The sequence below is a fragment of the Macaca thibetana genome, chromosome 11, assembly GCF_024542745.1.
Source record: "Macaca thibetana thibetana isolate TM-01 chromosome 11, ASM2454274v1, whole genome shotgun sequence".
NCBI lineage: Eukaryota > Metazoa > Chordata > Mammalia > Primates > Cercopithecidae > Macaca > Macaca thibetana.
In genome coordinates, this window is record NC_065588.1 from 123,504,955 (window position 1) to 123,577,043 (window position 72,089).

At 41.6% G+C, this 72,089-nt stretch overlaps 1 long non-coding RNA gene across 1 annotated transcript; it reads right to left on the reverse strand.

The window, feature by feature from the left end:
• Nucleotides 1–12,374: 12,374 nt before the first annotated feature.
• On the reverse strand, nucleotides 12,375–59,888 carry LOC126930966 (uncharacterized). Its single transcript, XR_007717734.1, has 5 exons — nucleotides 59,516–59,888; nucleotides 41,115–41,215; nucleotides 20,721–20,813; nucleotides 20,190–20,261; nucleotides 12,375–14,683 (listed from the first exon to the last, which is right to left on the reverse strand). It is a non-coding gene; the product is annotated as an uncharacterized LOC126930966 (long non-coding RNA).
• Between the last annotated feature and the right edge of the window lie 12,201 nt (nucleotides 59,889–72,089).

Genomic DNA, 72,089 nt, shown 5'->3' on the forward strand with positions numbered 1-72,089 from the left:
CGTGGTGGCTCACTCCTATAATCCTAGCACTTTGGGAGGCCGAGGTGAGTGGATCACTTAAGGTCAGGAGTTTGAGACCAGCTTGGCCAACATGGCAAAACCCCGTCTCTACTAAGAAAACAGAAATTAGCCCGGTGTGGTGGCACATGCCAATAATCCCAGCTACTCTAGAGACTGAGGCATAAGAATCCTTTGAACCTAGGAGGCAGAGGTTGCAGTGAGCACTACAGCCTGGGTGACAGAGTGAGACCCTGTCTCAAGAAAAAAAAAAAAAGTAGATTTCCCTTTGCATGTACTTAGGGTCTCCAGTTGCTGAAAATTTCAAAAGAATTTTAAAATATACTTGAAAAAATTCTATACAGGCATTGATATAACTTTTATAGTATTCAACAAATATTTTCTGGATTTACTATTCGTTTTCGAACCTGCCTATAAGACAGTGGAGTACAGACATCACATTTTGGCTTATTTTGAAGACCCCACATCTAACCATCACAGTGAATGCGTGTAGGAAGTCTTGATGGGAGCATGTTCAACAAAAAGGCAGAGTTGTTCAGCAGGTGAGACTCAGGCTTTGGGGTTATATGAATCCACGTGTTATTTACTTCTCGACCACTTACTGGTTTTATGCCTGCGTTGGTTCCCTAGACCTGCCATAACCAAGAGTCACAAACTGGGTGGCTTAAACTACAGAAATTCTAGAGTCTGGAAGTGCAAAATTGAAGTGTAGGCAGTTGTCATGCTTCCATCGAAGCCTCTAAGGAGGGCTCCCCTAGGGAGGGTTCCTCTTCGCCTCTCCCACCTTAGGGTAGCTCCAGTTCCTTCCCTTGTGGCTGCAGCACTGTCATCCTGCCTTCGTCATCGCCATATGGTGATCTTCTCTCAGTGTCTTTCCATTGTCTACCCTCTGTGTATCTCTGTCTCTGTATCCAATTTTCCTTTTCTTATAAGGACACCTGTCATATTGGATGAAGGCTCATCCTCATGACCTCATCCTAACTTGACATCTGTAAACATCCTATTTCCAAATAAGGTGATAGTCATAGATACTAGGCGTTAGGATCTCAACACGTCTTTTGGGGGGGACAATTCAACCCATAAAAATGACCTCGAGCCAGGTCGTGATTCCCCTAGGCTTTGGGTCATCAATGAAATTGAAAAAAAAAAAAAAATCAGCAGCAATGACTGAATTATTTTGACAAGAAAATGAGATTGGGGTGTATCACTCTGAAGTGCTGGTTCTCTGCAGAGAAAGGAGTTTAATATTAGAAAGACTTTTTCCTTATTTAAAGTGGAAAAAATTGTAGTGGACGGGAGGGAAAGTGGAGGAGGATGATGGAATGGGAGTGAGGAAAGTCATTTCACTCTTTTTTTTTTTTTTGAGATGGAGTTTCGCTCTTTTTGTCCAGGCTGGAGTGCAATGACATGATCTTGGCTCACTGCAACCTCCGCCTCCCAGGTTCAAGTGATTCTCCTGCCTCAGCCTCCTGAGTAGCTGGAATTACAGGCATGCACAACCACATCCGGCTAATTTTGTACTTTTAGTAGAGATGGGGTTTCTCTATGTTGGTCAGGCTGGTCACAAACTCCCAACCTCAGGTGATCCGCCTGCCTCGGCCTCCCAAAGTGCTGGGATTACAAGCGTAAGCCACCACGCCTGGCCCATTTCACTCTTAAGGTTCTACTGAAATTCCACAATGAAATGGAGATTTTTAATTAATTAATTTATTTTTTTGAGACAGGGTCTCCCAGGCTGGAGTGCAGTACCTATGATCATGGCTCACTGCAGCCTTGATTTTCTAGGCTCAAGCAATCCTCCCACCTCAGCTTCCCGGGTGGCGGAGACTACAGGCACATACCATCATGCCCAGCTAATTTTTGTATTATTTGTAGAGACAAGGTATTGCCATGTTACCCAGGCTAGTCTTGAACTCCTGAGCTCAAGCGATCCACCCACCTAAATCTCACAGAGTACTGGGATTGCAAGCATGAGCCACCACACCAGGCTGAAACAAGATATTCTTAATCTGAGTTGGGGGATGTTAGCATTTTAGGTCTTTGAAGAAATTGAAATGCTACTAAATTAGAGCAGAATATGAGATAATATTGTATGAAAACTATAAATTTTATAAAATCAGATAATTCTTTATGACTGAGTGGTCTTAGCAAACCTATAAAAAGAATCTTACCTATCTACATAGTAAGCAAATACAACTAATATCTATGTTAACATGTCTAAATGAATTTTTAAAAATATCTATGTTAACATGTCTAAATGAATTTTTAAAAATATCTATGTTAACATGTCTAAATGAATTTTTAAAAATATCTATGTTAACATGTCTAAATGAATTTTTAAAAATATTTATGTTAACATGTCTAAATGAATTTTGTAATGTTTTGATATACCCCTCGATCCCAATAACACGATTTTTGCACAGGGAGAAAACTCTTTTTTGAGTCTCCTGATCATCACTGTAGGAGCACTTTTACCTTTGGGATCGTCTCAGAATTCACCTAATTCAAAGCTTCTGTGCAATTACACTGCCACATTTTCCCAATTTAGAAATTCTAATGGCCCCCAGTGGAGATTTTCACAGGTTGAATTTCAGAGACAGCTTAACTATCACATGTTTTGTTCTAAATACTCTTATCCAACTTCCAATGTGCCAGCCAGCCACCGATGTACATTGCCTGAGAAAGCGCAAATGTGCTTCATGAACAGTGTGAGATTCTGACTCTAATACATTTAACCCCCAGGCTCACCGCTTGTGCACCTGTTAGAATTGCATATTCTTTCTGCTAATAGCTTTCAAACTATTTAGCAGGTGACAGCCACACCTAGAAGAACACATCCAGAAAAACATTAACAAGACACTGTAATGTGAAATGCCAGACACATTAAAATAGCCTGCTGTGAATAGGAGGTGCAGGCTTTGCTCTCTGAAAGGCACAGTCCAAGGGGCTTAAGTTCAAAGGGGAAAAATTCTCTCTACGCTGCTGCATGAATAAATAAAACAAGAACACACCCGAAGGAAAAGTTCTAAGAGTAGGAAACTGACCCAGATTGCAGACCTGCTATATCCTAAAAGACCGGTTTGTAGCAGGAATTTCCAGGAAGTTTGGAGAAATGTCTGAATTTTTGAGACTCATTTGCACCACTTGCTTAAGAATAAACATTGCCTTCTTTTCTGTGCCTTTTCCCATGCTGAGGCATCTCTGGGGATTGGGGTTTGTTACTGAGACTTTGGCATTGCTGAGTTTTGTGTATGCTGTTTCCAGAATCCTTTTATGCTCATGTTGCATTTTGTGTGTGTGATAGTGTAGTAGATGGGCAGCCAGGGCCAAACCAACATATTTATTTCAGTTTCTTCACTCATTTCAGAGACAGTCTTTTATTTGGACAATGAAAAGTAAATAGAAACCAGGCAACTTTTTGGAGCCACATTAATATGTTTTTTCTCATGAGGTTTCATTGTGAGTTTAATAACTGTGTAGAGATTCACAACTCCAGCAACTGGCTTCTGGAGATTTCTTTCAGTCTGATAGTGTAATTTGCCTGGCAGTCAGAACGATAGCTTGGGGGTTGAATGCTGCCTTCAATTACTTCTACCTGAAGATCTGATCTTCAATTCTACAGTGCTGATTAGTGTACGTATCTTATTAGAACATTAGTGCTTAAAATTTACATTCATCACAGCAGTGCCCAGCTGTCCATGGGTTTAGAAGGGGAACGGAAGGCAAAGCTTAGAAAGAAACACTTGTCTTGACTTTACTTGAGTCCACATCTCTCAACTGTCAACTGTCTTCCATGAATTTTTTTTTTTTTTGAGACGGAGTCTCGCTCTGTCGCCCAGGTTGGAGTGCAGTGGCACGATCTTGGCTCACTGCAAGCTCCGCCTCCCAGGTTCACGCCATTCTCCTGCCTCAGCCTCCCAAGTAGCTGGGACTACAGGTGCCCGCCACCACGCTCGGCTAATTTTTTGTGTTTTTAGTAGAGACAGGGTTTCACAGTGTTAGCCAGGATGGTCTCGATCTCCTGACCCCCTGATCCACCCACCTCGGCCTCCCATAGTGCTGGCATTACAGGGGTGAACCACCGCGCCCGGCCCTTCATGGTTTTCAATACATCCATCTGATCACTGATATTTAAGTCCCACAATACATTATCTGTGGAGCTGCTGGAGGGATCACTTAGAAAAATAAATCAAGCATCATCTCTCCTCCTCTTAAAACCCTCTAGAGCCTTCTCCTTTTGATTAGAACAAAATTCAAACACCGGCCACAACCTCCCAGGCCTCGGGGCATGACCTGACTTATTCTTTCATCTGGTATCACTGTCTTCCCCTTCGCTCCTTACCTCTCAGCACACTGACATCTTCATGTGAGCCAAGAACAATGAGTCATTTTAGACAGTGGGATTAGAACAAAACTGCAATGACAGCCCAGCTCCCCTCTCAGCACAGAAGTCCTCTGGGCACAGGTACAACATTTTACTTTCTTTTTTCTCTTTTCTGGCATGTTTCCTACTCTTGTACCTTACACAAATTTTCGAAATTCAGAATACAAGTGGAAGACAGCATATAGCAAAATTGCCCTTGAAAACCTCTTAGAATAACTCTAAAGTATATGGTCCACAGGGTTTTGTTGCATACATAAGATGTTCTCTGTAACAACTATGCCTCATCAGGGATGAAAGTTACCAAGATACAACAAAGAAAACAGAAAAGCTACCAGCAGACATTTGAAAAATCAAACCGTTCTTCCTTTCACATCACTATCAAACCTTTAGCTGTCAATGAGTGATGGTAAAAATTCCCAGGGGTCTCAGCCTGCTTTCAGGATTTACTTCTTTTCCTTTAACACCTTTAGAACCTAAGTACATGTTCATAGATTTCCTTGTTGTGAGTATTAAATGGGATCCCAGGTTAACATCTCACCCACGGATTAAGTATTCATTCCAGCTAATAAATGCACTTGTGATGTCACAATACTCTCTATGGAAGATGCTCAGCACACGTGGAGCAGGACGTTGTGGCCAAACATCAGGATTTTCAAAATAAAGTAACAGACCAAAATGCACATTTTCAAAGGAATATCTGAAAACTTGTTCAATAATTCCTAATGCCCTTTAACCTTTTTAAAAACATAAAAAGAGGCAGGAGGAGGGAGCAGATGGGGAAATCATGGGTTTCAAAAGAGAGGAGATATTACCAGCAGGTGGCAGGAGCGCGCCCGTGGTTATCCGCTGAACACTCTAGCACAGTGACAGACAGAGGAAGTCCCTCACAGCACCAGCTGCTCCAGAGGTTGTGGCATGTGGCCCATCACCCAGATAAAAAGGAGGAGAAGGGAACTCCTGGGTTAGGGGAGACTCATCTGTCCAGGTGATGTCGTCCTGCAGCACAGTAGGGAGTCTCTGGGTCAGAGCCCTCCAAAAGGCAAGACCCATTTGGGGGGCTTTAGAGCTCCTGAGTTTGTCTTATCTATGGCTAGCAGATGTTGGATGCAGTTTTGCAGAGTATACAAAGCTGGACAAGATGTTGTGCACATGTACCCTAGAACTTAAAGTATTAAAAAAAACACAAAAAACTGGACGGCTCTAAATGGTTAAATACCAGCTTATGTGGGCTATGTTTGAAACAGCTGGATGTGTAAAAATTTGAATCTGCTCTGGTATGCTTTTAAATGCTAATGCGTCCCAGCCTGCTGTGAAGATGGGCGCAACCTAGGGGCCAAAATCCAGAAGCTATTGTAAAAAAATGGAGGAGATTGTAAAACAACAACAACAACAACAACAACAACAAACAACTCTTCGATGAGATCTGTAGTTCCTAAGGTGAGGAGAAAGGGGAGATGCTACGTGCTTTATTTACTGCCTGGTGGACCACTTGAAGAGCTCAAAACAGGAAGACACCGTGGATTGTGATATGAGCCCTGTCCCAGAAATATGCAGGTCTTAAGGAGGCCTAGTTACCTGTCTGGTGGCAGAGCTGTCTAGGGGCCCTGTGAGGAGAGACCTGGGTGCTCAGAGTGCCCCAAAACTAAGAAGGCCATGTCTGCCTGTGCTCCTGGTGTGGCCACGTCTAGGGAAGCCAGGCCTCTTATTGCCCAAATAGGGAGACTTTTGAAAGTGAACAGGAGAATATTAATAATTATGCCAAGACACCAGAAATTGCCTGAGGCGGTTTTGGGAAAACTGGAATGGATGTCCCCCTACTCATGCAGCATGTAAAAGCAACCTGGAGACTTTGTGAGGGAGCATCTATGTGGGGTGGCTGGCAGGATGAATAGAAGCAAGCGAGGAATTAGGGGGCAGTAAAAGCAAATCATTCCTGAACCAGAGGTATTGTCACTGGGGTCCAGCAGGGAACCACTGAGAAATATGGGAAAGTGCCCATAAGAGAAAGAGGCAACCTCTACTAAGGCCAGAGAGGAAAGCCAGCTTGGGAAGTTAGTGATACTTCTAGGATCTTTACTGTCCCCTCCCTCTTTTCTCTCTTATTCAACCCCTGGAAGGTGTGAAACTGACAGACAGGCTGATGGAAGGGTGGGTGTGGGAGGAGTAGAAGAGAGAGAGAATGGTTCTCTTAATAAATGCTGAAAAACACACATCATTGACCAAAAAAAGTTGAGAAAATAAAAACAGTGGGTATAGACTTTAATTTTTTTCTTTTCTTTTTTTTTTTTTTTCTTTGAGAGGGAGTCTCACTCTGTCACTCAGGCTGGAGGGCAGTGCAACCTCCACCTCCTGGGCTCAAACGATTCTCCTGCCTCAGCCTCCCGAGTAGCTGGGACTATAGGTGCCTGCCCACCACACTCGGCTAATTTTTGTATTTTTAGTAGAGACGGGGTTTCTACTAAAAAAAATGTTGGCCTGGCTGGTCTTGAACTCCTGACCTCGTGATCCACCCGCCTTGGCCTACTGAAGTGCTGGGATTACAGGCGTGAGCCACCGCGCCCCGCCATACACTTCAATATTAAAAGCCAAAAGTTTACATTATGAGGGGACCCTAGAAGGACCTCCACTAGGATCATTAACAAAGCAAGAATGTGAACAATTTTCACTATTATTTCACAATGTTCTTTAGGAACTAGTTAGGGCAATTAGACAAAAGGAAACAATTTGTACATAAAGACTGAGATGAAGATATAAAACTCCATAGGCAGAGAACCTGATCATACATCTAGAGGATCAATGATAAAACTAACATAAACGCTAAAGGATTTCAGCAAGAGAGCAATGTACAACATTAACATACAAAAATCAATAACATTTATAGACACAAATATTCACCAGTTAGAAGATAAAATGAATCCATGGATCTCATTTATTACAGCAACAAGAAATAAATACATTTAAGAATAAATGCGGCCGGGCGCGGTGGCTCAAGCCTGTAATCCCAGCACTTTGGGAGGCGGAGACAGGCGGATCACGAGGTCAGGAGATCGAGACCATCCTGGCTAACCCGGTGAAACCCCGTCTCTACTAAAAAATACAAAAAAACTAGCCGGGCGAGGTGGCGGGCGCCTGTAGTCTCAGCTACCCGGAGGCTGAGGCAGGAGAATGGCATAAACCCGGGAGGCGGAGCTTGCAGTGAGCCGAGATCTGGCCACTGCACTCCAGCCTGGGCAACCGAGCAAGACTCCGTCTCAAAAAAAAATAAAAATAAAAATAAATGCACCAGAAATGTTTGAAGCCAACAAGCAGAAAAGTATAAAACTCTCCTGAAGAATAGCTATGTTCTTCCTTGTTCTAGGTAGGGCATCTTTACATCATTGATATTTCAATTCTTTCTGACTTAATGTATAACTTTAATGTGACCCCAATAAAAATTGTAATGAACTTTTTCTTGGAGCTATACAAGCTGATATTAAAATTTATATAGCAAAAGAAATAAAGCAGAAGAACCAGGAAAGAACTGAAATGCAAGTCTGGAAGGGAACCAGTCACACCAGGTACTAAATCAAAGAGGGCAGTGAGGAGCTGGCGCAGGGGCAGCCTGATCAATGGGACAGGACAGGGAGTCTCAAAATAGCCACAACTGCATGTAAATATCTAGTGTGTGGTTACCATTGTATTCAATTCATGGGGGCAAAATAGAGACTTTTAAATAAATGGTGTTAGAATAAATTATAGTTATTTGTTCAAAGAGTTATAATTATATCAATTCCTTACACCATGCACCAGATAATCCTCCAAATGGATTAGACTGAAATGGAAAGGAAAAAAGGGTGAATTCCTATATCATCTGGGTCTAGGTAAAATCTTTTCAACTATGACCAAGTTCCATATGTAACTGAAAAATTAAAAACTTGACTACATATATGTATGTGTGTGTGTGTGTGTGTGTGTGTGTGTGTGTATTTACTTTCATGGCAAAAATAATCCATTATAAGGAACACAAAAAGACAAATAATAAACAGGAAAAATGTTGATGACATATACTGCAAACTCCAAAATCATAAAGACATTTTAAATAATGAGAAAAAATGTAAAATGCTGTAGAAAATTTTGCAAAAATGATGACTGGACAGCTCAGAAAGTGAAAAAATACCTCTTAACTGTATGTAAAGTGTTTAACTTCACACATACTAGGAAAAATTAAAATAAAAATTATTCTGAGATATATTCTACCCATCAGATTGACAAAAAGCCAAAAGCTTTGACCGTAGACTCTTTTGACAAGGTTGTCAGGGGGAAAAAACAACTCTCCAACACTGGTATCAAGAATGCAAATTACTTAACTCCAGAGAAAGAGTAATTGGCAATTTCTAATAGAACTATGTATGCATTTATGTTTTGGCCTAGAAATGCCACTTCTAGGAATTCATCCTAAAGACATGCATCTAATCATACAAAAAATACATCTGCACAGATTATGCATTGCAGCATGATTTGTAATTGCAAGATATTAGAAACTGCCTAAATATTCAAGTATGGGAGAGCAGTTGAATAAACTGGGCTATCTACTGCGGTTGGGTATTCTGCAGCTGTTAAAAAACATGCAGACTTTTTATTTTTTTAATGAACTGATATAGAATGCTCTCCAGGAGATGTTAACTTTCAAACAATTTAAAAGGTAAGTGCAAAAGACGTTATAAATTATTCAGCTTTAAAAGGAAACAGTATTATGACAAACGCTACAACATGGCGGTAGCTTAAGGACATTATGCTAATTGACATAAGCCAGACACAAAAGGACACATATTGTATGATTATGCGCATATGAGGTACCTAGAATAAGCAAATTCCTGGAGACAGAAGACAGAATGGTGTTTGTCGAGGGCTGGGGAGAAGGGAGGAATGGGGTGCTATTGTTTAATGAGTACAGTGTTTCAATCTGGAATGATGAAAAGGTTCTGAAAATGGATGGGGGCGATGGTTGCAAACAATGTGAATGTAGTTATTGCCACAGAACTGTACACTTAAAAATAATTAAAATGACACATTTTGTTATGCATTTTACCACATTTAAAAATATATTTAAAAGAACTTATATAGCATGCTACATTTTATGTAAGATAAAAGAAAAAATAGGAGAATGTGCATATATCTGCATATATTTACAGAAATAATTACAGAAATGTATTAGGGCTCTCCAGAGAAGCACAATCAACAGGATACATCTGGATATATATATATTTATTTTATTTTATTTTTGAGACAGAGTTACACTCTTGTTGCCCAAGCTGGAGTGCAATGGCACGATCTCGGCTCACCTCCACCTCCACCTCCCGGGTTCAAGTGATTCTCCTGCCTCAGCCTATCGAGTAGCTGGGATTACAGGTATGCACCACCACACCTGGCTGATTTTGTATTTTAGTAGAGATGGGGTTTCTCCATGTTGGTCAGGCTGGTCCCGAACACCAGACCTCAGGTGATCTGACCGCCTCGGCCTCCCAAAGTGCTGGGATTACAGGCGTGAGCCACCACGCCCAGCCTATATCTGGATATTTAAGAGGAGATTTATTATGGGAATTGGCTCATGCAGTTTTGGAGGTTAAGTCCCATAATATGCATCTGAAAGCTGGAGAACCTGGGAAGCCAGAGGTGTAGTTAAGCCTGAGTGGGGCTGAAGGCCTGGGAACTAGGGGAGATGATAGTGTAACTTTCAATCTGAGGCCAAAGGGCTGGGAGGCAGAAGGAGGTCAGGGTGCAGGTACAACACGTATCTGCTGGTGAGAGACTCTGTCTGAGTCCGAAGGACTAATACTAGGAGTTCCAATGTCCAAGAATAGAACAAAGATCTTCCAACTCAGAAAGACTGAATTCATGCTTCCTCCATCGTTTTGTTCTATCTAGGCCCTCAGTGGATTATATAATATCACCCCCATTGATGAGGGCAACTTTTCTTAGTCTGCTGATTCAAATGCAAATTTTTTCTGGAAATATCTTCACACATGTACCCAGCATAATGTTTACCAGCTATCTGGGGATCCCTTAGCGCAGTCAAGTTGACACATAAAATTAACCATCTCAAGAAAGAATAAACCAGAAAACGAGCTGATTACCTAGGAGAAGTGGAGAGAATGAGGTAGAAAGAACATCATACGTACTCAAAAATTAATGTTATATGTACTCCAAAGTAAAATTAAATCTATAGGAATGATGAAGGGAAAAACAACATTTCAAGCAGGCTAAAACAAATGAACCTATATCATTACAGGGAAACTGGGGGAAAGGGAGGGAAGGAAGAGGAGAGGAAGGACACGTAGGAATCAAATTGAGCAAAATATTAACAATAAGTGAATCTGGGCAAAAGTGTACAATTAGGATTTTTGTACATCATTTCTTTTTGAATATTTTTATTAATCCAAACTATTTTCCCAATTAGACAGGTAAAAAAGAAAAAAATTTAAAAGACCAACAACCAAAACAAAACAATACTGCGGAGACCTGGCTTCTGCTCTTGCTCTCAGCCTGGGGTTTTGCCTGGCAGCAGGGTGGCTTTGTGTGTGAAATCCTAGCAAGGCTTCTCTGATGACACCCGCCCACACTGCTACTGCAGGAGACCTCCACTTTTAGCAATGACTGTTATTACAGAACAATGCCTGGAGACATTTAGACTTCTAGAAATTTTGTTGTCTTTCTTTTGACAACTCAGCTCTCACTCTAAGAACAGGTGAGGCAAAGATTAGGAAACAAAGAAAATAAAAAGAAACCAAGAAAAAACAATCCAGATGCTTTCTTGAGCTTTTGCTCCATTTCTCTGCATAGATTACATCATTCACATGTCCAAATCAAAGTTACTTTAACCCAAAATAAATCAGTGAGTGATTTATGGTATTTTTGCATATGGAAAGAAACAAAGCAATGTTTTTCCAAAATATGTCTTGTTTTCACTTTGTTCCACAATGCATTATAGTAATATTGTAATATGTCTTAATACCTACATTTTGAGCACCTACTTTAAACACTTTATGTCACTTAATCTTCAGAATCACCCTATACATTATGTATTAGTATTATTATCCCATTTTATAGATAAAGAAATGGAAGCTAAAATATACCAACTCCTTGTTCAAGGTCAAAAGCAAAACCAGGAGTGTCTCATTTGGAAGACTACACCTTCATCTATTGCACCATTTTCCCTTCCAACCATTTTAGTTAAAAGAAAAAAGCAACGTCTCACTAACTCAAACCAGTTTCCACTTCTACAGAACATTCTAGTTCTTTTGATTTGGGACATTCTGCATTTTTATCTAGATTTTGGTTCACAGAATTGCTCCCAAATAAAATTTTAAAATATTAACATTGTTTAGTTAAACAGAGTGAGATTAAAAGTGGATATAGTTTCACCAATGGAGAAAACAATGTTTATTATTGTAGACTTCTATTTTCTACTTCTTTCTTTCTGCCAATGCATGAATGCCTGGACACACACACACACACACACACACACACACACACACAATTGACCCATAGCTTGGCTCGACATCATTAGACTCCTTTCTTCTACAAAGATCATACTGTTAAAATCAGAACTGAAGGTTTACATGAGCACAATTTCAAACTGAAAATAATGGGCTCCTTTGCACACCCATTAAATAAGAGCAAATATATGAAAACAGAGTGTCTTGAATTTTATAGGTGCTGGATAATTGTGAGCTGATCCCTCTGATCTTCTCCTGGTAGTTTCTCTACTTGGATGATGGTCAAGTTCTGTAATATTCTGATGACAGAAGAATGGGTTTTGAGCCTACAAATTCACCCACCCACATTGCCCCTCTCATCTACAGGAACCTTCCATGCTTTTTCCAAAATTGTGTCCCAAATAAAGAACAGCAAAAAAAAAAAAAAAAAAAAAAAAAAAGTTTGTTTTTTATTTTGTTTTTTGCTTGTAAGGACATCCAAATATTTTATCCAGGAATCATAATCACCATCAGTGCAATTAGGTATCTATTTAAACTTCTGGCTGTGATAAATGACAACTGAGGTCATTTCAAGATGAGTCATCCCAAGTTGCCTGCAAATACAAATCTCAAGGTGCCACCTGGAAGAGCTGTGCTGTCCAAACTGAGAGATGTGGTTTTAAAAGGCCAGCCAAGCTCCCATTCATTCATGAATCCACGCATTCATGGATCTCCACAGGGGAATAAGTCACTCAAAGCATTCCACAGGCTAGGCTGCTCTAGCCACAAGAACGTTTTGCTTAGAATTCTGGATGCTAGACTTTCACTGAACCGTTAAAAATGGTACCAACAGTGTCGTGTGTCTCGAATAGAGCACAGAAGCAGCTGCTCCTCTTGGAAGGGACCCTGGCTTTCCAGTTGACCAGTAGTCACCACTCAGTATTGTCTCCCACAAGCTCACAAGTTCACTTCATTCATTGTTCTGTGTCACCTTCCTGGCTCATGGGGGCATCTGACCTATATTTCAGTGCCTTACGAAACTCTGATGAACAAGCAGATTCCAGAAACACATACTTAACACATAGTATTTGCTAGGCATTCTGAGAAATAATACAAAAGACCCGGCTCCTATGTAACAGGAAAGAAAGCTGACATATATAAATTACAGCAACAGAAGATAAAAGTCAAAAAGAATGGCAAGAGAGACACAAAATTATTGAAAAATTTTTTTTCACTAGAGAGGAATATTGGGAAAAGATTCATGCACGCAGTGCCATGAAAGTCAGGCCCTGAAAGACAACACAGATTTAGAGATGCAAGGACAGAGAAGAGATGCACAGACTGGAGGAAACAATCATGGAAACAATGACGAGGGTCGCTCAGGAAATACTGAGATGCTGCAGCTTTCAGAGACACAGTATACAGGAGAGACTGAAGGAAGGCAAGGGGGGAAGCTGAGTTGGAACTGATGGTAAAGATCGTGAAACGCCAGGCCAGTAGGCCAATCTTATTCCATATGCATTGGGGGAACATTGAGCTGGGTGTGACATGACCTGAGCTCTGTCTTAGAAAGGATTTTGTGGCAGAGAGGAGAGTAATTTAAAGGGAGACACAGATGGCCCAGAAAGAATGATTAGGAGATGATATTAGTTTATCACTGCTGTACAAATGACCACCACCACAGTGGCTTAAAACACATTTATTGCTCTATCATGCTGGAGGTCATAATTCTCAAAATGAAGGTGTCAGCAGGGCAGCATCCCTGCCAGGGCTCCAGGAGAGAAATCCTTTTCTTGCCTCTTCCGGCTTCTAGAGGCTATCTTCACTCCTTGGCTCAGAGTAACTTCCTCCATCTTCAAGGCCAACAGAGTCAAATGTCTCCCTCTCTTCTTCTTTCTCCCTCTCCCTTCCTTTCACCTCTGCATCCACTGTCATATATGTGTCTTGTTTCTCATCCTCCTGTCTCCCTATTTTGATTATATTTAGCACTTGCTTGGATAATCCATAATAATTTCCCCATCTCGAAATCCTTACCTTCAGCACACCTGCAAAGTCTCCTGTGCCAGGAGACAGGTCCCAAGGATTAGGATATAGATACTGTTGGGGGCCAAGGATTCCGTCTCCAGAGACAAAAGCCACAGACCAGAACGAGGCAGTGCTATCTGCAGTAAGGCAAAAACAGTACACACAGGGATGGGGCTCAGCCCCATTGCCTCCTTTCCCTCTGTTCTGTACCTAGAGGTAGACAGAGGAGATGAGGGCTCACAGTTGTGTATACTGTATCCAACAGGACTCTGGTTAAAAATAGCAGGAACACCACTCGAATGCCTTCAGCAAAATGTGGTAATTAATCAACTATTAATCAGCTCACAGTTGATTAATGAATTAATCAGAATGAATCTGTTGTCACTGGGAAGACTAGGGTTAGCGCATCCCTTGGTTCTTTGATTAGACTATCAGCAAGCTTGTCTCCTCTCTCAATGTGTCTTTCCTTGTATGGGCTTCATTCTCAAGCAAACCCTCTCCATCGGTGATGTTTAGGAGCTGCGTATCTTCACTGACACAGCTCCACCACCCCAATAGAGAGGTGCCACATTCTTCCCAACAATCCCAACAGAAGGCTCCTGCTGAGCCTCACTGGGTAAACTTAGGGCACGTGCCCATCTCTGACCTAATCGGTCTTATCAGCAGGAGAGAATTTGCTGACTGGCCAGGTCTGTCACAAGCTCACTCCCGAAGCAGGGAGGTGGCGAAGAATCACCCACTATTTACAGGCACTGCTTAGAGGAGGAAAGACATTCTTAGTAGAACATTATGGTGGTGTGATCTGAAAAGGAAAGGAAAAGAAGCCATAAACAGCAGATACCTACTTATTGGACAACAGAAGAAACAAAACAAGATAAAACCCTTCCCAAGGGTTCTTTCCTGGGCGCTCAATTCTAATTCTCTTCCACCTGTCTGTGCCTAAATAGAGAGGGGAGCCTTAGGCACATCAGGTGGTCTTGTGCCTGCATCCCACTGCCTTGTTTGGGATTACAGTTTCCTGTTAGCCTATTTAATTATCTCAGTTCATATGCTTTTGGCAGGAGTTTAAAATAAATTTACAACTGAGTACTTTCATTCCAGCCAAGCCACAAGACCTGCTGACAACTCTTTAATTGAAAAAGTGTTTTCAATTTTCAAAGAGACCTGGGATTATATTAAAAAATGATCTGGCTCTTCTGTCATTGCCATTACGCTGTATCACCTGACAGGTCCATCAACATTGATTTGATGTTAAAAATGTTTGATACTGCTGGCCAGGAGCTACATTATTCATACACAAATACATACTTATATCAATAATGTATACAAATAGATTTCTTCCTCTAAATTATATTTAGTGACTTAGGAGTTGGTCCATAAGACACATTCGGTAATAAAAAAATTTTAATGTTGCTGTTAAGGATGTGAGGATACAGTTTGGTCAATGACGGTGTACCCATTAAATGACATATTATTCAGCAGTTAAAAAGCCACTTCCCAAAGCTTACCAGAAAATGTTTCTGAGCTATATTTTATACTTAAAATGCTGATAAATATGAAAATATATGTATTAATATATGACAAGGCTCAAAGTTAACATGTTGAAAAGGATGTACAATGAACGTTGTTCTACCACTCCTGTCATTTGGCCCCTTAGTTCCTTGCCCAAACAATTGTTTCCTTTTTGTGTGTGTCCTAACAATGTGTTTACATAAGCAAATATATTTATACATGTGTGTATTTATGGGTACATACGTTTATATATGTATGTGTATTTGTATGTTATAAAATTATATTTACATAGACAAAGGTGACCTTAAGACAACACACGGCTATGCCCTGTGCAGGTCCACTTACAAGTGAGTTTTTTTAAATAAATATATTACAAAATGATTTGGAGATTTTCAGCAATCTGGAAACCTCACAAACCATGTCACCAATAAATAGCAAAACAAAATAAGAAAAAGTTAGGTATGTCATGAATGCATAAAATATACATATATACCAGTCTATTTATGTGTTAATCAACTGTTGATGTTATCAGTAAGGCTGTCAGTCAACAGAAGGCTGTTGGTAGCTAGGTTTTGAAAGAGTTGAAAATTACGTGCAGATTTACTGCCATGTGGGGAGTTGGTGCTTCTGATCCCTGCATTGGTCAAGGATCACCTGTATCAGTATGAGTAGTTACATGTGTGTGCATTCTGAAATACTATGGTAATAGAAGAAAAGGAAAGTGTGGAAGAACAGATACGATTGGTTCCAATTTGTGTGAAAGAGGAAAAATCTAAATATATGTGGGCGTGTAGGTATAGTTGCTATTTAGAAGGACAAACAGGAATGGCATAAGAGAGAAAAAAATAGTTTCAGCTGTTTACATTTTGCAATTTTTCAAATGTCTGTTACTTGCACATATGAAAGTTTTAATGAAAAATCTATTTTTCAGGGCTTTGATATTCATGACATTTCTTCCACTTATAAACACACAGTGTCTTTCTCTTTCCTAGAGTCTGGCTGGCCTGGAACGTGCCATGACTGTAGAATACAATAGGAGGGAGACTGTACAAGCTCCAAGCCAGCTTTTCTGATACCTACAGCTTCTGGTTCTTCTGGAGGAGAAGTCAGCCACTAGGTAAGAAGTCAACTCACACTGAGGCTGCCATGCAGGGAGGAAGCCTAAGCTAGCCTGGTGGGGAGGCCACATGGTGGCCAACCGAGGAACCCAGTGGACAGGGCAAATTGAGACCCCAGACATGAAACCAGCTGAGTCATCCCAGTCCTTTGTATGATTACAAGCTCCCATTATTATGGCTCAAAGATGGTCCATATCCCCTCTCCCCTGAGCAAATTCTCACCCAAAGAATCATGAGGTACTAAAATGGTTGTTCTTTCACATTACTATGGTTAGAGGTGGTTTGTTACATTACGACAGACAACTGAAGCAAGCATGCAGAGCCTTACTTTCCGGAAATTGAGAAGGATAGTGCAGGTTTGTGTGGATGAGAAGCAAACACAAGTATTTATGTCACCTTTGTGGCTGAGAAGTGTTGCAGGTACGATTTTAAAAGCCCCATGGATAAACAGCTCATGTAGGTCCAAGTCCAGGCTTTGAATGCCCTACGGTTCCCTTGTTGGAAGCACCAGCCTCAACGTGAATAAACCAAATGTGCTGATCACCCTGTATGCCATTGGGTGACACAGAAGGTTTTAACAAGAGAGCATCTCCTCTACCTCACTGTGAACTAAAGAAAGACAAATCATGACTCCTTGGAACTTCATTTTCCCCTAGTATGGAGACGTTCTTATCCTGGGACAACTCCAATGTCTTACTGAAAGCATCAAATAAGATAACTCTGGGTGAAAGTGTTTTATACACTGTAAAGTGTGGTACAGACCTGGTGACTTTCCAGATCCTATTTTGAAGATAAAACAATTATTCAGACCTTGAATTACAGCAGAACTAACAAATAGGAGGCAGGCTGGCATAAGACCTAAGATTGTGTGTGGCACAGAGCAACTGTCTGGACTGACACCTTGGCTTTTCTATTTATTTCCCGCGTGGCCTGATGAATGTGACTTTATTTCTCTGTAACTTACTTTGCTTATCTATAAAATAAGGATGTTAATACCCACCTCTCACGGTGCCGTAAAACTTACATAAGCAAATACCTTTGAAGTGCTTCAAACAACATCTGGCACATAGCAAGTGTGTTGCTGCTATTTTGATTATAATAATAATGTAAAGCTTTCCATATCTTTATGTTCTTCCAAACACTTTTGTTTTGATGAGAGAGTGGTTGAGTCATAACATTTGAAACTTGGAATGACCTTACTATTGATTCATCTAACCCAACCCTCTTCCGGTATCAATAGCCTCATCAATCATCCCTCACGCTTGCACATTTTCTGAAATGGGAACTCACTATCTCCCTGGTAGCCTCTATCCTTGTTGTGGAGCTCTGATAATTTGCTTCAAGTAAGTGTCCAACACTGAAGTTGCTGAGTCAGATGGCATATTCACTCACAAGCCTTTCAATTCTAGTTCCCAATGTGTCCTTAAGAAAAGTGATATTCATACACAGTACTACTCATAAAGTGACCAATTCAACACGACTTGAAGAAAGGAGAGTTGTATTAAAAGCCACTTTCCAGTTTGAGCAACAAAACAGTAACTATTCCTCATTCCTATTTTATATTCATTACAGAACTAATGAAGCTGAGTATTTTTTCTCAAATGTTGACTGCCTTACTTTTTCCATTTTGACTTGCCTATTAATGTCCTTTATCTATTTATTGATGCATTTGCTTTTACCTTGATTAATTTATAAATTTCCTTAAACATACTCATTCTTTGTTAGAAAGTTTGAAAATAGTTTCCCCAACATGTCATTTACATTTTAGTTTTGATTTTGGTCTAATGTGATAAACAGATATTTTAAACTGTTTTGTAGCTAAGTTATTTTTTATGGTTTATTCTTTAGCTTGTATGATACAAAAATCTCCCTTGCCTATACATCACACCAATATTTACTTCCTTGTTTTTCTCTGCTCATTATAAGGGATTTCATTTTGACATGACGACTAATGCATTTTGTGGCACTAAAACCCATGAGGTTATCCTTCTCTCATTCCAATAAGACCAGGGGGTATTTATTGCTTCACAAGGGAAGGGCAGTTAAAAGGGAAATAAGACACAGAAATATGGAGTGTGTGTCGGTGAGAAGGGCCCCGCTTTCAGCCATCTATCTTCCCTCAACAATCCTCAGCCTTCACCTGGCATGTCCCAGGACAGGAACAGAGTCCTGCTGTCTTTCTAAGGGAATGTCATGGAGGGGTGCCAAGGCTTCAATAATTTGTTCTAAAAATGGCTTTGGAGAAAGATGTCATGATGTGTTTTTAGTTAGTTGCACCTGAGACAGCTACAGACTTTAATCTCATCAAGTGCAGTGACTGGAGCAGCCAAATATTTTTCATAAGAAAAATGGGCAAGAAATGACTGCAAGAAAGCCCAGGAGGTAGATGCTTTCTCATCAAGGCAAAGACAATCCTCGGCACTGTCTAAGCTGTCACATAATATATAGACGTAAGTCCTGTACCATTACCAGAGACACAGGGATGACGGAAAAAACTTAAAATTAAAAAAAAAAAGATTAAAAGAGCCTCATCACGTCAACACCTATCAAGATGTCAGCCTTGTGAGACTCAACAGAGAACCTGGTCATGTGTGCCTGGACTTCTGGCCCCCAGAACCATAAGCTTATAAATTGTAAGCCTCTAAATTTATGGTAAGATTTTAGGCAGCATAGAAAACTAATATGTAAGAGTTATTTGATAATGGCTTGACAAGTTGAGGAAGCATTTGCTGTACATCTCACATGAGCTGCTTTAGTAGAGCAATACCCAGCACTGTCTGATCTCTCTCTCTCTTTCTCTTTCTCAAACACACACACACATAACTGATGCAATGCGTGTGTGATGTAACTCCAGTACAGAAAAAGAAGGTCTACCTATTTAGAAGCAAGCCCACCTGGAATCCAGATGTTGATTTCTAATACCATTCTACCATGAAAAGAACCCCAGTTTCCTGGGAAAATGGCTGATTCTAGAACTGAGACAGAGAATACACAAAATGAGGCTGGAGCATGTTGTGTGAGAAAGTAAGAAAGTCCTCAAAAGAAAAAAAATCATTGTTGGGGGTATGCAAAGGTACAGACTGAAAGAGCTCTCAGCGGCCAATGCTAGACAAATTCATGCAACAAAATAAATAAAATATTTTTGGGTAACCCAAAGTACAAAGAAAATATTCATGAGACATCTTGACATAAATGCTTAAATCAATCAATAGAAGAGAAGAAACAAGTCTCTTGTGCAGAATAATTCCAAGTAATTTATGTAGATTTTCTGCCCTCAAGGAGGTTCAGCATAACTCATCAGTCCTTCAGTGAGGACTGGACCTAAATAACCATAGCCATGATGACACGTCAGGACAGTTAGTTCTTTTTCAACCTAATTTGGCAAGAGCCCAAATCATTCTCATCTGTTTCCCATGGCTTTACGGAGTAAAAAAATAAAATTCTAAATACGAGTTTCTTCTCTGCCATCACTATTAGCATAACTAATACATACCCCATATACCCTACATGCAATGCTTCAAAGAGGGTTTTTCCCTGGGAGCTTCTATGGTAGGGAATTTCATTCTCACCATTTTACAATCCAGGAAAGTAAGGTGTGGGTTAGTGACACTCGTTGCAAGGTAACTCAGATATTAAGTAGTTGATTTGTGGTGGTTTTCTGGTGGAGGGCAGACCTACCTGTCCCCAGTTGCTCCCCACATGGGTTAGGATACTGAGACCAGTGTTGAGATTGTTGATCCAAAAATGCACCTAAAATGTATGTAACGGTTTATTAGTCACAAAATGGGACTTTTGGGGGACAGCAGGATTGTTCCTGGTACCAATGGAGCCCATGGCTTGAGTGGGGCAGAGGGTGGGGGATAGAGGGAGGGCAGCCTTGCCTCTGATTGCTAATGGGAGGCGGGCCGGGTGGGCTCCAGTGCACAGGTCCTGGTGTGCATGGCTCAACTCCCTACAGTGCTGAGGGAGGTGATGCTGGATTTTCTTACCGGAGCAGGTGAGGGGTGGGGCTTGAAAGGGAGGGGCCAACCATTAAAAATGCAATCAGATTCTGTATCACAGCAGTGATGTAGAACATTAAACTCAGCTCTTGGGACTCCGAAACCACTAGGGGGTTTCTACCCCGCAGCAGCTGCCATATACAACACGGTCATGGAGATGCACACAGACCACATGCAGGCAACGTCTTGCACTTTGAATATTACTCACCACTGTGATTCCTGGGCTGCATCACTCCTCACTAGTGAGCCTGTCTCCTAGGCACACTGGAGATGATCAAAGTCCCTATATTGTAGGACTGTCCTGAGAAGTAAGTGAGACAAAATAACAGAGATGCTTAACTTAGAGCCTACTGTGTTGTAAATGAATAAACATGGAACTCAGTTAATTATTATTCACTCAACAGCATCAGTCTATTTTCCTACCCACAGGGTTCTGCATCCAACCTCAGGCAAAGGTGCAAGTCATGGGGTTTTCCCAGTGAGTAGAATGGCTTGATGGAGGTGTCAACTCTACACCATGGCTGGGGAATATGGATGAGTAATCTGCTTAGCAGGACTTTACTGAACATTTTGTGTTTGTTTTGTTTTGTTTTTGTAATTGTGTGTGCCAGGCACCATTCTAGGTGCCACAGACACAGCGTGAATCAAGATAGGCAAGATTCCTGCCTTGTGCAGTGTACATCCAAATGGGACGAGTCAGTGATGCCCATGTTCACAAATAAATAAGCAAGGTGGCTTAAAACATTATCAGTTTGCTGTCTTATACTTTTAGAGGTCAGAGTCTAGAAATTGGTCTGTGTGGCTGAAATGAAGCTATCAGCAGGGCCGTGTTCCTGTTGCAGGCTCCAGAGGAACATCTACTCCTGGCTCTGTGTTCCTGTCGGAGGCTCCAGGGGACAGCCTACTCCTAGCTGTCTTTTCCAGTTTCCAGAGGCCACCTGCAGTCCTTTCCTTAGGTCCCTCTGCCAGCAATCCTGACACTCCAACCTCTGCTGTTGTGGTCACCTCTCCTCTGACTCTGACCCTCAATCCTTCTCCTTATTAGAAAACATGATTACACGGGACTCACACAGATAATTTTGGGTAATCTCCCAATTCAAGGCACTGAATCACATCTGCAAAGTCCCTTTGTACAAAGTAACATGTTCACCAGCTCCAGGGATTAGCATATGGACCTTTTTTAGGAGGCCCTACTACGCTTGCGTATTGCACAACTTTGTATATTAAACCAATGAAAACTGAGTTCAAATCAAAGAGCACACATTCAAATGGCCTACAATCACCAGGAAGATCAGATACATGGGTCAAAAGGAAGAGGCATAGCAATGGAAATTCACATTAATTTGCTCAAAGTGCCGTAACAAAGCCCCACAGACTGGGTGGCTTAAACAGCATAAATGCATTTCCTCACAGTTCTGGAGGCTGGAAGATCTGAGGTCAAGGTGTCTGCAGGGTGGCTTTCTTCTGAGGCCTCTCTCCTTGGCTTGTAGGTGGCCGTCTTCTCCCTGTGTCCTCACATAGCCTACTCGGTGTCTGTGCCCTAATCTCCTTTTCTTTCTTTTTTTCTTTTTCTTTTCTTTCTTTCTTTTTCTTTTCTTTTTTTTTTTTTTTGAGATGGAGTCTCACTCTGTTGTCTGGGCTGGAGTGCAGTGGTGTGATCTCGGCTCACTACAACCTCCGCCTCCGAGGTTCAAGTGATTCTCCTGCCTCAGCCTCCGGAGTTTACAGGCACCTGCCACCACACCCAGCTTTTTTTTTTTTTTTTTTTTTTTTTTCTTTTTTTTTTTTTGGATTTTTAGTAGAGATGGGGTTTCACCATGTTGGCCAGGCTGGTCTCAAACTCCTGACCTCAGGTGATCGATCCACTGGCCTCAGCCTCCCAAACTGCTGGGGTTACAGGTGTGAGCCACCGTGTCTGGTCCTAATCTCTGCTTCTTATAAAGACATCAGTCAGATTGGATTAGGACCTGCCATAACCTCATTTTTACTAAATTATGACTGCTCTAAAGACCCTATCTCCACACACAGTTACATTCTGATGTCCCGAAGGTGAGAAGTTGAACATACGTATTATGAGCACACACAATCCAGCTCAAGACAGAACCCAGAGCAGCAGAGTGGGCTGCAGTGACAGGAGGAGCAACTGCTCTGTCTAAGGGGGTGACAGCTCCAGCCAGGGGTGACCCCATAGAAATGTGGGCTCCTGAGACATAATAGTCTCCTGGATTTTCAACAGAAGTCCAATGAAGTTTTCATTTTGTTTGTTTTGTGTATGTTCTTGTTTACTGTTTAAATAAGCCATCCTGGATTAACAACCTGCATACCCAGAATCTCTCTTACCCCTCTGGACACGCTGTGGGAGAAGGGAGGGGCCTTCTCTTCTCCTGCTTTGTCTCACCTCCCTTGCATCCAGAGTGGTGATGAGTTATGGAGGGAGAAGACAGAAGATGTAACAAAGAGGCTACCTGTCTAGGACTGACATGAGATGGTGCAGGTACTCTCTGGGCAGGGCACGTGTTGAAAGGAGCTGTTTTTGCAAAACATCTCCATCCAAAAAAAGGAGTATGAGGGTACCACCCTTGACTCTTCCAGCTCCTACATTGGACTTTGACTTCCATGAGGGCAGCACAGGCTTGACTTTTGACTCTAACTCCTGTACAAGGCCAAGCCACAGACACAAGTCAGTTGATACCTGTTAAATTTATGAATAAGTCAAAGAAATGCCTTGGAAAGAGAAATATGTTCTACCAGGAAATAACCCTGAGAAACCTTGCAGGTCTGCAAGTGTGCTGAGGCTGCAGGGCCTCTGGGACTTCAGTCAAAGCACCCAGATGAGTGGGCGGCACCCTCTGCCTGCTGTATCTTGATGACAATGAGAAGGATGATCTCAGTTTCCTCTCTGAGCAAGAGAACCACAGATTTTAAAGGATCCGGCAATCTGTGTTGAGAAACCACCTACGAATGACTTGTTTTCATTGGTCTATATAGGAGTATCAAGAGCTCTTCAATTTCTTCCATAATTTCATCAGGATCCACTAATGAGAAAGACAGCTGAACCAAGAGATGGGAATTGCAGTCAACAAAATCAGAGAAAAGGAAAAGCTCTTTGATTTACTCACATTTTTTCCTTCCTTTTTCTGCAGTCTTATTTGGATGGGGAAAGCTAGCTCATGACTATTTCAATTCTGCCAAAACCTGAGAATGATGCCAAAATCCAACCGACAATATATTAACAAGATACAACTCTAAGGAAAGGTTGGCAGCACAATTACATGCACAAAGAGTAAGCAAATGCTAGCCTTTCTGTCTAATTGTCGCATGAGACGACATTCCACAGTTTCAGGCACATGCAAGTTACTTCAGGAATCAAAGTCCACTAAGGAAGACTGGGGATTTGTGATGTAATAGGAAACATTTCCAAGCCTTCATTACAGAGCCAGGGAAAACTGAGATTCCTCAAGCATCATGAAATGAGATCTTCCCCGAGTCTAAGAAGAGCCCACTAGAGAGGCATTACAGGTGTTTATGACTCTCTAGGACGCCAGGCAGGATTCAGGCTATAACCCCGGAGGCTGGTGAGGAACCTACAAACACGGGAGCCCTCAGAGCTGGGGCCAGCTCCTTCCCCATGACTTTCTCCAGGTAAATCCTCTGTGCACCTAAGGCCTGAAAGGCTCACAATAGGGTTAAAATAAAATCTCTCTTTCAGTGACAGGGTTGAATCTTCAAATGCCTGGTGATGCCTAAAACATACACAAACTTATTTGCAAGTAAGCACAAGTTAGAATGAACAGCCACTGCAGCACCCCAACACAGTACAATAAAGAATATTTCTGCTTCTGAAACAAAGGTGGGAAGTGGATTTCCTGCAATAATAAATTCGTTACTACGTGTTCATCCAGAGAACCAGACCCACCAAGAGCCACTGTCTGCAGGCCTAAGCATTCTCTGGATCTGTTTTAATGCAAATGAAATCTATCTTTTTTATTTTAAAAACAACATTGGAGTCATAGAAGAAAAATAAGAAAAGTTTCTCCTACAAGTGAAGTTTACTATTCATTTCTACCTCTTTTTCTGTCTAAAGTGGTCCATGCTGCCCTCACGGAAGTCAAAGTTGAGTGAAGGAACTGGATGAGTCAACATTGGTGTCCTCATCTAATCTCAGCCATTTAGGAATACAGGTGATTAAAGGCAGCTTCCTGGCCAGGCGCAGTGGCTCACGCCTGTAATCCCAGCACATTGGGAGGCCGAGGCGGGAGGATTGCAAGGTCAGGAGATCAAGACCATCCTGGCCAACATGGTGAAACCCTGTCTCTACTAAAAGTACAAAAATCAGCAGGGCGTAGTGGTGCATGCCTGTAGTTCCAGCTACTCGGGAGGCTGAGGCAAGAGAATCACTTGAACCTGGGAGGCAGAGGTTGCAGTGAGCCGAGATTGCACCACTGCACTCCAGTCTGGGGACAGAGTGAGACACAGTTTCAAAGAAAAATAAAAAAGCAGCTTCCCTTTCCTCAGCTCAGAGGTGGATCAATGATCAATGTACAGGAACAAATAAAATATGTAAAGACAAATACAGTTTTTATTATTTTCTGGGGAAAAGTTCAGTCTCTAGGCTAATGGAGTCAGTGTTTCCATAGCCAACCAAGGATGGCCAGTCTTGGGGCTGTACCTAATTAGCATAGGATGTCGGGCTGCTGTTGACCACCAAAGTCTCAGAACAGAGCTGCCCTGCTGCAGAGGCAGAGGATAGAGAGAGGATGAAGTTATGGGCAGGTAAGTAGCATATTCTTTTCTATCTGAAGGGGACCAGATAAAATTGCTTGGACTTTACTAACTAAATGTTTTATGATAGAGAAAACAAGCAGATTTTTTTTTCTCAGTAAGAGCCCGGTGTTACTTAAGATGGTTGTCTCTATTGAATGGAAGGGAAAGAGAGAGAGAGTGAGAGAGAGAGGGAGGAAGAGAAAGACAGTGAGAGAGAGAGGGAGGGGGAGAGAGAGAGAGAGAGAGAGAGAGAAGAGAAACAATGCAAATCCCCAATAGATCATCGTATGCACTCATTTTATCTCCAGTTGTCTGTGTTTTGTGGCAATTATTAAAGTTTCTCTGTATTCCCAATGCCCTTTTGTGAACTGTTATTACAATGTTACTAAATCACTTATTATTATTATTATTATTATTATTTGAAATGGAGTCTCACTCTGTCACCCAGGCCAGAGTGCAGTGGTGCAATCTCATCTCACTGCAACCTCTGCCTCTTGTGTTTAAGCGATTCCTGGCCTCAGCCTCCAGAGTAGCTGGGATTACAGGTGCCTGGACCACATCCAGATAATTTTTGTATTTTTAGTACAGATGGGGTTTTGCCATGTCAGCCAGGCTGGTCCAGAACTCCTAACCTCAAGTGATCTGCCCACTTCAGCCTCCCAAATTGTTGGGCTTACAGGCGTGAGTCACCGCGCCCAGCTAAATCACCCTTCTATTTAATAAAGACATGGCACTAGAATCTGTTTCTCTCTGCTCATTTCCAGTTAACTCTGCGCTGAAGACTCGGCCCTTCCCTGCTGGGTGGGCCAAGGTTTGCTGCGGTTTGTATTTATGCATTTCAGAAATCTCTGCAGGCTGCTGGAATCATTATCTCTCAGGGTTCAGAAATTGCAAATGCACTGATCTTTTTCCGCCATACTACAGCAATGACTTCCCCTTAGAGTCTTCTCCATCTTCGTATTATCAGGTAAGTCAATAGATTTAAAAAGAAATTGAAAATACAGTCATTGGTGCCAATTGCCAGGGAGAGCAGGCTTCAGTGTGGCTTTGTAAAGAAGTAATGAAGGTGAGAGAAAGGGGGATTTTGTTCCCTGGTGGACGTTTCTGTTTCATTTTGTTTGTTTTTTTTCTTTCTCTCTCACTTCGAACATTCTACAGATACAAGTAACATAAATTCCAATTCCACATGTTTTAACTGAAAAAGGAAAAACAGATACTAGAGGTTGTTGCTTGTTGACTCACATCACTGAAAAGACCAGGGTCTGAACTGGCTGACCGCAGGCTTGCCTAGAACCTGTGGCTTTGTGACTCAGTTTTCCTCCCTCTCTTCATTCCATCTTCTGCTAGGCTGGGTGAGTCCATGTGATGTGGCCTTATAGATTCAGGACATACCATCCACTTACAACATTTTACAGAAAAGATATCATCTCTTTCTTGTGGCTCCAGAAAAAAAAATACTTAAGATTTACTCTGCTTAGACCAATCTGAGCCCATCCAGTGATAATATCCATAACTGTGGGAACCATCTGACTAGTCGTATCTGGGTTCCATGATCCATCCCTGAGTCTGGACACGGAGACCATCTGAATCACATGGACTGAGAATAGGGGAGAAGTCTTCACTAAATAAAATTGGGTGCCTCTTACCACACACACAAAATGTAGAGGGATGGGCATTTGCAAATATAAGTATTTGCAACCAGTCAAAATTAATTTAAATCACTGAATTGTATAAACAAACAGTGTCTGCAGGCTATAATTATCTTTTGGGCTTCTAATTTGCAGCATGTGACTAAAATACCATTTATTGTTAGATCTTTAGGTTATCCCCAATTTTACACTATTATAAACAATGCAGATGTGAAGATATTTGAACTGAAGTTCTTAAAAACAATATGTGATTAATTCCTTGGAGGCAATGTCAATAACTGAGACTTCTGTTAAAGGTCATCTATTTTCCAAAGTTTTTGATATGTGTTGTAAAAATGTCTTAGAAAACATTTGAACTAACTTAGGGCCTCACTAGCAGCATCTGTGTATGTTGGTCTCTTGATATATTTCACACTTTTGACTATGATTGTATTTCTACATATGTATTAATGTAACTAACATATAGTGATTTTGTCATTAAAATTCACACATATTTGATATTTGGTAAGCTTGAACATCTTTCATTTCTGTAGTGCTTGTTTATGTTTCTTCTTGGGTCCATTATCCATTCTTGTTACTTGTTCATTTGTTTAGATGCTTTATATGTCAAAGGTATTATCAAAGGTTCCAATTCTACAGCTTATTTTTTTTAAATCTAAAAAGTAATTTTAATACAAGTTTAGCTTTTAACCACATGAGCCATAGTATTTTTTTTTTTTTTTTTTTTTTTTAAATTTATTTATTATTATTATACTTTAAGTTGTAGGGTACATGTGCATAACGTGCAGGTTTGTTACATATGTATACTTGTGCCATGTTGCTGTGCTGCACCCATCAACTCGTCATTTACATCAGGTATAACTCCCAATGCAATCCCTCCCCCCCTCCCCCCTCCCCATGATAGGCCCCGGTGTGTGATGTTCCCCTTCCTGAGTCCGAGTGATCTCATTGTTCAGTTCCCACCTATGAGTGAGAACATGCGGTGTTTGGTTTTCTGTTCTTGTGATAGTTTGCTAAGAATGATGGATTCCAGCTGCATCCAAGTCCCTACAAAGGACTCAAACTCATCCTTTTTTATGGCTGCATAGTATTCCATGGTGTATATGTGCCACATTTTCTTAATCCATAGTATTTCTTAAAATGTTTCTGAGCTTTAAAATATATGACATCCCAGTCTAATAGTGGAAGTACACTCTTTGATAAGAGGTATGTGATTAGAATTCCAGGTATAATACATCCTACTTAAATAACAGCCTGTTTCCCAATATACATTTCACAAGAGTGTGTTCTTAGAAGCCCTTCAATCAAATGCATATTGTTTTCTAAGTTTAACTTCACATATATTTCCTCATCACTGAAGTGTAATTTTACCTGTGATCAGTACCACTAAATATGATCTCATGCTGTTCCTACCCTTGTACTTTGTAGTCTCATGATACCAAACGAAATGTAATTAAACACTTAACACATAGAAGAAAAGTTAGTCTATCACATATAGTAATACTTACATAAGTGACTTATGTGATAATCATGTCCCTACATAGTAAAATTTTTCAAATGTTTGTTCTTGCTCACACATCTTCAACCTGGAATTCCTCTTCCATTCTTTTTGCCAGTGTCATTATCTCTTCTGAAAACTTTTTCTGAACCTCTTTGCTGTGCTAAGTCTGCCTCTTCTGTTTCCTAGCACCCTATGCAGACCTCTATTGTAGCACTGGACATCGTACATCTAAATTACTTATGTATTACTCAGTCTCTTAAAATATGAACTCCTTGAGGAATAAGAATGTCTCTTATTAAACCTGAATTGTCAGTGTTTTATGCAGTCCCTGTCACATAGCAGCAACTAAATATATGCCTTACCTGAAAGAATAAGAAAACAACTGTTTTGAAATCCCTGATATTTTATTATATTTTTTTGAGACGGAGTTTCGCTCTTGTTGCCCAGGCTGCCGTGCATTGGCATGATCTCGGCTCACTGCAGCCTCCACCTCCCGGGTTCAAGCTATTCTCCTGCCTCAGCTTCCTGAGCAGCTGGGATTATAGGCATGCACCACCACGCCCAGTTAATTTTGTATTTTTACTAGAGACAGGGTTTCACCATGTGGGTCAGGCTGGTCTCAAACTCCTGACCTCAGGTGAGCGACCGGCCTCGGCCTCCCAAAGTGCTGGAATTACATGATATTTTATTTTACTTAGAAGTAAAAGGCTAAAGAAGGAGTCATTATTTTTAATTTAATATGTGTGAAATGTCAGACTCTGGCTCCAGCTATATTTACAGTTCAGCCACCATTCATAAACGTAGAAGGACTTATGAAATATGCATCTCCACATGGTCATAATTCATCACTCCTCACAGAGGGAGCTGTGTTCCTCCTTGGGGCTGGGAGTAATGTCATTCTGAAATGTGTAGGCTATTTTAAGACTGGGACCTTTACTTTTCTCACCTCAGTCACAGGCTCTGGCTCAGAAATCCTATTTTTGGCTCCCGCTCCCTGCACACTTTTCATACCTGTATTGGATAGAATGTGCTCAATGACTTGGGAAAAGTCAGTATGAGACATTCTTCATTAAAGTAATTAGTGCCAGTTGCTGCAACAGGGAACTCCTGAGACCTTATTGCCTTAAGGCAGTGAAATTGACTTCTCCTGTAAGTCCAGCTTCATTGCAGCGAGTGAAACAGTGATCCACAGGAGGCGCGCCCGTCCTTACTTGCCTCAGCCAAGATTGCTGCAAATCAATCATGCTGAGTCCACCGGTGAGGAATAGCCAGATGGCCCCAACTTACCATCAGAGGACCCTGGGAAGTGTAGGGGAGTACCTGGGTATATGTAGGGCACATCCGGTCTTTGTTACACAGCATCAAGCTTTCCACTATTATCAAAACTCATTTTAACACCTAGACAGAAACAAATTTCTGCCTGAAAAGGTCTGATACCTTGCAATTTTCTTGCTTCTACAGCACATTCAGGCTGCAGCACAGAAACTCCTGACCTTCACGTTATATCACTGTAATTACTTTAAACATGGTAAGTTAAGAAAAACAAAATGAACAAAAAGCTTTGTGAGAAAATAGAGTCAGACACAGCAAGTGGCTTTCATTTCCTGAACCTATTTTCTAATTATGATTCTAATTTTTCTTTTCTTTTTTTGATAGTTTAAAGTTTATTGTTCTTTATATAAACCTTTTAATTTCAAACTGTTTCAGATTTACAGAAAGTTGTTTGGATGGTACAGTTTTCCCATACACTCTTACTCTACTACATCTTCCATTATCCTGATATACTTACCACAATGAATGACAAAATACAAGTACATTGTCATTAAATAAAGTCCATTCTCTTTTCAGATTTCCTCAGATTTTCCCTAATATCCTTTTCATGTTCCATTATTCTATCCAGAATATCACATTAGTTATGTCTCCTTCTCTTGCCTATAACAATTTCTCAGACTTCTCTTTTCTTTTTTAATTAATAAGCTCTACACTTTTAAGAAATTCTGATACCAGTATCATGCTGTTTTGGTTACTGTAGCCCTGTAGTATAGTTTGAAGTTGGTTAGCATGATGCCTCCAACTTTGTTCTTTTTGCTTAGGATTGCACTGGCTATTTGGGCTCTTTTACAGTTCATCATGAATTTTAAAATACTTTTCTCTAGTTCAAAATCATTATATTGTAAAGACACCTGCATTTTTATGTCATATTCAGCACTATTCACAATAGCAAAGACATGGAATCAACCTAAATGCCCATCAATGATAGGCTGGATAAAGAAAATGTGGTACATATACACCGTGGAATACTATGCATCCATAAACAAGAACAAGATCATGTCCTTTGCAGGGACATGGATGGAGCTGGAGACCATTACCCTTAGCAGAATAACACAGGAACAGAACACCAAATCCTGCATGCTCCCACTTATAAGTAGGAGCTAAATGATAAGAACACATGGACATATAGAGTGAAACAACACACACTGGGGCCTATCAGAGGGTGGAAAGTGGGAGGACGGGGAGGATAAGGAAAAATAACTAATGGGTACTAGGCTTAATACCTGGGTGATAAAATAATCTGTAGAACAAACTCCTAGGACACATGTTTACCTATGTAACAAACCTGCACAATGTACCCCTGAACTTAAAAGTTAACCAACAAAAAATAAATTCTGGTATTCCTTAAATGGTCGGGTAGTCTGTGGAATGTCCCTCCATTGAAATACTTCTGATGTTTTTCTTGTGATTAGACAGCAATTACGTGTTTGGAGGAGAAAGACCACACAGTAAAGTCCCATTCTTGTCATATCATATCAAGGATATATATCATCAATGTGACTTATTACTACTGATGTTATTAAACTTGATCCTTTGGTTAAAGTAGTGCTCATTGTGATTCTCCACTGTACAATTACTTTCCTTCTGATTTCCATACTTTTCCTCTTTGGAAGGAGGTTAGTACACACAGCCCAAAGCTTAAGGAGCAGTAAGTTATGCTCACTTCTTGAAGACTGGCTGTCTATATAAATGACATGGAATGCCTCTGCACAGATTTGTCCATTCTTTCCCAGTTATGTATTGTCATTTCTACCAGTGTTCGCTCCTGGATGTTAATTTCATATTTGGGTTATAATACTATTTTATTTATTTCTTTGCTCATATTGTCCCAGGCTTGGCCCTTTGGAGCCCTCAGCTGGCTCTGCATCATGTTGACATCACAATTATTTTTTTAAAGCTCTTCATTACTTACTTGTACTACGAGATGCTCCAGGATCATCATACGTATTTCCTACCCTGGTCATAAAGTCAGACATTTCTCCAAAGATAGTAGTTTCCATTATTTATGTGATGTTAGAAACCAACACTGGGGCTGTAGTGTGCTCATTCATATTGGGGTGTTGTTTCTATTTCCTCTGAGCTGACAGAGCAAGGAAATATATATGCATATACTAACCCGCATGCATCTATAAATATATCCATATGCTACCTTACACAGATATATCTATGTTAAAGTAAATATTATTTCATACTGATGCTCTCAGCTCTAAACTATTATCATATAGATCATTACAGCCTCCTTCCCTGTTCAGCTGTAAGTTCTCAATGTGAAAAACCTGAACCCCACTGTATGCAGTCCATTTACATATTTCTTTCCAGAATACCTATTAGAGTGGTTTTACAATTGTTAACACAAACCCATGTGAAAAACAGTTCTATCAAATAAAGTACAATGTTTCTGTGCAGTACCTTTTGTTGAGTTTTACAGACTCCACTAACTTCCAAAGTAATTTAGGTCAGTAACCCCCATCCCTGAAGCTTCAGAGAGGCTGTTTCATATATTTGTAATATGGTTCAATTTTTTGGCACGTTCTGCATTTCATCCTGTGATTGCCTGCACTCCTAATATTTTCTGATTTGCATACATTCACTCCTCATGCTTTTACCAGTATGTAATGTTGCTCTTTAGTAATGATAATATTTCTTGCTCTGAAGTCTGCTTCTCCTGGAAGTCTGCTTTTCCTGAAATTAATATAGATACTGCAGCTTTCTTTTGATTATTGTTATCACAGTATGCCTTTCTCCATCTCTTTACTTTTCTGATTCTCTATATTTAAAGTAGATTTCTTATAGATAATATATAGCCAAATATTGTTTGTTTATAGACTGTTTATAACAGTCTCTGTTTTTAATTAGTATATTTTGACCATTCACACTCATATATATATTCATATATATATATGTATTTCATGTTTGTAACTGTTTACTATTCCTTTGTTCCTTTTTTCTTTTCCATTTTCTTCTGCCTTTTCTGGTATTATTTTTATTTTTTAATTCTATACGCTTATTAATGCTCTTTTTCTTTGTTTCTTCCTAAAAAAATGGGACACATGTGCAGATCGTGCAGGTTTGTTACATAGGTATACGTGAGCCATGGTGGTTTGCTGCACCTATTGACCTGTCCTCTAGGTTCCCTCCCCTCACAGGCCCTGGTGTGTGTTATTCCCCTCTCTGTGTCCATGTGTTCTCAATGTTCAACTTTCACTTATGAATAAGAACATGCGGTGTTTGGTTTTCTGTTCCTGTGTTAGTTTGCTGAGGATAATGGCTTCCAGCTTCATCCATGTCCCTGCAAAGGACATGATCTCATTCCTTTTTATGACTGTATATTATTTCAATGGTGTATATTTACCACATTTTCTTTATCCAGTCTATCATTGATGGGCATTTGGGTTGGCTCCATGTCTTTGCTGTTGTAAATAGTGCTGCAGTAAATGTGCATGTGTCTTTATAGCAGAATGATTTATATTCCATTGGGTATATACCCCGCAATGGGATTGCTTCTAGATCCTTGAGGAATCACCGTACTGTCTTCCACAATGGTTGAACTAATTTACATTCCCACCAACAGTGTAAAAGCGTTCCTATTTCTTCACATCCTCTCCAGCATCTATTGTTTCCTGACTTTTTAATAATCGCCATTCTGATTGGCGTGAGATGGTATCTCATTGTGGTTTTGATTTGAATTTCTCTGAAAATCAGTGATGTTGAGCTTTTTTTTATATGTTTTTTTGGCTGCATAATGTCTATAATGTCTTCTTTTGAGAAGTGTCTGTTCATATCCTTTGCCCACTTTTTGATGCGGCTGTTTTTTGTTTTTTTTTTTGTTTTTTTTTCCCTGTAAATATGTTTAAGTTCCTTGTAAATTCTGGCTACTAGATTTTGGTCAGATGGTTAGATTGCAAAAATTTTCTCCCAATCTTTAAGTTGCTTGCTCACTCTGATGATAATTTCTTTTGCTGTGAAGAAGCTCTTTGGTTTAATTAGATTCCATTTGTCAATTTTGACTTTTGTTGCAAATGCTTTTGGCATTTTTGTCATGATGCCTTTGCCCATGCCTATGTCCTGAATGGTATTGCCTAGGTTTTCTTCTAAGGTTTTTATGGTTTGGGGTTTAACATCTAAGTCTCTAATCCATCTTGAGTAAATTTTTGTATAAGGTGTAAGGAAGGGTTCCCGTTTCTGTTTTCTGCATATGGCTATCCCGTTTTCCCAGCACCATTTACTGAATAGGAGATCCTTTCCCTCATTGCTTGTTTTTGTCAGGTTTGTTGAATATAAGATGGTTGTAGATGTGTGGTGTTATTTCTGAGGTCTCTGTTGTGCTCCATTGGTCTATGTGTCTGTTTTGGTACCAGTACCATGTTGTTTTGGTTACTGTAGCCTTGTAGTATAGTTTGAAGTCAAGTAGCATGATGCCTCCAACTTTGTTCTTTTTGCTTCATATTATCTTGGCTGTACGAGGTCTTCTTTGATTCCATGTTAAATTTAAAATAGTTTTTTTCTAATTCTCTGAAGAATGTCAATGGTAGTTTGATGAGAATAATTTTGAATCTATAAAGTATTTTAGCCAATATGGCCATTTTCACAATATTGATTCTTCCCATCCTTGAGGATGGAATGTTTTTCCATTTGTTTGTGTCTTCTCTTATTTCTTTGAGCAGTGGTTTGTAGTTCTCTTTGAAGAGGTCTTTCACATCCCCTGTTAGTTGTATTGCTATGTGTTTTCCACTCTTTTTGGCAATTGTGAATGACAGTTCATTCATGATTTGGCTCTCTGCTTGCCTATTATTGGTGTAAAGGAATGCTTGTGATTTTTGCACATTGATTTTATATCCTGAGACTTTGCTGAAGTTGCTTATCAGTTCAAGAAGTTTTTGGGCTGGGATGATGATTTTTTTAAAATATAAAATCATGTCATCTGCAAAAAAGACAACTAGACTTCCTCTCTCTCTGTTTGAATACCCTTTATTTCTGTCTCTTACCTGATTGCCCTGGCCATAACTTCCAATACTATGTTGAATAGGAGTGGTAAGAGAGGGCATCCTCGTCTTATGCTGGTTTTCAAAAAGAATGCTTCCAGCTTTTGCCCATTCAATTTGATATTTGCTGTGGGTTTGTCATAAATAGATCTTATTATTTGGAGATATGTTCCATCAATACCCAGTTTATTGAAAGTATTAAGCATGAAGGGATGTTGAATTTTATCAAAGGCCTTTTCTGCATCTACTGGGATAATCTTGTGATTTTTGTCATTGGTTCTGTTTATATGATGGATTACATTTATTGATTTATGTGACATTTATTGATTTATGTTGAACCAACCTTGTATCCCAGGGATGAAGCTGACTTGATCATGGTGGATAAGTTTTTTGATGTGCTGCTGGATTTGGTTTGCCAGTATTTTATTGAGGACTTTCACATGGATGTTCATCAGGGATATTGGCCTGAAGTTTTTTTGTTGTTGTTGTCGTGTCTCTGCCAGGTTTTGGTATCAGGACGATCCTTGCTTCATAAAATGAGTTGGGAGAAGTCCCTCCTTTTCAACTGTTTAGAATAGTTTCAGAAGAAATGGTACCAGCTCCTTTTTGTATTTCTGGAAGAATTCAGCTGTGAATCCGTCTGGTCCTGAAATTTTTCTGGTTGGTAGGCTATTAATTACTGCCTCAATCTCAGACCTTGTTATTGGCCTATTCAGGGATTCAGTTTCTTCCTGGTTTAGTCTCGGTAGGATGTTTGTGTCCAGGAATTTATCCATTGCTTCTAGATTTTCTAGTTTATTTGTATAGAGGTGTTTATATTATTCTCTGATAGTAGTTTGTATTTCTGTGAGGTCAGTGGTGATATCCCCTTTATCATTTTTTATTGTGTCTATTTGATTCTTCTCTCTCTTCTTATTTATTAATCTAGCTAGTGGTCTATCTATTATGTAACTTTTCCAAAAACCCAGATCCTGGATTCGTTAATTTTTGGAGGGTTTTTCATGTCTCTATTTTCTTCAATTCTTCTCTGATCTTAGTTATTTCTTGTCTTCTGCTAGCTTTTGGATTAGTTTGTTCTTGCCTATCTAGCTCTTTTAATTGTGGTGTTAGGGTGTCAATTTGAGAAGTTTCTAGCTTTCTTAAGTGGGCATTTAGTGCTATACATTTCCTTCTTAACATTGCTTTAGCTGTGTCCCAGAGATTCTGGTACATTGTTTCTTTGTGCTCATTGGTTGCAAACAACTTGTTGATTTTTGCCTTCATTTCATTGTTTACCCAGGAGTCATTCAGGAGCAGGCTGTTCAATTTCCATGAAATTGTGGATTTTGAGTGTTTCTTAATCTTGAATTCTAATTTGATTGTACTGTGATCTGAGAGACTGTTTGTTATGATTTCAGATCTTTTGCATTTGCTGAGGAGTGTTTTACTTCGAATTCTGTGATCAATTTCAGAGTAAGTGCCATGTGGCACTGAGAAGAATGTATATTCTATTGATTTAGGGTAGAGAGTTCTGTAGACATCTACTAGGTCCACTTGATCCAGAGCTGAGTTCAAGTCCTGAATATCCTTGTTACTTTTCTGCCTCATTGATCTGTCTAATACTGACAGTGGGGTGTTACAGTCTCCCACTGTTATTGTGTGGGAGTCTAAGTCTCTTTGTAGGTCTCTAAGAATTTGTTTTATGAATCTCAGTGCTCTGGAATTGGGTGCATATATATTCAGAATAGTTAGCTCTTCTTATTGAATTGTTCCCTTTACTATTATATAATGCCCTTCTTTGTCTTTTTTGATCTTTATTGGTTTAAAGTCTGTTTTGTCAGAGACTAGGATCACAACCCCTGCTTTTCTTGGTTTCCATTTGCTTGTCAAATTTTCCTTCCATCCCTTTATTTTGAACCTTTGTGTGTCTTTGCATGTAAGATGGGTCTCCTGAATGTAAGACACCAATGGGTCTTGACTCCTTATCCAATTTGCCAGTCTGTCTTTTAATTGGGGCATTTAGCCTATTTACATTTAAGATTAGTATTGTTATGTGTGAATTTGATCCTGTCATCATGATGCTAGCTGGTTATTTTGCACACTAGTTGATGTAGTTTCTTCAGTGTCATTGGTCTTTATATTTTTGTGTGTTTTTGCAGTGGTTGGTATCGATTTTTCCTTTCCATGTTTAGTGTTTCTTTCAGGAGTTCTGATGGTAACAAAATGCTTCAGGATTTTCTTGTCTGGAAATGACTTTATTTCTCTTTCATTTAGGAAGCTGAGTTTGTCTGGATATGAAATTCTGGGTTGAAAACTCTTTTCTTTAAGAATGTAGAATATTGGCCCCCAATCTCTTCTGACTTGTAGAGTTTCTGCAGAGAGGTCCATTGATAGTCTGATAGGCTTCCTTTTGTGGGTGACCTGGCCTTTCTCTCTGGCTGCCTTTAACAATTTTTCCTTCATTTTGACCTTGAAAAATCTGGTGATTATGTGTCCTGGAGTTTTCTCATGGAGTGTCTTAATGGTGCTCTCTTATTTCCTGAATTTGCATGTTGGCCTGTCTTGCTAGGTTGGGGAAATTCTCCTGGATAATATCCTGAAGTGTGTTTTCCAGATTGTTTCCATTCTCCCTGTCTCCTTCAGGTACTCCAATCAACTGAACTGTAGGTTCAGTCTTGTTATGAAGTCCCATATTTCCTGGACACTTTGTTCATTCCTTTTCATTCTTTTTTTCTCTATTCTTGTCTGCATGTCTTATGTCAGTAAGGTGGTCTTCAAACTCTGATATTCTTTTTTCCACTTGGCCATTTCAGCTGTTGATACTTGTGTATGCTTCCCAAAGTTCTCGTGCTGTGTTTTTCAGCTTCATCAGGTCATTTACATTCCTTTCTAAACTTGTTATTTTCATTAGCAATTCTTCTAACATTTTATCAAGGTCCTTAGCTTCTTTGCTTTGGGTTAGAACATGCTCCTTTAGCTCATAAAAGGAAAGCTCATCATAGTTTTTTATTACCCATCTTCTGAATCCTACTTCTGTCAATTCATCCATCTGATCATCCGTCCAGTTCTGTGTCCTTGATGGAGAGATGCTGGGTTCATTTGGAGAAGAGGAGACACTCTGGCCTTTTGGGTTTTCAGCATTTTTTCATTGATTCTTTCTCATCTTCATGAGTTTGTCTAGTTTTGGTTTTTGAGGCTGCTGACCGTTGGATGGGGTTTTGTGGGGGCCTTTTTGTTGTTTTTGTTGTTGTTGATGCTGTTGTTGTCACTTTCTACTTGTTTGTTTTTCTTTCAATAGTCAGGTCCCTCTCCTGTAGGGCGGCTGCAATTTGCTGGGGGTTCACTTCAGGTCTTATTCATCTGATTCAGTCCTGTGCCTGGAGATGCCACTCAAGGAGGCTGGAGAGCAGCCAAAATGTGTTCCTGTTCCTTCTTCTGGGACCTCTGACCTTAAGGGGCACCAACCTGATGCCTGTAGGATTGCTCCTGTATAGGGTGTCTAACAACCCCTGTTGGAGGGTCTCACCCAGTTGGGTGGCACAGGGAGCAGGACCCATTTAACGAAGCCCTTTGTCCCTTGGTGGAGAGGGTGTGTTTCGCTGGAAGAGCCCACTTGTCTGGGCTGACCAGATTCCTCAGAACTACCAGGAAGAGAGGCTAAGTCTGTGATCTGCAGAGACTGTGACCACCCCTCCCCCTATGGGCTCAGGCCCAGGGAGATCCTCTGGCTGGAGTTATTGGAGGTCCTGCAGGGAAGCCCCACCCACTGAAGAAGGATGGGTCAGGGTTAGACCTGAAGAGCCAATCTGGCCACAGACTGGCACAGCTGGTGCATTGAGCTGTGGGGATAAGTCTTGGGACCAAGCTGTCCAGCCTCCTTGGCTCCAGCAGGAGAAAAACGCAGCCTGGAGCTATGGAAATGGGTCTGCCCTTCCCCTGCCCATGGAGCTTAGCTTGTTAGGCAGTTGCAAGTCCCAGTGCTGGCTGCTGCCCCTCCCCCAAGGAGCTAAAAGGCTTAGGGAGCAGGCAGCTGAAGCAGGTGTTTGTCACCCCTCCCCTTAGGAGTTGAGTTCCTCAGGCTTAAGCAGATTCCAGCTGAGAGGCTGTAAGAATCTGCATGTTCCAGGGTTGGCAGGCTAGGCCCTGGTGGGGTGGGTTCGCGAGTGGGATCTTCCAATCTGTGGGTTGCACACTTACGTGGGAAAAGCACAGTTTCCTAGGCTGGGTGGCATGCTCACTCACTGCCTCCCTTGGCTGGGGGTAGGGGGTCGCAGTGGCTCTCAGGTGGGCTGCCATGCCACACTGGTCTTCCTTCTCTCCGTTGAGTCACGCCACCCTTCTAGTCAATTTTGATAAGAGAATCTGGATACCTTGGTTGCCAGTGAAGGATTCACACACTCATTATGGTTTTTTGTGGTTTTTTTGGAGCCTCCGAATGCATCTCCTTCCAGTCGGCCATCTTGGCCCCTCCCCTCCCCTTTTCTGGTGTTAATTGGGCATTTTATTTGATTCCATATTTTATTTGGTCTTAGTATGTGAATTATAGTTCTTTTTAATTTTTGTGTGTGCTTGCCCTAGAGTTTGCAATATACATTCATAAATAATCGAAGTCCACCTTCAAATATCATTATGCTATTTCACATGTAGTACAGAAATCTTCCAATATAATATGACTGATTCTTCCTTCCCATCCCTTATGACATTGCCGTTACTGACTTTACTTATCTAAAAACTATAATCACCCAATGTATTGTTAATATCATTACTTTAACAGTTACCTTTTAGTCCAATTACAAGAAACAACAATAGTTTTATCTTTTTCTGATGATCTTTTTTTCCTTATGTAGATCTGAGTTTTTGACAATATTGCATTACTGTCACAAGACAAAATTACACTTCCACTTCATGAGCAATGCTTTTGTTCCAGATGTAACTGTTTTATTTCCACCTTCATTACGCAGAAGAGATATCTGCTTGCAAAACTTTACAGTTCAGAGAGGTTTTTGATGGTTAATATTTCAAAGCTACCCAGTGACAGACATAAAATTATGTACCTCATTTATCACTGTGGGAGCTTTGATTATATTTCCCAACCCCAGCTTCATGCCAAACTTTGCATCTGGAATTCACAGTTGCTTGCTCTGTAAACCACTGCTTAGGATGCTATCTTGTTGCCCTCCATAGCATACAGGATCATGAATAACTATACATGCAAATTATAGTAGCATGGCATAGAAAGGTCGTGGCAGTCTGAAAATAAATACTCAATGTGCAGAACCACCACCACTACCACTACCCCAACCCCTCTCCTTCGAGTTACATTTTTCACTGTGGCTGTACCATCCTGAAATATTCTGTATTTATAACCAGTTTGCCTTTCAATTTAAGGGAAATGAGAAGAGTATACTGTCCTCTCCAGGCAGTGATTTTGGGGAGATGTTTTCATGTGTTATAATCATTAGGACTGCTCATACATATTCTAGCTTTCTCTTATTTGGGGCACATGGTGGGATTCTACATGCTCTCCTTCGTTTGAAGGTCAGTTTAGCTTTGCAACTTGTTTTGACCAGTGAAATATGTGCAACGGTGGTGAATATCATTTCTGGACTGAAGCTTTAAGAGACAGTGCAAGTATTGCCAATTCTCTCCTTTGTTCTGTAATGTCTGACAGTCCTGGGATGAGAACAATGCAAAGTACAGCACTCCACCTCCATTCGAAAGGCAGGTTGCATGAGTAAGACGTAAGCCTCACGTCTCTATCTCAAGTAGCACCTCCTCTAAAAATACGCTATCTGCTCACCTTGATTTACTTTTGACTTTGTAGCAAAAAGTCACTATCTGAAATTATATTGTGTATTGATCTATTTTCGGGCTTACTGCCAGTCTGTCTAGAGATGAGAACTCTGTCTCTCTTATTCAAGACCATAACCCTGTTGCCTTGAACGGTGCCGGAAGCATGGCAAGTGCTCGGTCAAGTTTCTCTGAAACACGGAATTAATAAATGGCTTAAATTGGAAATCAGTTTTCCACAAATAAACTAAAACTTGATGAAGCCTTACTGTTGGCACCTTCATATAAGTTACATGCAATAAAAACATTTCGTATGCACTTGCTATTTAGGGAATGCTTCCTCACAGCTTTCCCTCTTTAGAAGTCTCCATTAATTAGAAATGAAAGGCAATCTGTGATGGGAATTCTGATTTATCAGTAGGGTTTACTATATTTTATGTATGTGTGTGTGTGCGCGAGTAGGTAAACAAGCAGGTGACTCTAAACTTGGCCGTGGGCACGAATTACTGGGAAAAAAAGATACAAATGTTAGAAATGACACAGCCGGCTGCTTATGTTATCATTTCCGTCTCCCCTGCCTTTCCAGCAGAGTCAACTTTGATTACCGTTGCAGTGGTTCTTCTAAGAAAATGACGACACCCGGCTTTGTAAAGGAATTCTTTGTTCCCTGGAATGTGATGTACTAGAACAAGATGCATTTCCACATCTGTAGCAAAACAAAGAAAAACACAAAAACACTTTTAGAGACTGTAGGAATAATGAGATTATCAACTGTAACCCCTCAGGGACGGCTGTAACCCCTCAGGGACGGTCCAGATGCTCCTATGGCCACGCACCTGCACCACGGACCTGCGTCCAGGTCGCCCCTACCGCTCGCCCAACCCTACCCCCGCCGTCTGCGCCTGTGCGCAGGCGTCTCTCACGCACCGGGGGCCACCACCACCCTCTCGCGAGAACGTGAGCCTCGCCGTCTGCGCCTGCGCAAGGGAACCCACCAGCCTGGCCCGAACTACCGCGGCATGAGGCCCCGCCCCCGCCCTCTTGGCCACCGTGTGCGCCTGCGCGCGGGATAGTCGCCGGCCTTGCCCTCTGCAGCTGTCGGCGGCGCTGCAGGCGAGCGCAGGACGATGATGAAGAGGACTGGGCTGCTGGGCGGTCCCCAGCACCCCAGGACCCGGAGCCCCAGGTCGCAGCCTCAGGACCCGGAGGATGTGCCCAGTACCTCCAGGAGACATGCGGACGAAGTAGTCGCCCCACGGGTTGCCAATCAGGCGTGGTGTGGAGACATGGCGGGGAGGACGCTGGCGGCCGTGTAGACCCGCAGCACGACACCGTGGATTCAGCCCGGGAGGGAGTCTAGCTGCGGGCCATGTCCAGCGTGGATTCCAGAAACCCGCCGCCTAGAGTCGCAGGGCATCCCGAGGGAGACCTGGCCCCTGGTGGGAGTTGGGTGCGCCCCTGGAAGCCTCCCCTTCTTGAGACCTGGGAGTTGGCGGGAAGAAGACGAGGCCGCGGGCACCTTGATTCAGACCCGGAAACCACGCCTCCAGGCGTGGCTAGGAGAAACGGGCTCCGGATACCACAGCCACCCCTCTCCCTGCCTAGGAGCACGCCTGTCCCAGCACCTGGGCCTGAAGCAGAGGGAGCTCCAGAGCCCGCGAGTCCCAGAGGGCAGGATCTGTTCCTTCTGAGGTGTCCCTAGGAGCTCCCTGAACCTCAGGCCAAAGGCCAAACCATGGTGGTCAAGTCCCCCAAGTAGGGTGTCTTTTAAGATGACTTGGGTAGCTGGGACGGTGGCTCATGCCTGTAATCCCAGCACTTTGGGAGGCTGAGGCAGGTGAATTGCTTGAGCTCAAGAATTCAAGACCAAGGTGGGCAGCATAGCAAGACTCCCTACCAAAAAAAAAAGTATATATGTGTGTGTGTGTGTATATATACACACACGTACACAAAAAATAGCTGGGCATGGTGGTACAGGCCAGTAGTACCAATTACTGGGGAGGCTGAGGTGGGAGGATTGATTGAGACTAAGAAGTGGAGGCTACAGTGAGCCAAGATTGCACCACTGCATGCCAGCCTGGGCAACAGAGGAAGACCCTGTCCAAGGGGGAAAAATGAAAAAAAAAACAACAAGAAGACTTGAAGTTACCCAGATCAGGACTCACGCAGAGAAAAGCCAACAGGAGCAACACCCCACATTAGGGGAGGAAGATACCTGGGGATGCACTGACTTCAGTTGTGTGAATTTTACCCTACGGCCTTGCTTACTTTATGAGACAGCAGAGGTGGCCAAGGTCAATCCTGCTGCTTTGTGTGGTGAACTCTGCTTTCCTCCCGTTACCATAGGTAAAGGGTCATGTTCCTATGTAAGCCCTCCTGTTCACCAGTCATTTGTGCATGGGGCAGGCTATCATCTCCTGCCTATTCAAGGGAATTGCTAGTCCTGTCTTCTGTATCCTCAGTCACCAACTTCTCAGTTAGTGTTGGACAAACCCTGTGTTCAAAACATGACTGAGGCAGACCTCAATCCATAGAGGCTTATTTAGCCAAGGTCAAGGTCACATCTAGGAAAAAATACAGGATCACAGGAGCATCTGTGACCTGTGCTTTTTCCGAAGAGGGTTTTGGGAACCTCAGTATTTAAGGGGGAAACAGCAAGTAAGAGAGGAAAAAAAGTGAGGGAGGGTAGGCAGTGGCAGATGCTTACATTCTTGTGAAGCTCCGTTTACCCTAGTAAATCTGCATTTTACATGTGAAAAGAGGGAGTAGAGGAAATAGTCAATAATGAGTTCCTCTTAGGATAGGCCCATGGTGGATTTTTAATATTCTCCTTGTCCTATGAAGATAAGCTGGTAACTGACATTGTCAGGGTGAGATTCAGCAGAACTGTTTTAGGGCTAACTTCTGGAGGAGCTGTGTATCCTGGAAGATTCAGCAACTGGCAAGGAATTTCCTTGGGAGCAATGTGTGAGGGAGGCCATCTGGGGAGATATGTGACCTTCTTTTTTTGTGGGAACCTGGCTTCTGGATGAATCTAGGACACAGGATTGTGAAATTACAGCTGTTTGGAAACAAAAGGAAGACAGTATTGTGTGACTTAGTTTCCCAGCTTCACTTTCCTTTGGCGTGGTGAGTTCGGGGTCTTGAGATTCTATTTTCTTTCATACCTGTCAGCACTGTTAAGTAAGCAGGAAGACAACCTGAGGTGGTTTCTGTGTTTTGAGTTCCTGCATAATAAATCACAGCCTCATTTAGTACATAAACCCAAACCTAAATTAGGAGTAAATTTTTTGTAGCAGATAGCCAGATTTCAGCAAATCACAGGCTTCCAGCTAGCGAGACTATGCCCAAATAAGGCAAATGCCTCATTGCGTGATGCTCAAATAAGGCAGCTGCTTAGATAAGGCCAATCAAGTAACTTTTCTCCTTTGCTTACTTGTTCAGCCTGTACAAATTTGCTGCTTACGACTGCTGAGCAGAGCTGTCTAAACCTCTTCTGGTTTGGAGTGCTGCCTTATTTATGAATTGTTCTTTGCTCATATAAAGTTGGTTGAATTTCGCTTGTCTAAAGTTTTGTATTAAACTGTATGTAAAACATCAGTAGCACAATTTGAATTCAGATACCCAAATATTGACTATGATATGTAAGTAATCCTTAAGCAGACTGATTTACAAAGGCCTGAACAACTTTGATATTCTGAAAATTCACCTCTTCTGATGAAAAAATTGTCAAGACCCTACATTTAGCAGGAAAAAAACATGCTTAACAATGCGTGTAGGTTAAATAAGTTATGTTAACAACAACAATATCACAATTAGAAAACTCTTGCTATGCCAGGCACTATGATAAACACACCTTTGTAACTTTTTTAATCCTGAAAAATGTCTAATAAGTATGTATTTAATAATATTTGTATTTAATATTACGTGTATTTAATATTGCCCCTGTTTTGTGAATTAATGCAGCAATAAACTGGCTTGCAATGGTGATGCATTCTATAAGGCAGCCATTGTTGTAATAATGCTAGATAACACTACCAGAATCTCCATTGCTTATAATTCAGGTACCTATTTTTCTTGTCCATAATATGTGAATCCTGCTGAAATCAGCTAGACTTTGCTCCAGGATGAGGGATTGGTCCAATTATGTTCCATCTTTTCACATGTCTTTCATCAGGTTATTAGGAAAGAGTACACTTCACTGGCTGCTGTACTGGGAGGCTTTATCTCCATTAAATGAACCACAGAGAAAAAAGAAGAGAAGAGTTTTACTTCTGTCGTCTGGTGATACATTGCTTTGGTGAATACAAGAAACCACAGGATAAGCAACAACGCTCTTTGATAAATTCCACAGGCTCTCCTGATATGGCAGCCAAGTCTTTTCCCAGTAGCCAACCCTTTGCACTAAACAATGTGGATTTTATTTCTATGGATGTTGTGAATGTGGACCTAAACTTCTCTAAGAGAACTTTTATTTCTCAAGCCTGAAGATGTATTGCATTTTTTTGGTATATGTATTTGATCCACATAAAGAAGGGGGAAAAAAGTTTGTATGTGTGGATAGCATTCCAAGAAGGAACTGTAGCCCCAGGAAAGCTGTTATTTCTGCTCTTCTCCAGCTACCTGCCAACAATTTGTCCTCAAAAGAGGCTCTTTCTGACTATTTAGATCTGTCACTTACAGATTGGCAATTTTCATGCATTTCATTCTGCTTTGCTTTACTTTGCTTTACTGGCATCATTCTGCTTTGCTTTACTGGCATCATCTTTATCAGAAGGATATATAAATATAGATATATGGATATCATTTGTCTTCCCTTTCTCCACATTAACATATTCCATGAGTGCAGGAAGTGAAATATCATCTTTATTTCATTACTCTTTGGTCCATAATACATTCCCTGGCACAAAAGGAACACTTAAATACTTAACTATCAAAATTAAAAAATAAGTAAAATCACTGGATATGGAACATGCTCATTATTAAATGTTTTCATAGCATTCTACCAGAAAACTATCAGCCACTGTTCCACCACGGTGCTTTCCCTCTCTTGCTTCTTGCACCTCCTCTGTTGTTCTTCCTTTTTGTTAGTTCCAGTTCCACATCATAGTCACAGCAAATGTAAGAGAATGGAGAATGCAGTTTTTCAGCTGGGCACAAAGGAACGCTGAGTGAAACAGAAGTTGTTAATGAGGAAGAGGCAGGCACCTAAACTGGGTGTCTCCTGATCACCTCTCTCCCCGTTGCTCTGTGCCCCATATTCAGAGTAGATTCACCAAAGGTCTCCCTTGCTCTCTAGCTTCTAGTCGATTTTGAAAAATTCAGAGCATGGACAAGAAATAGCAGAAAAAGAAATTGTGATTGATTTGAGTATTTATTTTCCTGGCTTCCTCCATGTGGAGTTGCTAAAGACTGGCTGCATCTTTCAGCTGCAATCACAGCTCCTGCCTGGCAGCCTTCTCGGTCTCCAGGTTGTAGGAAGCACTTTGTCTTGTTTATCTTTCAGGCCTGTGGGTGGCAATAATGTTCTTTATTAATACTAGCCTTAAGATTTCACAAATTATTCCAACTGTTTACTGGAAACCACGAAAAGGACACTGACTGACATCGCCACTATGTGTCTTTCTTTTAGGGGTCATAATGTAGGAAACACATTTGTTGTCCTCCAGAGAGGGCCTCCAAGTCAACTCCGCACTCCAGAGAGGGCCTCCAAGTCAGCGCCACACATCTGACTTGCTCCAACCATTTTATGGAGTGCACTGAGGTGTTTTAGGGTCCTGCTTCTCTTCTAGAACAGCATCTTCCCTAGAGTGACTTCTCAGTGCTCCTCAGGCTCAAGGCCAGACCATGAAGATGTCATGTTTTCCCTAGAGCTGAAAGCTCCTTGAATCAAGGGAACATGGATATTTTACTTGACTGCTGTAGCCTTGTAGCAGACAAGATGCTGCTTCCAGCTACAGATCTTGAGAAGGCTGCCTCGCACCTATTTAAAATAACACGAAAATCAGTAGCTCACATTGCAAAGCCCAAAGAAGGAAATCCTCCAACTTCAGTCACTTCAGCTGTTCAACCAAATCCTTAATACATAGGGCTCTTTTTCTCTCTCTGTTCAGGTGTCCACTAGAACAGCAGTCCCCAACCTTTTTGGCACCAGGGACTGGTTTCATGGAAGATAATTTTTCCACAGACTGGGGCAGGTTGGGGGGATGGGTTCAGGATGATTCAAGTAAATTATATTTATTGCATATTTTTATTTCTATTATTATTATGTTGTAACATATAATGAAATAAGTATACCACTCACTATAATATAGAATCAGTAGGAGCCCTGAGCTTGTTTTCCTGCACCTAGATAGTCCCATTTGGGAGGGATGGGGTACCATGACAGATCATCATGCATTAAATTCTCATAAGGAGCATGCAACCTAGATCCCTCGCATATGCAGTTAACATTTGGGTTCATGCTGCCACTGCTCTGACAGGAGGTGAAGCTCAGAAGGTAATGCAAATGATGGGGAGTGGCTGTAAATACAGATGAAGCTTCAGTGGCTCACTTGCTGCTTACCTCTTGCTGTGTGTGGCCCAGTTCCTGATAGGCTATAGACCGGGATTGGGGAGCCCTGCACTAGAATTTTCATTTGACCTCTGTGCTCACTTGATCACAGAGAGTCAAAAGGAGAGAGAAAATAATCATTTCCCTAATCAAAAACTATGAGGTCCCTTCCTTTAGTCTGATTGAGGCAACTCAGGACATGTGTTTACCCTTGGACCAAACATTGTCATCAACAGGATGCTGGGTTTATGCATCTTGGAGCTGGCAATTAGGTCAGCTTTTCTGAAGTACAAGGAAAAGAGGACTCTTGAATCAAATTAATGGTTCCCTTGGGAATGAGAAAGGGATTTGTATGTTTGTTTTTCAGGAGATAATTTTATTCTTTTCCTTCTCAGCATCTTGCTTCACCTTCTGTATCTCCTACCTTGGCTCACCCACTCTGTGGTCCATGTTTCAGGGCCCCACATCTGACCAGTTGCCAACTCATCTTCACTTGGGAATTGGCTGTGAAGAGACAGGCAAGTCTCTTCATCAAGCAGGAGGAAAACATACATGGTGAAGGAAATATGAAATGACCTCATTTCTAGTTTAAGCCACGAGATCTCCTTTGGATGACAAGAGTCTCCCTCTCATCAGCTCATTAAGGAATCTACCATACAACTTCAGTCTTCAGTATTGCCAAAGACTAATGACCCATGATCCAAGAGTTAATGACTATAAATGCATCACCGAAGTCTGTAGAAAAAGGTCCTGATGCCTCCTGCCCTAATAATTTGTATGTGTTTAATTTTCTCTATTTGCAAGATAGAAAACAAAAACTGGTCTGGTTACAACTAACCATGGATTTGCACCAATTATTAGAAAGGGATTTTTCTATCATCAGTGTTCATGCTCATTCCTCAAATATTTATGTTTCAGTCTTGGGGTAATTTATTTCTATTTACTTTAAATTTCCTTATGAAATATTTTCAATTATATCACAGGTTGTTATAGTTGGTGTTAAATTATGTAGAGGTATTACATTGCTACTTAATGCCTGCATTTGATGTGGTTATTAAAATGGTGACACTATAGATCACCATAGCAACACAAACAAAAATTCATAGCCTGTTTCAAACACGAGAGGCTGAAAATATTTCACAGTTATTGAAAGCTAAGTATGAAACAATTCAAACATTTAGCTGCTGAGTAATTGGGATCTAGAAATACGTCAACCTAGATACTGAATTGTTAGAAGAGTCAATATTGAATAATAGCACAGGTCATTTACTTTTAATTGTCTAGCCGTCTGAATGCTTGAGCACATGAACAGTGACTTCACCCATGTGGCTTATTTATGTATGTTTCATAAACAGGCTACCTTCTGAGAGTTAATTGTGTAAACAGGAAAAGTCATTACCTAATAAACTGATGTTCACTTTTACTGATACATTTCCATAAGCATTGCCCAGGGCAGTGTTATGTTTGTCTCTATGGTAACCAATGCTATAAAGAGATAAAAAAATCAAAAGAGGGACTATCAGCAGTATCATACACAAAATATATGCCTAGAATTATATGAGATACCAGAAGATTATGCATTTTTGGGGGGTTCTTATTTGACAGGACACATAAATCACTTGTTGCTTTACTCATTCATAAACTAGAGCTAAACATGTAAGATAGCACCTGTGTTCTCCTGCAAATATGTGTAAGCCTGATTGATGACTATGTGCTTCAAGAAGCTTCTTTGTACCATGTCTCCCTGAATAGGATGGGTACCCTCTCTGATCAGCATGTTAAGGACTCTACCCTAACAAAAGGTATGAAAAAAGTTGGTTGGATTGGCTACATGCCTAGCTTAGGATCAGTTCTCTTCATGCACCTGCTAATACTCATGGTTCCTGACAACAACTTGATATGCTTGCTCTTTGGAAGAGGGGATTAACTTTGACCCTTCTTCCACAGCTGTTCCAGTTCTGCTCCCAACTTTTTGAAAAATTATCTTTTGCAAATATGCCTCTTGTCATTACCATTTTAGCTTCTCTCCCCCTGATTCTCTTCTGAGAAAGTACAAAGAAGAACATCTGTTGAGGCAGGAACACTCAGGAATGTGAGAAAACATTGGAAACTTGGCAAGGCATGCAGGAATGTTGAGTTGGGGTAGGAGGAAGATTGGAAACACGCATATAGTGAAATATATATATATATGATCCATGTATAGATAGATGGATGTAATTGCACTGTTATAAGGAGATTGTTAAGTGGTTTCACCTGCAGGAGTAAGGCATTTCCAACTAGAACAGAGTACCTCATTGCCTCTGTTGCAGAGATCCTCTGAGGAGGCATGATAGATATTTGGGCTGACATGACTCTAGTGTCTGGGACTGATCATTCACTTGTGTATTCAAAATCCCCTATCCCTATTCATGAAGTGCCAAAAGTGCTCTTGGTTTAGTGTAAAAATCACAAACTTCCCCAAAGACTTCCATATCTTTCTGGGAGTTGAAATACTACCACGGGGATGAAAACCAATAAAGGCAATTTAATAATTTACTTTAAACATGTCCTAAGAATCCAATATATAATTGACTTTTGGAGTGAAACATACATTTATCAAAACTTATGTTTATCTGAGTATTTGAAAATCATCTTGCTATAATTCATCTCCACAGAATCCCTATTTACCTAACCTATGGAGAAGATGTGGTTAAAAAGCTACATTTGTCAAACCCTTGGGTGATCAAGACTTATCCTGCTTAGATTGAGGTCCGGTAGTCAGTCAAGGTCATGGTCAGTGTGTATGTCTCCTGCTTCTGGCCATCACTCATCTCTGCATGGAAAACTTGTTGGGAATGTATTGGTCACATGGCTCACCTGTGTCCTCAGCTCCAAGAAAAAGGAGATGTATCACAAAATAGACTTTGTCAAATTGAACATGTGTTTTCATTTTTTTGACTACAGTCAAGGCAGAAAGTGTTGGCAATAGAAGGCTTACACACAGGCAGGCGCACGCGCACACACACACACACACACACAAACACACACGAACACATAAAACATGCTGCCTTCCTGAAAACACATTTGCATCATTTCTGGAGGAAGGTAGAGTAACACCAACCAGTTGCATCTTCTTTGCTTCCAGTTGCTTCCCTTCAGATCAGCTCCACTGCAAACTAGGTTCCAGTCCTGGCTTTGCTACTTAACCTGCTGTAGAACCTTGGTCAGCCTCTCTAAACCTTAGTTTTTATAATCTGTGAATTGGGAATTAAAAATTTCTATGCAATAGGCTTCATTCTAGGGAGAAAGTGATGAAATTAATGCAAAACTCTTATCATAATAAAGTTTCAGTAATTGCTAACTATTATCATTAATATTGTTATTTGAGGGGAATTAAAAGAAACTGAACTGTTTTAACTGAAGTGTAACATTCATATATTAACATGCCCAAATCTTGAGACTATACTTAGATGAAGATTTGCATAATGCTATGCACCTAGGTAACCCCTTCCAAAATACTTAATTATTCAGATTATAGAATATGAACAGAATATCAGAATGTTTCCCCATGCCTTCCCCATGAATTCCCAACTGCTACCTCTCCCTTCAGAGAAGGAGTGAGGATAATTAATCTCCAATTGTTTTAGGTATTTTTGGAATTCATATGGAGGGAATAATTCACTATAGATTATTTTGTGTTTGGCTTCTCCTGCTCTTTTTCTAATGTTTGGAAGATTTATGCATATTGCTCTTTGTAGAAATACTTCATTTCTATTGCTATATTCAGTTTTTGCTATATTGTAATATTCAATGGTATGAACACTGTGATGTGTTAATTTGTTTTCTTATTTGTGGACACTTTTGTTGTTTCCAGATGTGGCTCTTATGAAGAAATCACTGTTTTTGTTTTTTTTTTTTTTTCTTGGAGAACAAATTTATCTTGGGGGTATGCCTAGAAGGGGGACTTCTGAGTCAACAGATTGGTGTTGACTTAGATTTACTAGATGATTTTGCCACAAGTTGTTGGGCATCCAAGGTAATCATATCTCAATCCAACAGCAACTTTCCACCTTCTAATTTTGTTTCTGCCAAAGGTGTTTTTCTGGCTTTAAATGGAAGAAACCATGATATTTGGCCTAGTTTTATATTCTTGGCCATCAGAGAAGCCCATGGATACCTACGGTACTATAATAATCAATAAAAATACAAATCAATTCATCTATCCTCTTTCTTTTATGCAAAATCCTGCTTATAATGTTTGAACAACTGATCCTCTTTATTTCTTTATTTCCAGCTCTTCTCATATTTTCACATCTCCTAACATCCACTTTACTTCAGTCACTTTGCTACAGAAAAGAAAACCTGTTGAAAGAAAAAAGAAATAATGAAAAAAAAAGGCAACCTATGAACTAGTCGTGCTGTGTTTCAGTCTCACCTTTCGAAGTCTCAATCAAATAACACCATTAAACTTGTCGTGTTCACTATTGTGATTGCTTTCACACCCCCTCATGGAAGGCTGCAGTTTCAGGAAGTGTAATCCCTGCCTTGAAGCCTCCACACCCACCTACGTTAGCCTTCTCCTGTAACAAAGCAAAACAAGTTCTGACAGCTTGGCCTGTATCCCAGTGGCTGAACCAGGGCTCTCAATTGGTTCTGAAACATTCAAATTAGGAACTGCTGTGTCTTTGCTCTGGAGATCAATCAAAGCACTTTCACAGAAGTGTAAAAATGAACCTCAGAATGGATAAACTCTAACAGGAAGTCATCACCTTATCTTCTAGCAGCTCAAATTGTTTTGCTTCTAAACCTCTGGACAAGAAAAACTATACTCTGGTTTAACAGAAGCATGAAAGATGCCAACACATGTGCAAAAGTTTGAACTGATGGAGGGAGAGAAAGAGAGGAGAGAGAGAGAGAGAGAGAGATGGATTCCCTGCAAGGGGTGTTAAAAATGTGTGGGGTTGGACACTGGAGTCTGGAAGACCTGTTGCTATTTTTATTCCCTACGCAAGTGGCAGCAGGTGAACTATAGGATGCTATCTCTTGTGCCGAGCTGAGGGGTTGCAAAATTAAGAATCAGCGCCAGGCAGCCCATAGCAGAATTACAGATGGGGTTTTGGTGCTTCTCACAACATGGTAACTATGTAGATGGTTCCTGAAGATAGGATAGGAACTGGTCTGATCATTAGTCATTGGTTTTCTGAGCACCATACCCTAAGGGGAGATCATTAACAGCAGCACAGAGATTTGGGGGCAGTTTTGTATTTTGCTTTTCTTAAACTTCAGTAACTATTAGGTAGGAGATTTCAAATCCTGAGAAAAACCTTGAAAATGAAATAAAACACCCACATATTTCTCAATTTGAGAAGGATTTGGGAGTCAAACATGAGCTACTGGAGGAGGAAGAGCAGAAGCTGCTTTTATTTTACCCGACGGTGCTTCTGTGACCTGCAGGATGTCTGTCATCTCATTCCACCCACAGTGACACTGAGTCAGTGTAATGGCTGAGAACGCTCTGCTTAGACAGGCATCAAGCATGTGCTGCAGCTGTACATGGACAGGCAGATCAGGGCACGCAGGGATGAGCCCAGGTGACAGAAATAGGAAAATTCTCTGAAGACAGCACCGCCTCATGGAGGACAGCACCCGTGTTTAACTTCTATGGAGGCTACCCACTCCACATTACCTTCTTTTGAAGGGCCTGTTTCCCTTGTCCCCGTAACTGTTGTGGTATTTACGGCGAAGTTTCAAAACTTCTTAAAACTCCCCAACTTTGGTGCCAACTTGGACAACGTTCTTTTATGCACTCCTTTTTAGTTATCCCCACCTGCCCAGCTCCCTTATTAGGTCGAGACATTTTAATTAAATTATCTGCTTCCCTGACTATTCCTGGGCTACAGCCAAACCTCACTGCCACCCTTTTCCCCAGTTCAAAGCCTCCTTCACATCCTCCCTTTGTGTCTCCCTACCTTAATCCACAAGTATGGGAAACCTCTACTCCCTCCTTGGCAACTGATCATGCACCCCTTATCATCCCACTAAAACCTAATCACCCTTACCCCGCTCAGTGCCAGTATTCCATCTCACAGCAGGCTTTAAAAAGGTTAAAGCCTGTTATTACCCGCCTGTTACAACATGGCCTCTTAAAGCCTACAAACTCTCCTTACAACTCTCCTATCCTACCTGTCCAAAACCAGACAAGTCTTACAGGCTGGTCCAGGACCTGTGCCTTATCAACCAAATTGTCCTGCCTATCCACTCTGTGGTGCCAAACCCGTATACTCTCCTATTCTCAATACCTCCCTCCACAACCCATTATTCTGTTCTGGATCTCAAACATGCTTCCTTTACTATTCCTTTGCATCCTTCATCCCAGCCTCTCTTCACTTTCACTTGGACTGATGCTGACACTCATCAGTCTCAGCAACTTACCTGGGCTGTACTGCCGCAAGGCTTCAGGGACAGCCCTCATTACTTCAGTCAAGCCCTTTCTCATGATTTACTTTCTTTCCATGCATCTGCTTCTCATCTTATTCAATATTTTCATGACCTTCTACTTTATAGCCCCTCCTACATATCTTCCCAACAGGACACCCTCCTGCTCCTCCAACATCTATTCTAAAAGAGATATCATGTAGCCCCCTCCAAAGCCCAAATTTCTTCCTCATCCGTTACCTATCTTGGCATAATTCTTCATAAAAACACACATGCTCTCCCTGTTGATTGTGTCCGGCTAATCTCCCAAACCCCAACCCCTTCTACAAAGCAACAACTCCTTTCCTTTCTAGGCATGTTTAGGTACTTTTGCCTTTGGATACCTGGTTTTGCCATCCTGACTAAACCATTATATAAACCCACAAAAGAAAACCTAGCTGACCCCATAGATCCTAAATCCTTTCCCCACTCCTCTTCTCATTCCTTAAAAACAGCACTAGAAGCTACTCCCACTCTAGCCTTCCCTAACTCATCCCAACCCTTTTTCATTACACACAGCCGAAGTACAGGGCTGGGTGGTCAGAATTCTTACACAAGAGGCAGGACCACGCCCTGTAGCCTTTGTGTCCAAACAACTTGACCTTACTGTTTCAGGCTGGCCCCTGCATTATTCCTGATACCACACCTGACCCCCATGACTGTATGTCTCTGATCCACCTGACATTCACTCCATTTCCCCATATTTCCTTCTTTCCTGTTCCTCACCCTGATCACACTTGGTTTATTGATGGCAGTTCCACCAGGCCTAATCGCCACACAACAGCAAAGGCAGGTTATGCTATAGTATCTTCCACAACTATCATTGAGGCTACTGCTCTGCCCCCCTCCACTACCTCTCAGCAAGCCGAACTCATTGCCTTAACTCGAGCCCTCACTCTTGCAAAAGGACTGCGTGTCAATAATTATACTGACTTTGAATATGCCTTGCATATCCTGCACCACCATGCTGTTATATGGGCTGAAAGAGGTTTCTTTACTACACAAGGGTCCTCCATCATTAATGCCTCTTTAATAAAAACCCTTCTCAAGCCTGCTTTACTTCCAAAGGAAACTGGAGTCCTTCACTGCAAAGGCCATCAAAGGGCCTCAGACCCCATTGCTCAAGGCAACAATTATGCTGATAAGACAGCTAAAGAAGCAGCCAGTATTCCTACTTCTGTCCCTCATGGCCAGTTTTTCGCCTTCTCATCAGTCACTCCTACTTACTCTCCCACTGAAAATTCCTCCTTCCAGCCTCACAGGCTCATTCCATTCTATCAACCTTTCATAACCTCTTCCATATGGGTAACAAGCCACTAGTATGCCACTAAGAACCTCTCATTTCCTTTAAGACGTTTGCCCTGCATTTCACTCCATCCTTGGCTACCTTCCCCTGTTCCTCAGACTCTCCTTCCAGCCCCCTTTCTTGTTTACTTATACCCAACCCCATGAATAGCAATGAAAGGTTGCTTGTAGACGCTATGCGCTTTCTCATACACCATAAAAATCAATGCCCCATCCCCCACCCAGTTGCCCCATCAATCCCCGTTACAGCTTCTAATGGCTGCTGCCCTTACTAAATCCCTAAGAGTCTGGGTGCAAGACACCTCTTTTGCTGCTCCTGGCCATCTTTTCACTTTACATTTCCAGTTTTGCCTTACAAAAGTCTCCCCTTCCTCTGTGGCTCCTCCACCTACACGTGTCTACCTATCAATTGGACAGGCACATGTACACTAGTTTTCCTCACCCCACAAAATCAATTTGCAAATAGGACCAAACAGCTTCCTGTTCCCCTCATGACACCAACACTTTACTACTATTTTGTTTTGTTTTTCTCATTATTAATAGAAGAAGACAGGAATAGGCTTCGACTTACTGCTGAAAAAGGAGGACTCTATATTTTTAAAGGAAGAGTGTTGTTTTTAGCTAAACCAATCTGGCCTGGTATATGACAACATAAAAAAAAAAAAAAAAAAAAACTCAAGGATAGAGGCCCAAAAGTCACCCACCAAGCAAATAATTATGCTGAACCCCTTTTGGCACTCTCTAATTGGATGTTCTGGGTCCTCCCAATTCTTAGTCCTTTAATATCTGTTTTTTTCCTTCTCTTATTCAGGCCTTGTGTCTTCTGTTTGGTTTTTCAATTCATACAAAACCTCATTCAGACCGTCACCAATCATTCTATATGATAAATGCTACTTTTAACAACCCCACAGTACCATCCTCTGCCCCAGGATCTCCCCACAGCCTAAATTCCTAATCCTTTTAACTCACTATCAAATTTTCTTTAAGGTGTCTGTGCAGTCACTGGTCACGCTTGAAGCAGTTCCGAGAAACATCGCCCCTACCCCAATAATCCCCAGTAAAACTTATATTTTCTTTATCTTTTCTTATAACTTCATATTTTATAAGTAAAAAGACAGGAATGTCAGGCCTCTGAGCCGAAGCTCAGCCCTTGTAACCCCTGTGACCTGCACATATACGTCCAGACGGCCTGCAGGAGCCAAGAAGTCTGGGGCAGCCCAAAACTGCAAAAAAGAGGAAACAGCCAGCTGCTGTCTTAACTGATTGACCAACCTTATGACATTCCATTATGGCTTGTTCCTGCCCTGCCCCAACTGATCGATCGACCTCGTGACATTCTTCTCCTGGACAAAGAGTCTTATGATATCCCCATCATGCACCTTGTGACCCCCTCCTCTGCTGATAATAGATAACCACCTCTAACTGTAACTTTCCACAGCTTACCCCGGTCCTATAAAACTGCCCCTCTCCTATCTCCCTTTGCTGACTCTCTTTTCAGACTCAACCGACTTGCACCCAAGTGAAATAAATAGCCTTGTTGCTCACGCAAAGTCTGCTGGTGGACTCTCTTAACACGGACTCATGTGACACAATTAATTTAAATTTTCACAGAGGAGATTAACCAGTTTGCACAGAGAGAAAGAGGCCAGAGACTGATGTAAGAAATTCTTACCCTTCTGTCTGCATGCCGGGTTTCTGGGTTCTCTCTCCCTGAGCAGCTCTGGTGACCCTGCCTGACTGTTTGCAAACAAACACATTGCCATGAATCAAGAATATTCACAAACACTTTACAAATTTTGAAGAAATTAGGCAGAGAGAGAGAAATATGACTCAAATTCTATTTGTGAGAATACACTCTACACACTTGAAGTATCAGGAAGCCTACAAGCCAAAGTTTGTTTAAAGATAAAAAGCTGGTGTGCTCCATTAATTCCTGTAGCCCAACAAAGGTAGCTTTAGGAATTCCAGATAAATGGAACGAATGATGACTTGCTAGAAATGCATAGGAGACAAAATAACTATTCACAGAACCAAATAAAAGCCTTCTCCTAGCATGGGTTTATATGGAGAGACACACAAAGCCAAAGGAGACTAAACAGGAAACCAATGAAAACTAGAAGCAAAAACAAATAAACAAAACAAAACAAAACAAAAACCCCTAAATTTTCATACTCAACTTACCCTGGAAAGTGCAGTGTTACCTAGGGCCCCCAAAAACCCACATAATGACTATTCCTGATATACAATTCAATATCCTTAAGTTCACCAGTATCATTAGACATTCTGTGCAATCAAGAAATCCACTTTAGGTACATGACCAACAAGTACTCTGGCACTGTTCACGGAAAATGGTAAACACAGAGGGAAGCAATGCAAGCATGTGTGTGGAAATTGGTTTTACGCTAAATTCAGCCTCATGCTTAACCGTAGTGAAAAAAGAATTGCGAAACTGCCGATGCATTTTTACAATACTTCTTACCTTAATCAACACTAAGAGTTTTAACTATGAAAATGTTCATTAGCGAAATGTTTCCAATTCTTTATCAGGTTTTGAGGAATATTTTATTATTTAAACTTTTTCCACTCCTTTCTCCCCTACTTAATGATTCCTTACTACATTGATTCATAAATATTGTTTTCAAATCTGTAATTTGAACTAACTTTTATACAACTTCTGAATTAGACAAAATTATTCTTTTTTCCACTAATAACATAAGCCTTTCTGGCACATTTTGTATACAGAATTACGTGCTAAGTAGAATTTTATTTTTAGTAACTTAAAACTTTAGGGAAACCCTAAAAAGCAAACTCTGAACTATTAGATATGGGCATTTATAGGGAAGAATAATTCCACAATTTTAGAAACACGTTTCTCCATATTACAACCCGTTTTTAATTGGAAATGACCCATAGATCAAATGAGCATTAAAAATAGCTTTTAAGATTTTAATTTACACAAAACATTTGCTTAAAATAACTATCCTCTTCACTGTACTCAATTTTTTACTTTTAACAAGGGAGACATCAATCAACATTTGCCAAATGAACCTTGGTTTGGTCCGGAAAGGGGGGACAACTCAAAGAGAGGAGGGGGCTTGGGGCTTTCAGAGCATGGGTGGGAGACAAATGGTTGCATTCCTTTGACTTTCTGATTAGCCTTTCCAAAGGAAGCAATCGTATATGCATTTATCTCAGTGAGACTTTGAATAGAATGGGAGGCAGACTCGCCCCTAGCAGCTCCCAGCTTGAACTAACGTTTTAAAATATCTAGCAAAGACAAACATAAAATTCAGACAAAATGCATGCTGACAATTCTGAGGGCATTTCTCTTTTTATTCCACCAATAATTGTAAAGCCAACTTGTTTAGTAAAGTTATACTTACGTGAACTTGAAAATTGCTCAGACTTATTTTATTTAATTTATGAGCATTCTTTTACTTATAACCAATTTGGAAGACACAATATATAACAATAAGTATATATACAAATAACCACATCTAGACACACATAAACGAAGAGCCAATAGCTTGGAACCTTGGCCATGAGATAACAATACAAGCTTGCCGGTTTTACTTTGCCCCAGTAGATAATCCAAGGAAGGCTGTCAACCAAAATTTTGGGTACATCAGTCTCCAAGACAGTTTGATTTTTAAAGGCTAAACCTCCCCAGACTCCAAGGAGCACTGGGGCCAAACAGTACCAAAGGAGGGTGTCACTGCTTAGAACCAGGCTCCCTGCTTAGAACAGCAGCACAAAAGCCTGAATATATGCAATTCCATCCCACTTTCCAATTAGACAGTAAACTTCAGATTCTAAGCAATTTTGGGGCCAAACAGCATTGCAACTGTGAGAGAAAATTCCAAGGAGGGCTTATTACTAGACCTCAGAACCTCTGCCAGGAACATCCTCTTTGGAGAGTTTGAGGTCCAAAGGATCCCCCAGAGCATCCACTTGTGGGGTCTAATCTTAGAGTTCCAGATGTGTCTGGCCTTAGGTAGGCACTGGTGCCACTTTGCATGTGTTCCCTCCAGAGCCTCCTGTGAGCTTTCCTTTGGTACCTGGGTGTAATCCCCAACTTTGAGCATCCTTATAATTTGATAAGGCCATGCTTTTCCATGCTTCTTGTTCCATGAACTTTAATGATAGGAACTGGAGGCTGGGTGGGTTTCCTTCACCCTTAGCCAGTTGAATAGGGGAAGGGAAGAATTTAGCATAGGAAAAGAAGGTTTCAGTCACCTGAAACATGTGCGAGTTTGCTCTGAGCTGTGCCACATATAGGGATCAGGGACCACACACCGAAAACATATAAAACAGATCCTTCCCCTTCGGGGCAGGCCGATTATTCCTATTCATTCTTAGGCCTTCAGGCAATACCGGGGAGTGACCCCAGTCAATTGCCCTCAATTTCCAAGGAGCTACTAGGAAACAGCCATTGAAAGACTGAAAAAGAAAGAGGAAAACAATGAAAGAGATCCACATTCCTTAAGTGAACCGGGTGGTGGCGGTCAGGCCTCTCCACATGGAAACCCCTTAGTTTCACTGACCATGGCCAGAAACCTGAAGTCACTTCCATGTTAGATGCTGCCCACCAAGGGCTCCAGGTTGGAAAGGAAAGGAGAGAGAAAGAGATTCCCCTTTATGGAGTAGAAAAGAAAAGGAGAAAGGAGAAGAATAAATCCCAAATTTGGGGCTTACCTCTTCCTCCTTCCTGGGTCACCAAAATATGTTAATGATGGAGGGTGTCCAGGTTCTCGGGGGTATTTAAACTCCCAAAAATTCTATAACGGGGCCTTTGAGCCCCTCTGATCAGGCTCACTCCCACACTGTGGACTGTACTTTCACTTTCAATAAAACCCTTCATTCCTTCCTTGCTTTGTTTGTGCGTTTTGTCCAATTCTTTGTTCCATTGGTTGCTTTGGGTACGCCCTATGTAAATGGGGAGGATGAAGTAAAGTTACAAAGTCATTTACAGCATACGCCCTATGGAGAGGATATTTCCTGTTATAGCTGAAGTGTGAATCAGCCTTATGTTCCCTGCCTCCAGACCCTATTTTCCTGCCTCAAAACCAGCTTTGAAAAACCCTCAGTCTACCAGCCTTTGATGAGATTGATTTAAGTAATAACTCTCTCCCATGTGGCGTGGCTGGCCTCATGTCAATTACATTTTCTTTGCTGCAATGCCACGCTCTCTGTGAATTGATTTTGTTTGTGCAGCAGGCAGGAAGAACAGTCCGGTGGTTACATCAGCCTTTCCACAAACAGATAAACAAGCCAACAGGCCAAGACATCCAGTATTTATCACTTTTTTTCCTCTTAATATGTGGAGTTGAAAATTTATATACCATTTATAAACATTACAAAATCTTTCAAATGTTATTTTAAGAGCACCCTTATATTTTCTGCACCTCTTCTACCCTTACAATGTTGTAAACAATGGGTGGGCAATAAAACAGGTTTCTGAGCCAAGCTAGTGTTCTCCTTCAAGAAGGCATCATTGTTTCTGTGAATGCTTCAATGTTTTATTTTCATCACAGAGAAAACAAAGCAGAGTAAAATGAAACAAAAAGAATACAAACACACACGCACTGTGCAGCACTATTTACCTGCCCTGCATTCCTCCTACTTTTTCCCTCTAGAACATACATTTCTGCAGATTTCTATCTGCCTCTGCCTCACATTGGGAAAAATTTCATTGCATATAAACACAAGATAGCAAAAAATTACTTAGTGACTGCCTGCTTGCAGTAGACAACTGTGACTTGCTTGTTTTTGTTTTGTTTCTGTTTTCTCTCTTACCACAATTAATCCCCCTTTTGAAATTAGCACTTGATTTTTCTTTTTCTTTTTTTTTTAGATTCGCCTTCTCCCTTCTCACCACCATCCCTGCAGCTCCATGCATCTCCTTCATATGGGGCTGACTTCAACCTCAGGATGCAGGGCAGTCACCTAACCCAGGCCTGACCAATCAGGTCACACCTCTTAGAGAGTATTTAAAGGGCAGGCTTGAAGGCCACTGAGATCTCTTCCTGGGGCTTTGCTGAGAATACTGAGGGAAGTTGCCGTTTCTTCTGTTGGTTTTCTCTGCTGATAGATGAATAGCTTGGAGATGCAGGTGTTTATCTTGTTTTATTTGGGAAGCGTCTACTTGAAAATTACAGAATAAAATAGATCCAGATATGAAAATCCCATTACCTGAAGACATTTTTGATAACCTGGTCCCCTCTTGTACCTTTCAGCTGCATAAGAAAAGACATTGCCTTATTTGTGTGTTCATGTATGTCTTTCTTTATAGGCTTAATCACAGTGGAGGTAGGTCTTGCTCACTTTCATCTGAGACCTGATGAGTATGTTGATCACACACTCTGCACCTTACTGTGTTCACCCCATTCTATCCATTCTGCCTCTGGGTTTTGAAAACATTGCTTCTTATTCTCAAGATACCTTCCCCCTTTGTCAGATTGGTAGCATCCCAGCTATTCAAATAAATGCTCCCTCTTCTACCGCTCTCCCTGGATGGGCCAATGGTCTGCCCTTTAGCATTCACAGCTTTGGTCTACTGCACTGGACTATGAGTGACCCGGGGTGGAGACTGCGTCTGAGTCATCTTTATTTGCAGTACCCACCACAAAATGTTCATGCTGAACAAGCAGAGGAGGCGCCACATCCTGTTCTTTACAGATTTTGATTACTGTCAGGTGCCTGGCTGGTTGGAAAAAAAATCTTCCACTTTCCTGGCTTTCTGAGTGTCTTTCTTTTCTGGATCTTCATCAGGAGATGGGCTGAGCCACACCAAGCTCATGCAGTCCTGTTGCTTCAGGGGATGTTCAATATCCAGGTAGCCGCAAAAACAGAAGGTAGATAGTTATGAATCTACCTTTTAGTCTCTTTCTGCCTTAACATACCGTAATTTTGAAGAGGCTTTCTTTGCTTTTTACTTGAATGTGCTTGTGTCTGAGGGAAATACTGAGATACAGACATCCAGCAGAAAATGTTTCCTGGCATTGGAATCCGGCACACATCCACCTCTTCTGTGTTTACCCCAATGCTGCTGTTAGTGAAGGAACAGGCAGAGACCCTGAGACAGCCTGGGAGTCACCTACAGGAAGAGACAGGGCTCCTCCTGAAGAGGAAGTCACCGGGGTCTGGCAAGCAGGTCAGCTCACTTTATTACCACCCGGGGCCCAGGTCTCTTTCTATCCTTCATGGAGTGGTTCCCAGCTCTAATAATGAAAACACTTAAGGAGCTTTCCAAAACAAGGATTCCTGAGTCCTATCCCAGATTTAGAAGTCTGGAGATCTAGCAGTAGTCACCTGGGGAATTCTTGTTTTGTTATTGTTGTTGTTGTTGTTGTTGTTGTTTTTACAAAGCTCTTCAAGTTTGACAACCACTACCTTAAAACACACACTTCTACCATTTCAGTCAATTAAAGATGCAATATTAACATATTCTCTGTACCTCCCAGAAAACCAGAGCACAAAGGCCTTTAATTTCCCAGGATTGGCCCATGTTACAGAAAGGAATCCTAACAGATTTGAACATCTTCTGTTGCACCACAGTAGGGTGCTTGGAAAATATGTTGTTTTCTGTCTCCCTCCAGGCATACACCTAAGAGAGCACTTCACAAAATTATTGACTGAGAAGTGGCCATGTGTCTTGTTTTGGCCAATTAAATGTGAGCAGAAATCATGTGGGTCACTTCCAGGTGTAAGATGTAAGAGGCTTGCATCCTTCATCTTGCTCGTTTGTCTCTCTCTGCCATGACAGCTGACCATCTTCCAGAAAGGCAATGCCTAGCAAGTCTGGCTCAGAGGTCAGGACAAGCAATGTCATGGTGGAGCAGCCTTCTGAGGTGAACGAGTAGCCTGAAAATCCTAAGTAATCTCCAAAAACCTTCTAGAATTTATGCGTGAATTTAGCATTGTCTCAGAATACAAGGTTAACACTCCAAAATCTACCATATTTCTATATCTTACCAGTGTACAATTAGAAACCCAAATTAAAACACACACACACACACACCCCAATGCTATGTAGAATAGCTCCCCTAAAGTGAAATACATTGATATAGATTTAACAAGACATGTAAAGTTTGGTATGTTGGAAATGACAAATGCTGATAACAGAATCAGTGAATACCTACATAAAATGAGAACGAATTCATGTCAACATAGTAAAGATGTTACTTTTCCCCAAATGGATCTTTAAATTTAATGCAATACTAGTTAAAATCTCACCAGGATTTTTATAGTTATAGATATGCTAATTCTATAATATATATGGAAAAGAAAATAAATTAGAAGACCAAAACAATGTTGAAAATCAAAAATATAGTTGGAAGAAACAGTACCCAATTTTAAGACTTACTATTAATTGATAGTAATCAACACATTGTTGCAGTAAGGAAGAAATGGCTACTCCCAGGACCTAGACTGTGATCTTTAAATGCTATTAACCAGTAAAGAGAACCAGAGCCCCAAAAGGAAATGGCTGATCCAAATATTGGTCGGAAAAGGCACAAAATGAACCTATGTATCTTGTTATAATTGAAAGCAAGGACACCGTCAACTATTAATGCAATTTAGTCAAAAAAAGATACAGGGACCTGACCAAAGGCCATCCCTCTGGATAAATAAGTGACAATCTGAGGATAAAAAAAAAAAAAAGATATCGGCAATACTTTGTAACACACAAAACAGCCAAAACGAGTAACGTTTTGAGCTTACTAGGCTACCATGTTACCATTTTGACTTTCAGAACTGTAATATTGGCCAGGCATGGTGGCTCACACCTGTAATTCCAGCACTTTGAGAGGCCAAGGCAGGCAGATCACTTGAGGTCAGGAGTTCAAGACCAGCTTGGCCAACATTGTGAAAACCCGTCTCTACAAAAATACAAAAATTAGCCAGGCATGATGGCAGGTGTCTGTAATCCCAGCTACTCAGGAGGCTGAGGTGAGAGAATTGCTTAAACCTGGGAGGCGGAGGTTGCAGTGAAGCGAGATCATCCCATTGCACTCCAGTCTGGGTAACGGAGTGAGACTCCATATCAAGAAAAAAAAAAAAAAAAAGAACTGTAATATAATAAATTTATATTGTTTTTAGCCACTACATTTGTCACCACTTACTAGGGTAACGTTAAGAAATTTTTCTATTTTCTGTAGAGGCCCTGGAGCTCCTTAGCTTTGGGATAAGCCAGTACTTTCCCCAACTGTGGGGTCAGCACATGGAAGTGAGAAAAAGGAAGGACCATCATGGTCTGCAGTGGTCAGGGAAAGCTGCCTGGAGGAGGAGAAAGTGGAGGAAGCAGCAAGCCTGGAGGGATGGGGTCAATACCTTAAAGCATCTGTCAGCCATGGGGATCAGATTTTTTAAGCAGTCACAACACTAGACTTTTAATTCAGAAAGTTCTGTAAGCAATTAAAAGCCGCTGTTGTTTTAAACTATTCTTGTGTCACCTGCTGGCAATGAGGAAAATGATAAATCACCTCAACAAAATGCCTCAGTGAGTTGGTACACATTTTTGCATTTTATTTGCACATATTCTAAGCTACAACCATGTCAAAGCTTCCCATTATCTTTTGTGTTTTGTTTGTTTTGTTTTTTGAGACGGAGTCTCCCTCTGGTGCCCAGGCTGGAGTGCAGCTGTGTGATCTAGGCTCACTGCAACCTCCCTCTCCCTAGCACAAGTGATCCACTCACCTCAGCCTCCTGAAGAGCTGGGACTACAGGCACCCACCACCACACCTGGATAATTTTATTTGTTGTTTGTTTGGTTTGAGACAGGATCTCACTCTGTCATCTAGGCAGGAGTGCAGTGGCACAATCTCAGCTCACTGCAACCTCCGCCTCCTGCATTCAAGCGATTCTCCTGCCTCATCCTCCCAGGTCGATGGGATTACAGGCGCCCACCATGCCTGGCTAATTTTTGTATTTTTAGTAGAGATGGGGTTTCACCATGTTGGCCAGGCTGGCCTTGAACTCCTGACCTCAAGTGATCCTTCTGGCTCGGCCTCCCAAAGGGCTGGGATTACAGGTGTGAGCCACCATGCCAGGCAAATGTAATTACGTTTGACCTCACAAATTTACTTGCAAATATATGGTGATCGTTAGACACTTGCTACATAGCGGGATACACTCGGGAAAGCAGGTATGGTGCCTGCATTGACTGACGTTGAAACCTAAGCGAAGTGACAGGCAGCAAGGAGTTACCCATAATAAATGAGTGGTCTTGCAATAAGTCTGTTGTGAGATAATGTCAGTGGAGGTCCTTGTAGAATTATGCAGCCCAATGTGGGATGGGGTGGAAGAAGGAGGGGAGAGACAGCCAGAGATCGGGTTTGGCATCATCTCTCAGAGGCGGGGAGAGACCCAGTCCAGGCCCACATGCTCAGCCATCTTAGTTTATTGAAAAATGGGAAAAAAAATGTACAAACAATTGTGTTATACTTTAAATGCTTCCAGTAAAAAATTTTTATTTCTGATAGGTGCATGCAAGCATAACTGTCTTTCAAAATATTAACAAATACGTTTTTCTGTGGCTGTGGGTCAGTTAAAAACCTGCATCTCATGTGTGTTCTTCCTACTTTCTCTCTGCCCCACTCCATAATTGGCTGTAGATCTTAAATGGCATGACTGAGCCTCAGACTGGGTGATTTCGACAGTATAGATGCCAATTTTTTTTAAATGAAATGAACTTGAGTACAGAAGGAGAAATTCCTTGTGAAACCAAAATGGTACTATCTTCTACCAAAGAATTAAGGCTGCAAAGATACAATGTTCCTCTGTACATCTGTTCATGATTGACTTATAGATTAGGAAATAGAGCCAGGTGAGGTGGCTCACACCTGTAATCCCAGGCAGATCACATGAGGTCAGGAGTTCGAGACCAGCCTGGCCAACATGGTGAAAACCTGTCTCTATTAAAAATAAAAAATTAGCTGGGTGTGGTGATGGTTGCCTGTAATCCCAGTTACTCGGGAGGCTGAGGTATGAGAATCGCTTGGCCCTGGGAGGCAGAGGTTGCACTGAGCCGAGATCATGCCACTGAACTATAGCCAGAATGACAGAGTGAGACTCCGTCTCAAAAAAAAAGAAATAAAACAAAACAATAACAACAACAACAAACAAAAGATTAGGAAATAGAGCCTGAGTCTCTTTTTTATTAAAACCAGCAAGGTTGAATGGGAATAAATAATCATAATATTATCTCTTTGCTTTGCACCATTATCCAACTCGGTGGGCAGTTTCAGGAATGCCCCTGGAACCTATTAACAGTGAATTATTTATCTCAACAGCTGCTATGAAGTGTATTCCAGCTGTTGCTCCACGAAGGACATCTCGTAGATGTTGAATTTTGCTGAAGGCCCTCTTAAGAAACAAAATTCATCATCAAATGAAAGAGATTTTTTTCCCTCATTTTCAAATATAAAGACAGAGTCACACACAGAGCTCTTCCATAGGGAAAGCCAAAATTCCAATCTTAGCTACAAGTTTGCAAGATAGCACTCTTATTTGCCACTGTGTTCTGTGCAATATTTAGTCTAATGTGGAAACAGAAGTGGTAGATTCTGCCACCACAATGGCAGACACCCCGAGTTTCAATCATATGTTAGGATTCATCGCTTTAAACAGAAGAAATCTCAGGCAAGGTCCCTCCAGTACCAGTCCGCCTCCCTTTATTTCTAAAATGCAGTGTATGAACATGCACATTTTAATATTAACCAAAGGAAAACTTTACTAGAAAGTCAAAATAATGAAAACTTCAAAAGAAACGAATTTAGATACTTTGGATTTCTTTCTTTCTTTCTTTTTTTTTTTTTTTTTTTTTTTTTTTTTACCACTTTCCACCTCAAAACATATCCATTCAGTCACTTCCTCAATACCCCTCTCTGCCATTCCAAAGATAAAAGCTCCATAATGGAAAAACTGACTTGAAATAATATGTTCAATAACTGTTAGTAGATTGACCAAATTCAGATGTCAGTTTCCATTTTAATGGGAGCTTTTTGGGAACATAAGGGGGACTGTGTTGGTGGAAATTTTAGGAACAGTCGCAAATATGGTAATGAGAAATATGGTCTGGATAGTGCTATATTTCCTGACAACTTCAGTTAAAAGCAACCATCTGAAGTTCTTTCGTTTTAATACTTGTGTTCCATCTTTTTTCTGGTACCATCTCAGGAGATGAAAGTTGAAGTTGATATGCCCCTTCAGATGTCAAGATCTTTTTAACCAAACAAGGTTTTTCTAAGACATTCACGCCTTCCTCATCCTATGTTCAGTTGGCGAGTAGCGGGAGAGGGAGAGAGGGAAGCACATGAGATGACAATGCTTCTTAATTTCCATGGGCATTTTCTGCTCCGAGAACAAAGGCATATCTGCCTGAGAAGTTCAGAGTAACACTCAGCCTCCACCCCCATCCGTAGAAACGCGTGCACCCTATTCCACATAGAGCCAAACATCAGCCAATGAGGATGTTTAAAAAGCTGAATCTCCCCAGCACTTTGGGAGGCCAAGGCGGGTGGATCACCTGAGGTCGGGAGTTCGAGACCAGCCTGACCACCATGGAGAAACCCCGTCTCTACTAAAAATACAAAATTAGCCGGGCATGATGGCACATGCCTGTAATCCCAGCTATTCGGGAGGCTGAGGCAGGAGAATGGTTTGAACCCGGAGGGCGGATGTTGCGGTGAGCTGAGATTGCGCCATTGCACTCCAGCCTGGGCAACAAGAGCAAAACTCTGTCTCAAAAAAAAAAAAAAAAAAAAAAAAAAAAAAAAAAAAGGCTGACCCTCTAGCGGAATACAGTGAAATTCCTAAATGCTGTGTTGATTAGCTCTGTGTGGGCAGGCATGGATCTTAAGTTGTCTTCCATAGAATTCTATTTAGGAATGTGGAGCTGTAGACACATAAACACAGACAGAACTCTTCTCCAGATGAATAATACATGCACTTAAGACCCTGTATAAATACACAAGAATGGCAGTTACTTAAATTTCTGATATATTGAGGAAATAAAAAGTTAATACCAATTTGCATTACCAGAGCCTTGGCTATTGCTTGCTCTGGGGGAAAAAAAAGATAATAAGAGTGGAGCAATGAGATGATAAATTGCACTTTCAACCACTGCAAAGCATTGAATGCGACTTCTCCTGGCTGCTCTACAGTTACCTATTCACCTAGCAAATATGTATCCAGAATTTGCAAAGTACACTGTTAGCCCCATGCTTTAGATGAGTTGGATGCATTTGCATCAGATCAATAGGTTGATGAGGGACTCTCTGACTTTGCCCCGTGGTTCCTGTGATGAATGTCAGCCTTGTTTCCTGTAGCCAAGCCCCGTCCTCTGATCCTCTGACCATCTTTGAACAGGGGCTCTTTGCTTGCCCTTTCAGCTTCCCCAGGTCTAAGCTTCCTCTGAGCCCCTCGTTCTCTCCTCCCAGGTCTGAACCTCAGTCTGAACATCAAGGCTCTGATGCCATGCAGGGACAACATAGACACCCACTGGCTGGACACTGCTCCTCAACTCCTCCTGCTGGGACTCCCTTGGTTCCTGTCCTGTCCCCAGGGGTCTGGTCTCTGCGTCCTGTCTACCCAAATGCAGCTTCCTCACCACCAGCCAAGACAAGCAGAAAAGAAGAGATTAGGCAACTCTATTTTGTTTTCCAATCCGTGGTAAGCAGTCACTTGTTGCTACTTCATACTTAGCGTATGTCCTAGTTGGAATTCTCCCCAAAGCAGACACTGTCAGGGGTTAGTTGAGGTGAGAGTGGACCTAAGAATCACAAGTGAGAGAATGGGAGAGGTGAGATGGGGGAAAGAGAAAGTCAACAGGCATGTGTCAAAGGGTGTTTGTTCCTATGTCTCTGGGGCCCACATTCCACTGGGAACCTTCTAAGGAACGATGCATGGTGTGCCTCAGAAAAGACCCTCTGTGGGACAGGGACACTGGGCTGTCTGTCCAGGACTCCTCCCTCCCTTTGGCTGAGAGTTGCTTTTGGCAGCATTTCCAAGCTACCTCGCACCAGGCTGAGCATCTTCTGCAAGGCTGGAGAAAGCTTCCAGGCAAAGATGTAAAAGGATCCAGGAAGCTTCCAAGTGCAAAGAAACTGCCCTCCATGACTCTGGATGGATTCGAAACTCCACAGCTCTGGAGGGATTCGAAAGTGGGCTCAGCAGCTGTGGGGCAGGGCACTGGCGATAACTGTGGCAGCACAAATTTCCATCTCACACCTGCCGTTGCCTCTACCAGAAATGTTCTTCCCTCACATCTGAAAGAGCCTCCCCTTTGACTGCAGGCCTCTGCTCAAATGTCCCCTCCCAGTGACATCTTCTCTAACCATCCTACTGAAAATAGTATGCCTTAAACCCCAGGAAAACGGCCCATCCTTTCTCCTCATCTTGTAAGTGATACACATGTGACAGATGTGTGTGTGTGTGTGTGATCTCTCCCTCTCCAGCAATGTTAGTTCCGAGAGGGCAGGGACCAAACACACAAAGATTCCTCTACTTGTAGGATTTCTATTCTGAGGACTGGCGAAAGGGAGAACAGAAACAAAGGAGAAGTGACTCAGGTGCCTTGTTATAAAGAGATGCGTACTGTGGAGCAAAGGAAAGAGCAGAATAAGGGGATCGAGAGTGCGTGCAGGCTGGGCAGGGCTGTGGCTTCAATTTTAAACCATGCAGTGAGGGTAAACCAGGGGACATGTGACTTTTTTTTTTGATGGAGTTTCACTCTTGTTACCCAGAGTGGAGTGCAGTAGTGCGATCTCAGCTCACTCAACCTCCGCCTCCCGGGGTCAAGCGATTCTCCTGCCTCAGCCTCTTGAGTAGCTGGAATTACAGGTGCCTACCACCATGCCTGGCTAATTTTTGTATTTTTAGTAGACACAGGGTTTCACTATGTTGGCCAGGCTGGTCTCGAACGCCTGACCTCAGGTGATCTGCCCGCCTCAGCCTCCCAAAGATTTGGAATTCCAGGCATGAGCCGTGGCACCCAACCAGATGTGACTTACGAGCAATGACTTGAAGTTGTTGAGCTTGACCAAGTGCCTGGCAGAGGGAACGGGCACGGCCCAGGCCCTGAGTGGGGAGCAGGCCCAGTGTGTTCCCAGAAAGACCAGGCCAGGAAGTCAGTGTGGGGAGAACACAGTTAAGAAGAGCGTAGGAGGAGAAATGCTCAAAAAGGCCTGGGAGGAGATCACGTGTAGCTTTGAAATATATTAAAAGAGATACAGTCTCTCAGTCTCTTAGGATCCATCAGGAACTCCAGCAGATGCTGACTTTTGGGCATGCCCATGTCCGCTTTCCAAATCGGCAGTCTTTGCATCCAGCAAATACTGTGTTTTTGAATCTGAGATGCAAAACCTGGGGTACAGAGGACTGACTGTAAGATGACACTGAGTTTTGCTCTGAGTGTAATGGGATGGCACTGCCTCATGTTCCAGGAGGGGCCCCCCGGCAGCTGCCACACCCTTGAGTGTGCATGGGGTCATGGAGGATGTGGTGTTAATTCTATCTGTCAACTTGACTGGGCTCAGGGGTACCCAGATAGCTGGTAAACATTATTTCTGGGTGTGTCTGGAGGATGTTTCTGGAAGACATTAGCATTTGAGTTGCTAGGCTGAGTGAAGAGGATTTACCCTCACCAATGTAGGTGAACATCATCTAATCTTTGGAAAGCCTAAATAAATTCAAAATAGCAGAGGAAGGGTAAGTTCTCCGTCTCTCTTTTTCAGCTGGGACATCCATCTTCTCCTGCACTGGGATGTCAGAGTTCCTGGTTTTTGGGCCTTCAGACTTCTGGACTCTGGAATACAACAGAGCTCTCCTGGTTCTCAGACCTTCAGACCCAGACTAAATCACAGCATCTGCTTTCTTCAGTCCTCAGCTCACAGATCATGGGACTTCTCAGCCTCCATAATCCTGTGAGCTAATCCCCATGATAAATCTCCTCTGATGCATCCAGGCCTGTCTGTTCTGCTTCTCTGGAGGACCCTGACTAATCGAGGAGTCAAGGGTAGAAGCAGGGAGACCATCATGGGTACACTGCAGAATCCAGGGGAAAGGCCATGGTGGATGAGAACTGGGAGTAGCAGGGCGGCAGTGAGAAGTGGTCAGAATCTGTGTACATTTGAAGGAGGTGGCGAGAAGATTTCCTGGCAGATTAGATACAGTATGAGAGAAAGAAATGGGGCAAAAGTGAGTTAGAGACTTTGACCTGGAAGGACAGAGATGCCATCAACTGAGATGGACTGGCTGCCAGGGACACCAGATGTGACTGTGGTTAGAGTGGGAAGGGGCCAGTGCTTATAACTGCCTCTGCAGGGATCCCCAGTTCTACTCTGGCACCCCAGTGGTCCATGGCTGAGGAACATCATAAGAAAACACCTTTGGTATGACCATTAGTGTGTGAGTGGCTGACACCTTCAGGAGGAGACGTGCTGGGGCTCCTTCCAGCAACCTCTCCAGGAACAGACTTTGCAGGGCCTGAGATGGTAGCATGGAGGTTGTTAAGGGTAGCAGATGTTCAGGTTTCATTCTGCAGCTGTATGCCACCAAAACCAATGGGTTACCTAGCAGACAGGTCCCCAGATGGCCTCCGTCACATTCCAAAGCCCAGTAATGTCACGTGATATCAAAGCAATAAGTTATTAATTGTATCTAAATTTAGAAACTTGAAATAGGCTTTAAATCTTCCCTTACATATAATAAGATACTAAAATCATCAAAGATAGATTGCAAATTAGTCCACATGTCTCTATTTCCACTGCCAGCTTCCTATTCCTCACTGAATTAGTCCATTCTCATATTGCTATAAAGAACTACTTTGACTGGGTAATTTACAAATAAAAGAGGTTTAGTTGACTCACAGCTCTACAGGCTGTACAGAAAGCAAGGCTTGGGAGGCCTCGAGAAACTTACAATCATGGTGGAAGGTGAAGGGAAGCAGGCACATCTTACATGGTCAGAGAAGGAGGAAGAGAGTGAAGGGGGATACATACTTTTAAATAACCAGATTTCCTGAGAACTCACTCACTATCATAAGAACAGCAAGAAGGAAATCCACCCTCATGACCCAATCACCTCCCACCAGACCCCTCCTCCAACACTGGGGATTACAACTTAACATGAGATTTGGGCAGGGACACAGATCCAAACGACATCACACACATGATCTACCCTTTCCTGATGTTTATCACAGTTTCATAGTATGTCTCTATGATGCTCTTTCAGCCCTAGGCCAGAAAGATCCTTTTAAAGATTAAGT